Source organism: Oncorhynchus kisutch, linkage group LG22 (genome assembly GCF_002021735.2).
Source record: "Oncorhynchus kisutch isolate 150728-3 linkage group LG22, Okis_V2, whole genome shotgun sequence".
NCBI classification, from domain to species: domain Eukaryota; kingdom Metazoa; phylum Chordata; class Actinopteri; order Salmoniformes; family Salmonidae; genus Oncorhynchus; species Oncorhynchus kisutch.
The window spans coordinates 35,269,319-35,341,407 of NC_034195.2; positions in this window are offsets into that span (position 1 = coordinate 35,269,319).

Below are 72,089 nucleotides of genomic sequence, written 5' to 3' on the forward strand. Positions count from 1 at the left end.
GTTAAGTGTCTCTGGTGGGTGACTTGACCAATCAAGCGGTTGAGCTGACACCTTTTCACTCACACTGCAGTGGTGAAGCGAGACAGGCAGAGATGGTGAGAGGGAGAGTGACATCATCTTTTCAAGAGTCAGATTGGATTTGCTTAAGGGGGACTTTGCAGGGTTGTACATAGACTCCACAGTAACACTGACTCACATCCCCTACAGCTGGGTAGCTACAATACCACCGTGGTGTCTTGTAAATTACTTTAAAAAGCATGGAACCAGTAGGGGTAAAAGGTCAGGGGCTCCATGCAGTCCTTCTTAACACCTTCAGAGTTCACACTGCTATCTATCCATTGCCATAGCACACTACAGCTTAGGTGACACAATACAATCACCAAGTGCTGTTGGCTGTCTGTCCACCACTTAGTCCTCAGTGTCAAAGATTCATTTTAGTCTTCTTAAACAAGGCACATATGGGGGAATTCCGACCCGAGTTAAACGCAAGCAAATGTAACTTTTTATGCACTTTTTGAACTTAAGCATGAGAATGGCATGCTATTCACCCACTATTAGTTTGGGGTGGAGTTAAAACATAAATGAAGGTGTGTCGGAGGTGTGTCTACAGATAAGTTCTTTGTTTTGTAGTGTTTATAATTGATTCGTGTTTTACGTTTGTTTATTAAACATGGATCGAAATCTACACGCTGCATTTTGGTACGACTCTCCTTCACCACAAGAGAACCGTTACAGAATCACCCACCCTAACAGGACCAAGCAGCGTGTCAGCAGGCAGGAGCCGCAGGAGAGGCAACAGAGGCAGCAGCAGCAGGAGCAGCAGCAGCTGCAGTGGGAGAGGCTGCACTACTTGGAGAAATGGACATGGGAGGACGAACTGGACGGTAAAGGACCCTGGGCTCAGCCTGGAGAATATCGCCGCCCCAAAGAAGAACTGGAGGCAGAGAAAGCTGAGAGGCACAGGTATGAGGAGGCAGCACGGCGAAGCGGATGGAAGCCCGAGAGTCAGCCCCAAAACATTATCGGGGGGGGGGGGGCTCACAGGGAGCATGGCGACGCTAGGTAGGAGACCTACGCCAACTTCCTGTGGTTACCTGGGGGCTAGAGAGACCAGGCAGGCACCGTGTTATGCAGTGGTGCGCACGGTGTCCCCAGTGCGGGTGCATAGCCTGGTGCGGTACATTCCAGCTCCGCGTATCGGCCGGGCTAGAGTGGGCATCGAGCCAGGTAAGGTTGGGCAGGCTCGGTGCTCAAGAGCTCCAGTGCGCATGCACGGTCCGGTCTATCCAGTACCACCTTCACACACCAGCCCTCCGGTGGCAGCTCCCCGCACCAGGCTTCCTGTGCGTGTTCTCGGTCCAGTACCACCAGTGCCAGCACCACACATCAGGCCTACAGTGCGCCTCGCCTCTCCAGCGCTGCCGGAGTCTCCTGCCTATCTAGCGCTGTCAGAGCTTTCCTCATCTCCAGCGCAGCCGGAGTCTCCCGCCTGTTCAGCGCTGCCAGAGCCTTCCTCCTCTACAGCGCTGTTGGAGTCTCCTGCCTGTTCAGCGCAGCCAGAGCTGCCAGCCTGCATGGAGCAGCCAGAGCTGCCAGCCTGCATGGAGCAGCCAGAGCTGCCAGCCTGCATGAAGCAGCCAGAGCTGCCAGTCTGCATGAAGCAGCCAGAGCTGCCATTCTGCATGAAGCAGCCAGAGCTGTCAGTCTGCATGGAGCAGCCAGAGATGTCAGTCTGCATGGAGCAGCCAGAGCTGTCAGTCTGCATGGAGCAGCCAGAGCTGTCAGTCTGCATGGAGCAGCCAGAGCTGTCAGTCTGCAAGGAGCTGCCAGTCTGTAAGGAGCTGCCAGTCTGCAAGGAGCTGCCAGTCTGCACGGAGCCGCCAGAGCTGCCATTCTGCATGAAGCAGCCAGAGCTGTCAGTCTGCATGGAGCAGCCAGAGATGTCAGTCTGCATGGAGCAGCCAGAGCTGTCAGTCTGCATGGAGCAGCCAGAGCTGTCAGTCTGCATGGAGCAGCCAGAGCTGTCAGTCTGCAAGGAGCTGCCAGTCTGTAAGGAGCTGCCAGTCTGCAAGGAGCTGCCAGTCTGCACGGAGCCGCCAGAGCTGCCAGTCTGCATGAAGCCACCAGAGCTGTCAGCCTACATGGAGCAGCCAGAGCCGCCAGTCAGCGTGGAGCAGCCAGAGCCGCCAGTCAGCATGGAGCAGCCAGATCTGCCAGTCAGCCAGACTCTTCCAGATCTGCCAGTCAGCCAGACTCTTCCAGATCCGCCAGTCAGCCAGACTCTTCCAGATCTGCCAGTCAACCAGACTCTTCCAGATCTGCCAGTCAGCCAGACTCTTCCAGATCTGCCAGTCAGCCAGACTCTTCCAGATCTGGAAGGTAGACTCAGCGTTATGACATAGCATCAGGTAATGTGATGACCGCGATGCAAGACTTTGCTGTCACACGGTCACACATAGTAACTGTGCATGTGCATGGGTACGCGTCACACTGATACAACGTAGTAGCTACTGGAGTTTAACCTTTCACTTTAACGCTCTTAGTTTTTGCGGAATTTGACCACTATTTCTGTTGACTTTGTGCATCGCTGAGGCATCCTTTAAGTAGCATAAGCAGATTGACACACAGGCTAATGTTTATGGATTATTTTATTTTATGTCTTGAAGATAAAGGCATGTCTCTCCATTTAGCCTACTGTTGGGCAGGGGACTCTACTCCACTGTACTCCATCCAATCAGTAGCCCTCTCAGCACAAGCTGGTAACATTTGCCATTATTTTCTAGGAGAAATGCTTAACCACATGGGTTACTGTAAACAGGTTAAACACAGAATGTTTCTCTGTCAAAATATATTCACTGAGCTATGATTTGCAGTGACCCAAAACGTCATTTAAAATGATCATAAGCTTGTCCCACTGACAGGCGATGCAGATAAACAAGAATGACATTAGTGAGGCACTGCATTTAACTGTCATGGCTGAGACGTAGTACTTAGTACGAGGTGAAGCAACAATTAAAATGATCTCCCCATTGGACTTCAGCCTGAGAATTGGTTGTCAGTCAGGCATTACAAATCATGATAGGCTAATGACCATGGAAAGGTTACAGTACCAGTCAAATACCAGTACCAGGGTTTTCCTTTATTCTAAATGATTTTCTATATTGTACAATAATAGTGAAGACATCAACACATATGGAATAAAGTAACCAAAAAGTGTTAAACAAATCAAAATATATGTTATATTTGAGATTCCTTTGCCTTGACGACAGCTTTGCACACTCGAGGCATTCTCTCAACCAGATTCATGAGGTAGTCACCTGGAATGCATTTCAATTAACAGGTGTGCCCTGTTAAAAGTTCATTTGTGGAATTTCTTTCCTTATTAATGCTTTTGAGCCAGTCAGTTGTGTTGTGCCAAGGTAGGGGTGGTATATAGAAGATAACCCTATTAGGTAAAAGACTAAGTCCACATTAAGGCAAGAACAGCTCAAATAAGCAAAGAGAATCGACAGTCCATCATTACTTTAAGGCATGAAGGTCAGTCAATGCAGAGAATTTTAAGAACTTTGAAAGTTTCTTCAAGTGCAGTCGCAAAAACCATGAAGCGCTATGATGAAACTGGCTCTCATGAGGACCGCCACAGAACTCAGAGTTACCTCTGTTGCAGAGGATAAGTTCATTAGAGTTACAAGCCTCAGAAATTAAACCCCAAATAAATGCTTCACGGAGTTCAATTAACAGACACATCTCAACATCAACTGTTCAGAGGAGACTGCGTGAATTATGCCTTCATGGTCGAATTTCTGCAAAGAAATCACTACTAAAGGACACCAATAATAAGAAGAGAATTGCTTGGGCCAAGAAACATGAGGAATGGATATTAGACTGGTGGAAATCTGTCCTTTGGTCTGATAAGTACACATTTGAAATGTTCTGTTTCCAAACGCCGTGTCTTTGTGAGACGTAGAGTAGGTAAGTGGACGATCTCCGCATGTGTGGTTCCCACCGTGAAGCATGGAGGAGGAGGTGTGATGGTGTGGGGTGCTTTGCTGGTGACACTGTCAGTGATTTATTTAGAACTCAAGGCACACTTAATCAGCATGGCTACCATAGTATTCTGCAGCGATAAGCCATCCCATCTCGTTTGCGCTTAGTGGGACTATCATTTTGTTTTTCTACAGGACAATGACCCACACAACTATGTTATTTTGTAGTTTTCAATATTTTTCTACAATGTAGAAAATAGTAAAAATAAAGAAAAACCCTTGATTAAGTAGGTGTGTCCAAACTTTTGACTGGTACTGTATGTACCTGTAACGGTTCTCTTGTGGTGAAGGAGAGTCGGACCAAAATGCGGCATGCCATGCAATAAAATGCTAATTAATTACTTAAAATCATACAATGTGATTTTCTGGATTTTTGTTTTAGATTCCGTTTCTCACAGTTGAAGTGTACCTATGATAAAAAGTACAGACCTCTACATGCTTTGAGAGTAGGAAAACCTGCAAAATCGTCAGTGTATCAAATACTTGTTCTCCCCACTGTATACTGTAAATAATGATGAGATGGTAATTTTCTGGCCCAAACAATGGGAGTTGTTTTGGAAGGCAGGCATTCTGCTTATCGCTGTATACCCTTGTGGACAGATTTTCTGCCCTTAAGAAGATATATTGGGCGTGAGGCCCTGCGAGGTGGTGTACTTGTACATCAAGCTACCTCACACCAAGGCATGTGCAAGGCTACTTACATAAAACAGCCTTCATACTTTCAGGATTTGACAGGGGCCTATACTGTTAGCTCTGGGTTTCCTGATGAAGCACCGAGCGGTAGCATAATGTAATGAACACACTAATAGCTGCATCCACTCATCACTTTAATTGCAGAGAGACAAAGTCCCACTGATGGTGCACCCAGATTGAGCCCTCAAAGTTCTCCAGCATGGTAGATTCATCTAGGCCCACCAATGAATAATCAACCTCTCATAATCCACATTCCAGAGATAAAGACACTATTTTAAGCATTTAGATGATGATTATTCCATCAAAAGCAATTTTTTGGGGCACCAGTAGAGTATTCATGTCTTCCAACAACCATCTGAATAAGAAGCTGGCATGGTCCCTACTCTCCAAGAACATCCCTTTTATGAAGCAGGAAATGTTCATTCAATTCATTGCAGGATTTGCAAGTTTTTTATTTGCTCTGATTCAATTATTAAACACAATCGGAAAGTGTTCCTTCTTCCATTTAGAGATACAATTTAATAAAATTACAGCCACAAATTGTGTTTTCTCCAAAATGACAAACATCTAATGAGCTCACTCACTTGTTGAACACTCACTCAAAATGTTGAACATGTAAGTAACTTCAGAAGATTTACAATGGAAAACATCCACCAAAATGAACACAGAAAGTCCTAGAGTCTGTCTTCTACAGACAAATTACTGAACACACTGCTATCAGAGAGCCAGAGCCAGACCAATAAATGGATTCATAAACAGTGTGACACATACATTTCAAAGAGCTCTCCTCTCCAGTGACATTTAACGCTGCCTCTCCTGTGCACCTCACAGAAAATAGGGGATGATAAGGACACTTTTAATTATTTCTGCCACCGTTTTTTCCATCCCTTCCTCTTCTTCTCCTTCAAATAAAAATGATAACAGTTTCCCCAATGGCGATCCTGTGTTTATAGCAAGAGGAAGAAACAATGTAATTAGTTATTCGATTTGTTTTATTGCGCCTGTCTCTCCCTCACTTTCTCACTTTCTCTCTCTGTCTGTCTCTCTCCCTCTCTTACACAAATGCCTCTGGTGATGTGACAAGGTCCTGATTGTTGTGATTTATGCAAGTGTTTTAATTTGCTGTCAGTGAGAGGCATTCAGATTGCAGGCATCTCGAGCATTCCTCAGGCTGCTAAACAAACCCATCCCCTTCTCTCATGTTCCCCCTCTCATCTCCCTAACCGGTAGGCCTATCTCTGTTCGTACCGCCTGCTGTTACTGTTCCCTCAGTAGTCACACAGTTCCTCCATGGCTGTCCTTGACCTTGACATGGATGTGCTGCTAAACTGAGCCTGTTAAAGAATGTCCAGGATTGTATGAAGCTCATTTTGAGTGTGGGTGAAAGAAATGTTGGGGGAGAGGGAAGAAAAGGCATATTGTCTGTGTTTCCCTTAGGTACATAAAGCATTCATGTAAACGGTTACTGGAAGCTTTAATATTGCATACAGAAATGCAGAGAATAAGATGTTTCAGGGAATTTAAGTTTCCCAGTATGTTAGAATAGGAGAACGGAATAGGCATTAGACTTGAATTGCTTTAGAAAGCTAATACTGTGCCAAAATATTGTTAATTAAACAGAAATACAGAGAAATAATTTGAGTTTTTAAAATGGTGCTAAATTGTTTTCAGCTTTTTGTTAATGCAGTTGAACACCAGAGGGCATGCTAATAAAGTTGTTTTGCACAACCTCAAGTGTACAATTGCTTTTCTATAACTGGTTACCAATTAAAACCCCCTAGAGTCTACATCTAATTAGCATCATAATAAATCAGTCAGTTTAAGCTAGAGATATGTGTTTGTCAGACCATGAGACATCCCGAAAGTCGGTCTACTCACAAAATCGTCTGTTTGGGCTACAAACTAATATGACCCCTCCGCGGAAAGGTGAAACTCTCTCGAACACATACATGTCTGAAGGTCCCCCGGGTACGAGTTGAGAAAATTGATAGGCCTATATGGAGACTGTTTATTGCCAAAAACATGTCAAATAAAAAATAACAAAATATGTTTCCTCATCTTTATTATATCTCTCAGATATAGGACTGTTGAAGGAATTTAATTCCTCTGTTTTAATTCCCAATTAAAATGAAACACTCTGTCAATTCATAAGAATTTGTAAGACCCTTATTTTATAGGAATGGACAGAGCCTGGTCTTAAATCAAATAGCAGCCTTTATTCACGAGAGTACTGAGTACATACACATTTTACCACAGGTTATAAACTGAAAATGACGTCAGCGTTTTCTAAATGTTCCATCTCTTCTTGACACTGGTAGAAAGGCTCTATAGTTCTCAAGCCTTCCCTCCTCGCCTAGAGCCAAGGTCAGCCAGGGTAGATAAGCATTCTAGTCAATCTGGAGATATAGTTCATTCATTTGTACCAAGGAACAGACCGTCATTGTTCTAACTCTTGACCACATTCACCACATTATATTCAGTACTGGGATCAAGAAAGAAAATGCATACATGTACAGTAACTTAATAGTATTCTGATTAGTACATATACAGTAACATAATAGTATTCTCACTCGTCAGGACTGATTGAAATGTATACATAATTAGTCACTATAGGTAAAAATTCCCTTAACAAGGACAGACACTTCAGAATAAGCTTAATTTTGAAAAAAAGTGTGGGACAATACGTTGTTCCAGGTAGATAATCTGTTATTGGTACTGCTTTTAATGACATACAAATTATAAAGGCTTCATAAAGCTTTCATAAAGCACTCAACAACACAACATAAATGTGTTACAAATCATCTATAACCTCATGTCATGCTTTATAAGTGGTTCATAATTGTGTCATAACTGTGTGGCATAACCACCAATGTCAAATGTGACAACCTACTATGTCAATATTACATAAACCTATGCTTTACAAATGGTGGCATAAGCAAATCCTATTAAATTGAGGCTTCACAAAGCATTTATAACCCTGGTAGAGCATTGCAACGCCAGCATATTAGTTTCAATTCCCAGTACTCCCCGTACGTAAAAATGTATTCTTGCATGACTGTTATTAGCTTTGGATAAAAGTGTCTGCTAAATTGTATATATTATATTATATTTCACTAAAACATTTCTAGGATGGCCCAACTTCTTTCCCTCTTGGGTGCATAGTCAATATTGGACCTGACCACAACTTCCCCCAAAACGCTGTACTGCAGGATGACACACTCTTAAGTGTCGGCACGCACAGGAAGAAAAAAAACATTGGTAGTGCCTTTTAAAATCAGTTTAAATATTTGACCTACTTCTGTTTATTTAAAAAAATAATCTTGGTTTTGTTTTTACATGTTTCGGATTTCTTCTGTTTTTCACCAGTTTTTCACTCTTGTTTATATATAAAACAAAAACATTGGATTTGCTGTGTTCACAACAATGCTTAAACCACATCAGGGGGTGACTTTTGAGGTCTGGGAAAAATCTAAGATTTTTTTTTTGTGTGTGTGTGTATTTGCTCTTTAATTCAGTGAGCACGCCCTGCACTGTTGTTTGGTTATCTGGTTTTCTGTAGTGCAGTGAGCTCACATATGTGATTTGGGCCGTCAACGTAATGGGTGGAGTAAAAGGTCAGCAATATTATTCAGAACCCCATGAAATGACACCATATACATTCTACAGACCCTCCTGTGTATTCCCTACTATACTTCAACTGAGGCACCCAGAATAGTTCTTACTCTAGGCAAATACAGTGAGGCAAAAAAGTATTTAGTCAGCCACCAATTGTGCGAGTTCTCCCACTTAAAAAGATGAGAGAGGCCTGTAATTTTCATCATAGGTACACTTCAACTATGACAGACAAAATGAGAAAAAAAATCCTGAAAATCACATTGTAGGATATTTAATGAATTTATTTGCAAATTATGGTGTTTTGTCACACAACACAATGCCACAGATGTCTAGAGTTTTGAGGGAGTGTGCACTTGGCATGCTGAATGCAGGAATGTCCACCAGAGCTGTTGCCAGATAATTTAATGTTCATTTCTCTACCATAAGCTGCCTCCAACCTTCGATGGCCACTGGCATGCTGGAGATGTCACGGTTGTTCAAAAGAGAGGACCAAGGTGCAGCGTCGTGAATGTACATTTTCTTTATTTGAATCTAAATGACGCCAAACAAAACACTAAAAACTACAAAAACAAACCGTGAAGCTCAAAAGCAAAGTTCTCTAAACAGAGTCGACTTCCCACAAACTCAGGTGGGAAAAAGGGTACCGAAGTATGGTTACCAATCAAAAAAAACGATAGACAGCTGTCCCTGATTGAGAACCATACCCGGCCAAACACAAATAAATAGAAAACATAGAACACAAAACATAGAATGCCCACCCCAACTCATGCCCTGACCAAACCAAAATAAAGACATAAAAAGGATCTCTAAGGTCAGAACGTGACAGGAGAAGTGTGCTCTATCAGGCAGATGGCAGACAAGCGTGTATGGTGTTGTGTGGGCAAGCGTTTTCCTGATGTCAATGTTGTGAACAGAGTGCCCCATGGTGGCGGTGGGGTTATGGTATGACAGGCAGGCAGGCATAAGCTACGGACAACAAATACAATTGTATTTTATTGACGACAATTTGAATGCTGTGAGATACCGTGACGAGATACTGAGGCCCATTGTCATGCCATTCATCCACCGCTATCACCTCATGTTTCAACATGATAATGCACGGCCAAATGTCATAAGGATCTGTACACAATTCCTGGAAGCTGAACATGTCCCAATGTTTCCATGGCCTGCATACTCACCATACATGTCACCCACAGAGCATGATTGGTCTGCTCTGACCGCGTGTTCCAGTTCCCACCAATATCCAGCAACTTTACACAGCCATTGAAGAGGAGTGGGACAACATTCCACAGACCACGACAACAGCCTGATCAGCTCTACGTGAAGGAGATGTTTCACACTGCATTGGGAAAATTGTGGTCACACCAGATACTGACTGTTTTTTTTTATCCACACCTCTGTATCTGTATTCCCAGTCATGTGAAATTAGCCAAATGGATTTGTTTCAACTGACTGATTTCCTTACATGAACTGTAACTCAATAAAATCCTTAATTGTTGCATGTCGCGTTCATATTTTTGTTCAACGTAACTGCATTGCTGTACTTTTGAAACTTTATGTATTCGTATTGTTTTAAACATGTACAAATAAAATGAAATGTAATGTTTATTTGTTTTAGCTGTTAGTGATAATTCCCTAAGTGTTAATACATTTGTGTTTACATAAGGAAGCCTTTATGTATGTGTTATGAATGACCAAAGATGTCTGACTTCATAGTAAGTACAGTGTCATATGAGACAAGGCATTTATGTATGTGTGATGAATGACCAAAGGTGTCTGACCTAATAGTAAATACAGGGTCATATGATATAAGGCATGTATGTACATGTTATACATTTCAAAGGGGTCTGACTTTAAATTAAGTACAGCGTCATGTGATATAGAGTCTTTCTGGATGTGTTATGAATGACTGAAAGTATCTCACTTCAAACTAAGTATTACCGGACACTACATGTATTGTCAATAAATAGGTTATTAACATTCTGCTGATTTATGAAGGTTCTCTCATGATACACAGGTTACTGTAGGGTGTGAGAGGTATTTAAATGGGTTGATGGACCTGCAAAGCTTGTTTGTGTACTGAGGAAAATGTAATTTGGTTCCAGAAGACAGACACATTCAATTTCTTTAGGTTGGGGGCTTTCATCAAGTTAAGTGTTTCTTGCTGTGATGTTGTCCCCAGACTATTGCACACACAGCACATTTAAGGCTTGGATATTAACCATTTGAAGTTGGCCTTAGTGGGACTAACCATAGTCTTTGTCATCGTCACTAAACACAGTCAGAAAGTCATAATTATGGCTAAACCCTGCCCATTTCCACAATGTATCATCTTAAAATTTGATTTTAAATCTAACCACAAGTAATGAAGGGCAAGTTTGATGCATTGGTCCACCAGATCTGTGGAAGTGTCTGGGAACAAGATTTGGTGTAATGTGACTAACCTGACGTCATTTTAAAGCATATGCCATCCTTCAGCGTAACATGTCACCCTTTATAAAGCACATGTTTATGTCATATTCAACATAGTGGGTTATTTCACATTGGTGATTGTGTCACACAGTTATGCCACATTTATGAACCCTTTATAAAGCATGGCATATGGTTATAGATGCTTTGTAGCACATTTATGCAGTGCTTATGAAGGAATTATGAAGGCTGTCGTAGAAATTTCCTCTATTTACCAAATCATGAGAGCAAACCGCACACAAGTCAGAGTTAGTTATCACAAAGTCCATCTTTAATTATATGAGCTCTATCACAACCCTGTGACTCTCAGATCAATTCAGTGTCTATCAATGAATTCTTTGAGAGTCCCTCACACATTGTTACTGAGATCCTTTATAGCAAAGACACACATATCCAGACAGCATAGGCATAATTTATCGTTCAGCTTTGTCTCCTAAACTATGTTATTTTCTCAAACCCAGAACCATAAACCAATCCTCCATATCAACAGGCATATATCAAATCCATCCTATCTTGGCAAGATCACAGAGACACACTGACTGGCACACAGACATTGTGGAGCCAAGAGATACACGCTTGACCTCTCCCCTCTCTCCGGCCCAAGCAACTTAGTCTTGACATAGAACAGATACTGCAACCGCGCCACAGTATTATACAAAAATACAATTCTGATGAGAAGTAACTTACAAACATATGATGAATATAAAACATCTTACCTATGTTACCAACCAATTCTGATTATTCCCCAACAAGGCTTTATGAAGCCATTATAAGCTGAACATCATTTAAAGAGGAACCCTGTTGGGTCAATGAATTTGTATGGGCTAATAGCAGTAAGGCCATTTGTTTTTGATACTTCAATATCAAATAGCTAAAGGATCCTTGGTATGATCTTTTACATGTTTTTATTTTGATAAATGTGACTCATATCAGGAAACTCAGCGTATGTCACACATCACTACTTCACAGGAGAGTCATTTGAACGTAAACAGTTACTTTTTTATCCCAATTTTTTGGGGAGCAGAAATGCCTTCTGGAACATGTGAACTTTCATGTGCTTTAATAACAAACATGTATTCCATCTGTAAATACGGATGTAATACCAAACAAGATGTTGCTAAAAGTTTTGCTACTTTTCTAAACAACAGTGATGACCTGAATTTAGCAAGCACTATAGATAGATCAGTTGGAAAAAGAGATGGGCTACTCTCTGCACATGCCACATAAACAAGATGGCGCCAACAGAGATAGTCGCCTCGCTTCGAGTCCTTAGTTTTTTTCTGCACTGTTGGAACTAGAGGCACAAGCATTTCCCTACACTTGCATTAACATCTGCTAACCATGTGTTTGTGACCAATAAAATGTGATTTGATTTGATGGTCTGTGTAAACCGGAGTGACTTGAAACAATGTTCGCCAAACAAGATGTTGCTACAAACAAAACAGAGTTAAATGATTCCAGTCTGCCGTGAAGCGTTCATCCATGTATGCAGGTAAGAGGCTAGCTACATTTTCAGATACTATACGTTTCTAATTTTGTAAGAAAGTCGTCTTCATTGCAAGTTCAAGCGTACTGTTCGCTAGCTAGCAAACCTTAGCTTGCTGGCTGACTAGCTAACGTTATGGGTATGTTCTTTGTAGAAATATTATTCTAATCAGAAATCCATTTGCATTGCTAGTCATAGCCTAATGTTAGCTAGCTAAAATTGAACCTAGTTGGTTAGCTCTTTAGCTACCTGCAGAATCATATTACAGCTATGACGATATTTGTATTGGTAGTAGTATGAGTTGGGATTATGCCGGTTCATTGTTTAGCTAGACAGCTAGGCATCTACTTACCGTACATGTCTAAACAAAAGACCCATCAATTTAGCCAGGTGTGTCTGGGTGTGATTACAGACATCAATTGTATTTCATAAACATGTGTACATGTCTAGACATAGTGACCCATCCACTTAGCTAGATGTGGCTGGGGGGTGGTTATAGCATTTCCTTCAAATTCCATCAATTTAGAGAAGTGTGTCGGGTAAGCGTCATCTAATAATTTAAAATATTTGTAAAATCTGGACACCTTCTGTTTTTGATATTGCTACTATGCAAGTAACCATTTCACTGTACCGTTTACATGTTCTGTATCCTGTCCATGTGAGAAATAAACTTAGATTTGATTTGATATAGTGTGTATTTACCAGAAAAGTGAATGTGAAGAACAACATGACCTGCACAGAGCTTTTGTATCCTGAATCAGCACCATGAACAGGGCTTTTGTATTTTGAATCAGGACCATGGACAGGGCTTGACTATGATGTATCTCCACAGAGGGTTATGTTTGCTAGTGTGGCCTGCACAGACTGTATTGACAGGAACAGGACATTTCTGTCACACAGGCAGTCTGGACGGGGCGACCTCCAGTCACAGATAGACATTGCCCTTTCACCTGTACAGCCACATGGACCCACACTCCCTCTGAGAACCATCTGGTTCACGATAAGGCAGAGGCACTGTAGTTTCAGGAACCATTGTTCTCAGAAACATTTGGATTTTGTCTGCAGCCTCGCAAACATTTCCATATAATAACTACATTTTAATCTTATGAGATAATCTTTTAACCCAGTGTGGTTTTAAGTTGGTTAGTTCAGTGTTCCCTTTCTTTTCAAGAGAGACTTCCCTCCAGATACAAGAAATGTACTCAAATCAATCTCTAGAAAAGATTTGGTGTGTTGCCCATTTTTGCTTATCTCTAATTTTACATGTTGTTCTTTTACTCTCCAACAGCTAGTTGGCTGAAAATAACTTTTCAACATTTCAGCTCGCTCAGCTCAGCTAAACTATTAGAAGCAATTCCTTACATATCTGTTTTCCTCTCCATGTTGTTCTGCTGTGTGTTTCCCCTCATCCACCATAGTTTATCCCATTTCTTAATCAACTGCAACCCCAAGATTAATAAACTGCAAAGAACAATCCAATCAACCACTAATAATAACAGACCAATTAAAATATAATCCATTAATCCTTCACCTTTAATATGCATATCGCATTTTCCCTTTGACTCTCCCATGTCGTGACAATCCATAATGATCATGAATCTCTTCTCAAGGGCACTCTGATGAAGGCATCAAGTAGACACACAAACAGGTACTTTTTGTGTATAGATGATGTAAAGTACCATGTTTTCCAATGATTGCTTTTAGTGTCTCATAAACTCAATTTCAGTGGTCCATAATGTTTAATTTTGTATCTGTATTTTGTATTATTGTATTATGCAGAGGGACAATTAAATCACTTTTGTTACATTTTCTAACTTAAGAACTAGGATCTACACATCCTGGTTATTATAAACTCACCACTGTATTGTTGACCTGTAACAGAAATAGTCTCATTCCGATGCTCAACATAGACTCAACCTCTGTGGAAGGAGTCTGCAAAACCTGTTAAGGCAATGAGGGAGTGCCAGGCGAACAGCTATGTACCAAGTCTGATGTACAACTACTTTAGTTTATTTAGTAAATATTAAATTAATTTGTTCTTGCATTGTTGGTTAAGGGCTTGTAAGTAAGCACTTCATGGTAAGGTGATACTTAACCTGTTGTATTCAGCGCATGTGACAAATAAAATTTGATTTGATGCTTAGGCAGCGATTATAAAACAAGTTCAATACTAATAGATTTGCTCCAAGAGTAGAACTATGACAGAAGTGGTCTTTCCAGATCTGACTGGGTCAAGCTGCACTCTGGCGTCAAAGGTCTTTGTAGGAGAGAACTGACATCTGGTCCCCCTCACCCTTCCAGAGACCCAGCGAGCTAGCCCAGCGAGCCCCAAGGAGACCCAGCCAGACAGCTCAGCTGGATGAACCAGGAATCTCTACACCCAATAAACACTCATAGTCTCACTGCAGAATTCATCCACGTTCTCCAAATGACAAATTTAGGAATTGCGTCAAATGTCAAATTTCGAAGTGTTTTTGTTCATCCTGCTGCTCTGTATCGTTCCATTTCTCCAAAAGTCACATTTTTAAGTTAGGGTTTAAGTTTAGGCAGTCATTTCGATTGGTTAAGGTAAGGGTTAAGGTTTGGATAGGATTAAAACATTAAGTTTAGACACTCATTCCAAATGGTTGAAAACCTCAAATAAAAAAAACTGTGTCTGCGACTGGGATCGATCACACAAACTTCGGCTCCAGAGTCATGGGATTACAACACCTCAGCTAAACTCAAGCCTACTGTTGCCACCAGTGGCTGGTTTTGAAGGGATTTCCGAACGTCCTCAGGACATGGATAGATGTCCAATCTTGTTAATCTTGAACGACCTGGCTGCTACACCACCCTCTTCGTGCTGAGCCCACAACAACAGACTGGCCACAGGGAGTTCAGGACAGGACAGGCTCTGTTGCCCCTAAGCCTCCTGCTGGGAACCCCGCCAGACTTCCTACATGCAGTTTAGGCCTGGAAAGCCAGCTCGAGTGTTTGCACACTCAACACAGAGCAAGGACCAGGCAAGACACAACAACATGGGGCAGACGAGATCAGACGATGAGGGTGTGAATCGTCACGGTAGTGCAGGTTATCTGATTATGTTTTGCTGAGATGATAAGACCAGGGCAAAACTAGGTGTGTCTATTCTGGATCATATGAGTGTAACATGGATGAGGCATTATAATAGAGCACACTAGAAACCTCAGACCAAACTTCTTAATTTCATCAGACTACCTTGCCTTGTTGGGCAATTTGTTTTATATTAAGAACATACATTCAGAAAAATACACAATTATGTTTACATACAATTCTAGCCTACTTATGCAAGTTAGCTTGGTACATGACATCTGACAAGAAATGTGTTTTGAACATCTTGGATCTTCAGACAAGCATTTTCTCTGATGCCAGAGTGAGTTGATAAGATCTGGCACTTACCAACAAAAACATTAACAGTACTTTGTTTGTCAACCCGAGACCGACCACAAACACTCTTATGGCAAACCACCCAAGCTGAAAGCTTGTTCGGTGCGTGAGCTTGGCTGAGTTGTTTGATTCATGCTCTGGTTGTCGTCTACCTCTTGGGCTAGCCAGCTAGTGTCCAGGCATTGCCAGACATGGCCTCAGCTGGGCTACTGGGCACTTGGCCCCCTCCATGAAGTGGAGCAATGGAGCACACTACTAATGTCCTCAGTACACTGAACCCCAGCTGTGGCTAGCTCTACGAGGCCTGCTGGGCCTGACAGGCAGTCAGGACAATGGGCTTCTGCCATCCCCATGTCCAAGCCCCACACAGGGAGCAGTTATGTGTTTGATCAATGTTTGGGTGATTTGCACATTTGCCTTGTGCAAGTTAACCTATACAGGAGTGGGTATATATGTAAAATATCTCTCTCTTTGTTGATCCTTGTTCTATTTAATCTGCCTCAAATGTATTGAGTGTATGGAGACACACAGCGTTTTACTGTATGCTTTCATAAGATAAAATGAACCGTCCGGCCATTAACGTGAATCACATATCAGGATTGTTAGCAATTTCATTTTCAGAGTATTTCCTGTGGCGACCTAGCAAAAATTCTAAATGTTGGATTAAAATGAGACTGTAATATCCATAAAGTGACCATTGGACTTTGATTGACAAAATGTTTACTAAATGTATAATTTAATCGCTCTCACGTGCACATTTCCATCCATTAAGAACCAATTATGTGCTGCATTTTTGTAGCATTTCTGACAATGCAAACATATTTTCAGCCAAATCTCAGAGTTCTATCTAAACGGGTCGAGCAATTTGATTGTTCAGTCATAAGAAGTGACTGAGAACAAACCTAGGCTACTGTAGATAGATAGCTATATGGTGGTAACCAAGCTATGGTTAATCACTACATGCAAACAGATATTTTGATTAACTAGCTAGCTAGCTAACGTTACCTAGTTAATGTTTGCTAACATTAGCTTGTTTGTCCAATGTCCAGCAGCTAGCTAACAACAGCAACCCGAAAGCTAGCTAGCTAACGAATAGGCAAAGACAGGTAGCTCGCTATATTTCTTATTGAAGGGGTTTAAACAAAATTAACTTCAGCCTTTAGCTAGCTAGCTTGAGCCAGACAACAACAGCTGACCTTGACACAGAAGCTAGTTAATGATAGCTAGCTCACGTCCAGTCCCAAATTGTCCACAAAGCATAGCTAACTAGCTAGATCAGTTCAAAACCAACACCAAATGTTGGGAAAATTGTCACTTTGCTACTTTATAGTGCATACAATGCACTTTTAGAACACTGGCTAGGTAGCTACTCTATAGTCCAAGCTACAGTAAGCGCTAGCCATATTTCACTGTCAGGCAGGACACAACTCAAACTGTAGCTGAAAAACAAATGCACATGTAAATAGCGTGGTTATGCACTCCAGTGTGCAAATGCATGTTTGCTAGAATTAGCTAAACTCACCAGTTTCGAGCATCCAGAATAATTCCAGTAAGCTCCTTCTCCTGTCTTCTTGACATTTTAATCGAAATCTGTGTTGATCAACAGCGCCAAACTAACAACTCTGCCATTTTACACTCTTGATTGTATTTACAGCTGTGTTGGATATTTGTCAACAACTCTGTCATGCATGGCCATTCCAGTGGCATAGGGATGGGGGAAAAGGGTTAATGCCTCCACCAACCCGGATTAAATAATTGTATAGGATGCATAACTGCACTGCTTTAGTCTAGAAACAAGCTCTAAAAGGCACACAAAAGACGCGGCTCTAGTGTACATGGGGATATCTTTGTTTAGTTTCTATGGCTGAGTTAATTCAACTACCTTCAAAAGTCAATGACTTAAAACCATTTTACATTACTTTGTTTTCAATGGGTATCGGGTCATATTTTACAATGTAAGACTGTCACAATCAATTGAGCTATTCACCTTCTGAAAACTGCAGACAATGACTTTTAACTATCCATGGAAATTCGAAACATACTTCAAAAGTTTAAAACTGATTTTAGCTATTCGAGGAGATAACAGCCAGCAGACCAGGGTTCAAAGCAGCAATCCTTGCAGTTATGTAAGCATACCACTTGCGCCATGAAGGCCCAGACCTTTTGGCATACTTGGTTGCGCAAAATAAATCTGGTTTTGCATGTGGAAAGGTTGTATAATGCTTTTTTAGAAGAAGATCACCTTCCGGTGTGAAAACCATGGAAATTCAAAAACAAAGTGTTAAGTGAGATGTAGGCATTGGTCTGACGCTGAAAAATAAAGGAAATTCACACGAGCACCAAAATGCTTACTCCACCCATACTCAACCAAAGTTTTCCAGCACACATCTTTGATCAACTACAGTAGCTATGTTGGTCTATTGTAGGTGGGAAAAAAACTCACATACCAAGATTCAAGATCATCATAGATGGGAGATTCATCCATTGATAACAATTGAATGATGAACACAATGAAAATGTGACAAGTAGGTAAACTCAGCAAGAAAAGATACATCCTCCCCCTGTCAACTGAGTTTACTTTCAGTAAATATTTGTATGAACATAACAAGATTCAACAGAGACATAAACTGAGCAAGTTCCACAGACATGTGACTAACAGAAAAGGAATAATGTGTCCATGAACAAAGGGGGGGGGGATCAAAATCAAAAGTAACAGTCAGTATCTGGTGTGACCACCAGCTGCAGTACTGCAGTGCATCTCCTCCTCATGGACTGCACCAGAGTTGTCAGTTCTTGCTGTGAGATGCTACCTCACTCTTCCACCAAGGCACAAGCAAGTTCCCAGACATTTCTGGGGGGAATGGCCCTAGCCCTCACCCTCCGATCCAACAGGTCCCAGACGTGCTCAATGGGATTGAGATCCGGGCTTTTTGCTGGCCATGGCAGAACACTGCTATTCCTGTTTTGCAGGAAATCACGCACAGAACAAGCAATATGGCTAGTAGCATTGTCATTCTGGAGGGACATATCAGGATGAGCCTGCAGGAAGGGTACCACATGAGGGAGGTGGATGTCTTCCCTGTAACGCACAGCATTGAGATGGAATGCAATGACATTGCCTGTGTAACAGTATAACTTTAGACTGTCCCCTCGCCCATACCCGGGCGCGAACCAGGGACCCTCTGCACACATCAACAACAGTCACCCTAGAAGCATCGTTACCCATCGCTCCACAAAAGCCACGGCCCTTGCAGAGCAAGGGGAACTACTACTTCAAGGTCTCAGAGCAAGTGACGTCACCGATTGAAACGCTATTTAGCGCGCACCGCTAACTAAGCTAGCCGTTTCACATCCGTTACACCTGCAATGACAACAAGCTCAGTCCGATGATGCTGTGACACACCGCCCCAGACCGTGACGGACCCTCCAACTCCAAATCGATCCCGCTCCAGAGTACAGGCTTCTGTTTAACGTTCATTCCTTTGACGATAAATGCGAATCCGACCATCACCACTGGTGAGACAAAATCTAGACTCGTAGTGAAGAGCACTTTTTGCCAGTCTTGTCTGGTCCAGCAATGGTGGGATTGTTCCCGTTGTTGCCGGTGATGTCCGGTGAGGACCTGCCTTTCAACAGGCCTACAAGCCCTCAGTCCAGCCTTTCTCAGCTTATTGTGGACAGTCTGAGCACTGATGGAGGGATTGTGCATTCCTGGTGTAACTCGGGCAGTTGTTGTTGCCATCCTGTACCTGTCCTGCACGTGTGATGTTCGGATGTACCAATCATGTGCAGGTGTTGTTACATGTGGTCTGCCACAGCGAGGACAGTCAGCTGTCCATCCTGTCTCCCTGTAGCGCTGTCTTAGGCGTCTGACAGTACAGACATTGCAATTTATTCCCCTGGCCACATCTTCAGTCCTCATGCCTCCTTATAGCATTCCTAAGGCACATTAATGCAGATGAGCAGGGACCCTGGGCATCTTTCCTTTGGCCTTTCAGTAGAAAGGCCTCTTTAGTGTCCTAAGTTTTCATAACTGTTACCTTAATTGCCTATCGTTTGTAAGCTGTTCGTGTCTTATTGACCGTTCCACAGGTGCATGTTCATTAATTGCTTATGGTTCATTGAACAAGCATGGGAAACAGTGTTTAAACCCTTTACAATGAAGATCTGTGAAGTTATTTGGATTTTTACGAATGATCTTTGAAAGACAGGGTCCTGAAAAAGGGACGTTTCTTTTTTTGCCGAGTTTATTGTAGTGGAAATTTCCTCTATTTACCAAATCATGAGAACAAACCACACACCAGTCAGAGTTATGCTTAATCTTCACCTTTAATAATAATTAAGCTTTTGCAATAGCATTTTGACTTTCAACAGTTCAGTATCTCTAATGAAAAGTTGAGAGTCCCAACATAATGGCAAATGGGATCCTTTATAGCAAAGATCCACCCCCCCTAGACGACATGACAAACCACAGGTCTTAGGAACTTACACAAAGAAAGACTTTACTTCAGAGAGGAGTATCCCCTAGCCAGACAGAGTTGGCTCTAAATTATCGTTCAGTTTGGTCTCCTAAACAAAGCTCTTATTTTGTCCTTGGTACAAAATGGTACCAAGACATTACCCCCACCCTATGATATATATCAAATTGTCATTTAGATACAACCAATTCTAAATACAACCAATCCTGGACAAGCTCACGGAGAGGAGAGTGAGGCTATAGGTTAAGATAGAGGCAACAAAAGAGGGAGCATAGAATGATTCCAGACACTGCCATCCTCCTCTCCCCGATGGGAAAAGTAGGGAGTGACTGGCACACAGACACAGTGGAGCAAAAGATATGTTTACACATGATGACACCTTGACCTCTCCCCTCTCTGCGGCCCAAGCAACTTAGTCTTGACATAGAACAGATACTGCAACCCCGCCACAGTATTATACAAAAATAACATGCTGATGAGAAGTAACTTACAAACATATGATGAATATAAAACATCTTACCTATGTTACCACCTAATTCTGATTATTCCCCAACATTATGTTAATACAATACCCATTGTATGTGTTGTACCCAGATCCAACACAAACAGAAAAAATAGGAAGGAAGTAACTCAATGTGAACACAATGTGATTCAGACACTTTTTTCAAAGTTTCTGCACGACACCAAGTCAAATGAAGACCTGTCTCTGCATGGTTATCATGAATAATCCAGGAGCGCAAGCTACAGTAGCTTGACGTATCCTGGAGCTGCAGATGTGCTAGCTGGCTTCTGGGACCCGGTTGCTAATCGGGAAAGTGCAGAAAGCCACTTAGAGAAGGACAAATATCAACAAGTCCTCCGCTGGCTGTTCCAATTTCTCATTAGGCAGATAGATGGCAGATAGCAGGGACGGGGAAAGGCGGGGACACAGGAAGATTAGTCTCTCCTCACAAACAACCACATATCCTTGAGTTTTAATTAAAAATGCCATTGCAATTAGACACGGTAGTTTAAAGGAGTGCAGAAATAAAAAGAGTTGAGGCAGCACTATAAAACTGATCCGCCAGAGCTCCAGGAGAATAAAGCCTTTCAATTTGCTCATTGTGGCCTTTTTTTTGTGAAACCAAAATCGGCTTAGAGGTTTCACAGAAACATTGTCGGGTTGGAGTAAGAGAGGAGCAGAGGATAAAAAAATAGAAGTCATTGCCATGGCTCCAAAGGACATCAGAGATTGAGGTCAGAGGGTAAGAAAAACTTATTTTTACACATTATTTAAATCAAATCAACAGTTAACCTGAATTACACCACTTATCTGATCTATTTTTATAAATAAAGGAGTCGACTCAGATCTGACCTCTGATACTCTATGGAGAAAGGGAATGACCCTACCTGCCTGCCTGTCAGGTTAGAGAACCAGTCCATCTCAGCAGTAGAGGTAGCACTGCGTTACAATCTATCCTATCCTTGAGGAACGGTACTTGCTTGAAATTGTTCACACTATTTTTCAGACAAAGCTAATAAATAAGTACATATTTCTCCACCTGTGTGAATGTATTCCACTTGATTCATTCATGATGTTTGAACTTGATTGGTGAAGCAAATGTGTCACACATCCTAAGCATTTACATGGGACAATGCTTGCGATCCATCATTTTTACAAAGATTACATCGTCCTATAATATGCAAAGTTTTAGTAGACTCTTCACTGCATGCAACTCACTGCATGCAACAGCAATTATAAACCACTTCTAGCATCATTAGCACTTGACAGTTAACACAGTGGTTGTCAGTGAGATTCACAACTACAATAAAAAGAAGGTTGTATTTAGCAGAACCACTGAGAGTTAGATACCATTACTGTTTTTGAGAAACAAAACCACACAACAAAACCCTTTGCTTTCCAACTTTTAGTGTGTCTTTTGTAAAAGCAGAGGAAAATAACAAAAGGGAGCCTGGTGATTTAGCGTTCCCTGAGGTAATTGGTTTTCTGGAGTGGCGACCATGTGGAGATGAAAAACAATCAGCAGAGCTCTTAACAGATGCTGTAATTACCTGAGCACGGCAGCGAGCGCGTCAGCACATCAGTGTGGTAGACCGACACAGGCCGCTCTGATCTATCGCTCGCTCACAGCCCACACTTACACTCACAGACAAACATCATCTCCTGCTCCAGAAGATGCATCCGGACTGCAGACTGGCTCTATGTGCATCGCAATTCCATGAAAATCGCCAAATGCCTCCAATGATATGTCAGGGTTTGAAACCATTGGGGCCAACAGTGGTACATGAGAGGCAGTTGGTAGTAGTAGGAATTGTTTGTTGCATGGATCCAATGTCCTGTCTATGAGGGAAAATGGTAGACAAAAAAAAAAAAATTGAAATTGAAAAAAACAGCAGTGCATACCCGGGTAATTTTACCATCTGCTATTCTTCCTTCAGCTCATCGCTGTAACAACAAGCAAACTCTAATCTCATGATGTATACATTAGTTCTAATCATCAGGAAATGTACACCCAGTTACTATTTACACTACCTCTCACCTCTTTCACTACTTAATGATCACTCAAGTACATACCGGCATTTTCTTTGGACCTTCTTTGGACAAAATAAAATGATTCTTAAAATGTGCCTTAAATGGAGAAAGGGAAAGAGAAAGAGAGAGAAGAGAACGAGACAGAGAGTGAGGTCTGTGAGAGGGAAGTAAAGAGAGGTAAATGTGTGTGTTAATGTTTGAAGGATGGGAGGTTAATTTGATGCCATGCTGACTAAGCGTGTTCTGTCTGTCCTCTCTGCACTCTGCTCCTACCGCTATTCGACTTAAACTCACCTTAAACTCATCAATCACAAACCGCCATGGCAACCTGGCGGAGTCGGCCTGATCATGTCACTACGTCACTCATCAGTTAACCAATCAAAGACCAGTGTGTGAGGAAGTGTCACCTCTTCATTATGTCACCATGTCACTCATCTTCAGTATTTCAATAAGTAGCCAGCCAATAGGACCTAACGGGTGAGAGCCAACAGCAAAGGGCAGGCATGCTCACGTTACCTTGCTTTTCAGTTGATGCCGTACTGTTATTTTGACCCATAATGGCGAGTATAGCACTGTATGTTACGGTGCATATGACCTGGTATTGACTGGGAAGTAAAACACCAGGTATTTACTGAGAAATAACATCCTACCATGTTTTTTATCTGTATATGACTTCTGTAGCCGAGGCTTCTACAGGAGCTGTTGCTTATGTCTATCTATTACATGCTTTCCGGTGTGGTGGCATCATAGCCCAACCACAGAGTGCCGCAGACCACACTGTGTTTATCCTGCTGGTTTAAGGAGATCACCATCGTCTCAGTGCCCAAGAAAAACAAGGTGACATGCCCAAATGATTATCGCTCAGTCGCGGTCACCTCGGTCATCATAAGGTGCTTTGAAAGGCTGGTCATGGCCCTCATCAAGGCCAGCATGGCAGGCACACTAGAACCAATCCAATTTGCCTACCTCTCCAACAGATCCACAGAAGATGCCATTCCCATCGCTATTCACACAGCAGTAACACATCTGAACAGGAGGAAATGTGAGAATGCTGTTCATTGACTACGGTTCAGCATTCAACACTATCATTCCCTCGGAGCTCGACACCAAGCTCAGATCCCTGGGTCTGGACCAGAGGAGGCTGCTGAGGGGAGAACGGCTCATAACAATGGCCAGAACAGAGCAAATGGAATGGCATCAAACACCTGGAAACCATTTGATGGTTGATGTAGTTGATACCATTCCACTTTTTGCTCTCCAGTCATTAACACAAGCACGTTCTCCCCAATTAAGTTACCACCATTCTCCTGCGGTCTGGACAACACCCTCTGCAACTGGATCCTGGACTTCCTGACAGGCGGACCACAGGCTGTGAGGATTAGCAACAACACACTAACTTTTAAAACCTCTTCGGGATAGTGGGCAGTATTCGGAAGTTTGGATGACTGAGGTGCCCAAAGTAAACTGCCTGTTACTCAGGCCCAGATGCTAGGATATGCATATAATTTGTAGTATTGGATAGAAGACACTCTAAAGTTTCCAGAACTGATGAAATAATGTTTGTGAGTATAACAGAACATATATGGCAGGCAAGAACCCAAGGAGAATCCATCCAGAAATATATTATTTTGAGCTCTGCACTAATTGAAATGTCTATGGGGAAATCAATGGAATACCTCCCAGATTGCAGTTCCTAGGGATTCCAGTAGATGTCAACAGTCTGTAGAAAGAGTATCAGGCTTGTTTTCTTTTTAATTAGCTAGAAATTGTAGTTTTTCTAGGTGGCTCCCACTTTGGCTGAAGTGTGGTGGCGCGCATGGATGAGGGTGCGCACTTCGATATTTATCTTCGATATCTATTCTCTGTTTTAAATTTTATCATTTATTTACATATTATGGTACCTGAGGATTGATTAGAAATGTCGTTTAACTTGTTTGGACGAAGTTTATTGGTAACTTTTGGGATTCATTTGTATGCATTTTGAACGAGGGAAACCGGTGGATTACTGAATCAAGCGCGACAAATAAACAGACTTTATCGAACAAAACGACAATTTGTTATGTAGCTGGGACCATTGGGATTGCAAAGAGAGGAAGATCTTCAAAGGTACAGTGGGGCAAAAAAGTATTTAGTCAGACACCAATTGTGCAAGTTCTCTCACTTAAAATGATGAGTGAGGCCTGTTCTTTTCATCATAGGTACACTTCAACTATAAATCCAGAAAATCACATTGTAGGATTTTTTATGAATTTATTTGCAAATGGTGGTGGAAAATTAGTATACTAAATACTTTTTTGCCCCACTGTAAGTTATTTATTTTATCGCTATTTCTGACTTTCGTGATGCCTCTGCTTGCTTGGAAAATGTTTGTAATGCTTTTGTATGCGGGGCGCTGTCCTCAGGTAATCGCATGGTATGCTTTTGACGTAAAGCCTTTTTGAAATCTGACAAAGCGGCCTGATTAACAAGAAGTTAAGCTTTTAAATTATGTAAGACACTTGTATTTTCATGAATGTTTAATATTAAGAATTTTGTATTTAGAATTTCGCACTCTGCAATTTCACCGGATGTTGGGACGCTACAGATCCGCAAGAAGTTTTAACACAGGGACCTCCCGGGAGTTTGTCCTCAGTCCTATGCTGTACTCCCTATTCACCCACGATTGCTTGGCTTTGAACAACATCAATTCCATCATCAAGTTTGCTGACGACACCGTGGTTGTAGGCCTGATAACCAACAACGACGTGTTAGCCTACTACAGGGAAGAGATAAGTGAACTGGCACTGTGGTGTCATGAAAACAACATCAGCAAAACAAAGGAAGAAATTTGGCATGCCGCCACAGGTCCTCTCCAAATACTTCCTCTGAACCATTGAGAGCGTCCTGATTGGTTGCATCACGGCTTCGTACAGGAATTGCTGTATCCACGACTACAAGGCTCTCCAGCAGGTGGTGAAGAAGGCTCAGTACATCACTGGCACTGTGCTCCCACCCATCCAGGACATCTACTCAATATAGTGCCTGAGGAAGGCACACAGCATCATAAAGGACCCCACACACCGAAGCCACGAGCTGTTCTTTCCCTTACCGTCGGGCAGACATTATCGGAGCATGAGGTATGATACCAACAGACTCAGAGACCGTTTACATCTACAAGTCATCAGACTACTGAACACTTGAACTGGATTGACCACCTGCTCTGATTCTGCGCACCTTAGTAAACATGTACTCACTCATCCATACACCCACACAGACATACACACACATATAAATTCATGCTACACACACATCACAAATGCTGCTACCAGACGCTTCTTATACAGCTCAGTTTATAACCCCCCCTTCCCCGATACAAGTGTAAATATTGGACTATAAATTGTGCCTTCCTGTATTATACTTATGCTAGAATGTTTATTCTATTCTACTGAGCCATTTCCTTTATCTTCGTATTCTTATCTTTCATTATTTCTTATTATTGTTGCATTGTCGAGAAGGAACCATCAAGTAAGTATTTCATTGTTCGATGTATGCCATGCATATCACGTACATCCCGACTAATAAAACTTGAGATTTGGTGTAACAGTGAACGCTTTCTTATAGTTGTGCTGGGGTATATGGATTTCAAAGTCTCTGGAAATGTTTCAATAAGCGTGTGTATATCAATTATTCAAAAATATATATATATTTGATCCGTGTCTCACAATGTGTCATTTTTCGCTTTAATCTCTGTTTTTTTCCTTCTCCACGATACAGAACTAACCCTTTTGATTAATGGAGGACTTCAGTAGTATGTGTTTTTCATGTTTAAGTGACATTTGAAGTGGTAAGGCTGAATCTTCCTTCCAATTATGCCTTATGTGATTGGTGGGTTACAGTAGTGACAGAGACAACATGGTTTGTTTTAACATTCCTGTGTGACATCTGTACTGAGAGAGGTTGATGAAAATAATAATGTAGTCTTTTTAGCAATAATAATCATTCTGGCTTGTTAATTGTGGCCCAGACAATGTGAAGTGGGAAGTGTGGAATCTCATACGATTTATATTTGAGTTGATTTCAAATCCAATTTTAGATATGTTTTTGGGAGACGTGAAATATTTAAAATTGGCCAAGTAATGTATTACATATACATTATTTGGAATGTATTTAATAAAACACACAGTACCGGTCAAAAGTTTGGACACACCTACTAATTCCAGGGTTTTTCTTTATTTATAATATTTTCTACATTGTAGAATAGTGAAGACATCAAAACTATTAAATAACACATATGTAATCATGTAGTAACGAAGTGTTAAACAAATCAAAATATATTTGAGATTCTTCAAAGTAGCCACCCGTTGCTTTGATGACAGCTTTGCACACTCTTGGCATTCTCTCAACCAGCTTCATGGGTTAGTCACCTGGAATGCATTTCAAATAACAGGTGTGCCTTGTTAAAAGGACATTTTTGAAATGTCTTTTCTCAATGCGTTTGTGCCAATCAGTTGTGTTGTGACAAGGTAGGGGTGGTATACAAAAGATAGCCCTATTTGGTAAAAGACCAAGTCCATATTATGGCAAGAACAGCTCAAATAAGCAAAGAGAAACGACAGTCCATTATTACTTTAAGATGAAGATGTCAACCCGGAAAAATTCGGGAACTTTGAAAGTTTCTTCAAGTGCAGTCGCAAAAACCATCAAGCGCTACGATGAAACTGGCTCTCATTAGGAAAGGAAGACCCAGAGTTACCTCTGCTGCAAAGGATAAGTTTATTAGAGTTACCAGCCTCAGAAATTGGCAGTTAACTGCACCTCAGATTGCATCTCACAGAGTTCAAGTAACAGATACCTCTCAACATGAATTGTTCAGCTCTTTGGTATCACATGCACTTATGTCAGTCTTTTGGTATGTATTTTGGTATCATATGTACAGTACATGTCAATAAATGCGAGTTTTAATGTTTGAAGGATGGTAGGTTTAATGTGATGCCATGCTGACTCAGAGTGCAGAACTGGCAGTGTACAAGCGTAATCTTTCATCACAGAACACAACATAACAATCCATCTCATGGGAGGTCAAAAATCACTAAGACAAAGCCCCCCAAAAGCCACGTTTCCAAGTATTTTTATCGGCTGTCGCCGATACAATATATTTTGTCAAATTGCATTTTCATTGTAATTGACACACCAAAAATCACTAACATGCATTTAAATGCATTTAACAAACAAACTTGATGAGTGCATTGCAACCAATGTCCAACTGGCAGAACTTAGCGTCTACTGGGTCATTCTACGAAATGAGTGTCTGTTGATATGTTAAATAGAAATTATGCAACAATATTGCATCTTAAAAGACTGTTAAATCAAAAGATGTGCCCTTTAATAAAATCCACTTGCTAAAGTGCCAAAATTCATCATTTTGATATGTCCTTCCATGCACCCTCTGTGACTTCTCGGAAGATTTGAACATACTAACCCCGAAAAATACTCAACGTTTTCGCCATCATTGTAAAACCCTAGTTATTTCGTTGATTTGAAAAAGTTATTTCTTAAGATAATTGTTTTATTTCATATGAATAGTGATTAATTTACATCTGACCCTGATTTTATGGTCATTCCTGTTACGTGTACTGAACTCTCATTTTAATGTGGTGACAGTATTCCTTTTTATATGTTGATTTCAAAAGAAACATTGAACTTCTAATAGTCAAATCATAGTGTAAAAGCAGGTGAGCTGGTTCTACTCTTTTGTGCTATTTTTTGGTGTTTTGGGGTGAAAAACTGAGTGGGTCGAGGATAACACGTCAACCTTGTTACCAATAATTATACAGGCTAGAAATATTTTTATATTTTTTGTATCCAATTCCCCGGTCGCAACGGGATTCATGGCTGATTTAACAAGTAATTACCAGTTGGAGGGCCATTGAAGTGGATGTTTCCCAGATGTGGTAAATTCCCACTTCCCACTTGGTTACGAGCACACCTTAACATCAATAACCATCCACTGCAGAACTGCATTTCATTTTCAATATATTTGCAAATTTTAAATTTGTCATTTCGATGTGCCATTATGGGGTATAATGTGTAGATGGGTGAGATTTTTTATTTGTATTTAATCAGTTTGTGGAATAAATCAAGTGGTATGAATACTTTCTGAAGACACTGTACATGCATCTCTGGCATACAATGCATGACATGTATTTTATCAAAGATGAAAATGTATCTACATGTATTTTAAATCAATTTTACATGATGTTAAATATATTGAAATAGATTTTTTTCATATGGGATATAGCTAGAGAGAAGCTGGGAAAGTGAAGAATGAGTGAGATGCCTGATAGACGTACGTGTGCATGTGTATCTGATCCATATTCATGTAGGTATGAATATTTACATGTGCTTTCATGCCTTTTATTTGCTTTCATGACTGAGTTTCTGTGTGAACTGAGCTCAGCTCAGTAGTTGTGCTCACATGTATCCATGTGCATGTGCTCTGGTGTATGCCTGGCATTTTGATGGATCTTTAACCTCTTGAATCTAGGGGGCACTATTTTCATTTTTGGAAAAATAACGTCCCCAAAGTAAACGGCTATTTTGTCAGGACAAGATGCTAGAATATGCATATAATTGACAGCTTAGGATAGACAACACTCTAAAGTTTCCAAAACTGTAAAAATATTGTCTGTGAGTATAACAGAACTGATATTGCAGGCGAAAGCCTGAGAAAAATCCAATCAGGAAGGGACTCTTATTTAGAAAGCTCTGCGTTCCTATGCGTCACCCTATTGAGCAGTGAATGAGATATCAACCAGATTCCTTTTTCTATGGCTTCCCTAATGTGTCTAGTATCACAATACATAGTTTCAGGCTTTGAGCCTGAACGTCAACATTGCGTCAGTGGTCAGCTGAAGTCTCTCAGAGTGTTTTGTGCGTAAAGGACAAATGCGGCCATTGTTTCTCTCTTTCCTACTAAGAAGCCATCTGTCCCGGTTGATATATTATCTAATAGATATTTGAAAAACACCTTGAGGATTGATTATAAACAACGTTTGCGATGTTTCTGTCGATATTATGGAGCTAATTTGGAATATTTTTCACCGTTGTAGTGACCACAATTTCCTGTTGATTTCTCAGCCAAACGTGAAGAACAAGCGGAGCTATTTCGCCTACAAAAATAATATTTTTGGAAAAAAGGAACATTTGCTGTCTAACTGGGAGTCTCTTGAGTGAAAACATCCAAAGCTCATCAAAGGTAAACGATTTCATTTGATTGCTTTTCTGATTTTCGTGACCAGGTTGCCTGCTGCCAGCTAGTCATAATGCTATGCTAGGCTATCGATAAACTTACACAAATGCTTGTCTTGCTTTGGCTGTAAAGCATATTTTCAAAATCTGAGATGACAGGGTGATTAACAAAAGGCTAAGTAATATTTATGTCCGTTGTGTTATGCTAATTAGTGTCAGTTGATGATTACGCTCCCGGACCCGGGATGGGTAGTATCAAGATTAAGCAGAGGGAATGATTAAACACGGGAAAATAAGCGACATGAACGTTTGTTCCATTCCTCCCTCAGACACACACCTTGAAAGGTCTTCATGAAATAACATTTGTATAATCTACTAATCAAAAGTCAAATTAAAATAATCTACTAAAACATTTTTTTATGATAAAAAAAAGTTTCAGCTGATTTCAAAACCTAGTATGGTACTGTAGTATGGTACTGTTTGTTTTTCAAACAAACGATGGTACATTTATTGAGTAAGACAAATTAATGAGTAAAAAGTTTATTTTATTTTATTATTTATAAGTAAACACATTAGTGAGTAAACAATGTGAATCCTGTCAATATCAAACTATTGACTACAGGCAGCCAATGATGAGGGATAGCCGATGTTATGGATCCGTAATTAGGGTTTTTGTAGTGCTGATAATATTTGTGACGTGCTGTATCATAATAATTTGGGAGTCACAATGGCTAATTTGCATATAAATAGTGTTTTTGTCAAAATGTGGGTTGTTTGCTGTTTGGGGGTTTCATCTGGTTTTAACAAAATAATGTCTTTGCTTTCATAATCTGTATTCATTATTACCAAATTCAGAGTATAAATATAGTTTTTATTCTTATACATGTGGTATGAAACATAGCAACTTTCACATCGGTTTGGTGGATGCTAGCTTGTAATCGCGCCAGGCTTTCGCGGCACAGTATCTGCACTATTAAAACCCTCCCCAAAATAATGAATGAATTACAAACTAGCTAGCTAGCTATATATCGTGAATCAAGCTGAAATAGGCTATTCAATTTTCCTGTTTTCCCAAAGTTTGTGAAAGTGACAGTAGCGTATCATCCACGAAAAAACAAAAAGTGTACTTCAGGCTACACTCGCATTTCAAATCCCATCATACATAGTCACTGTCACTAGCTAGCTTAGCTTTCTACTGTATCGCTGGATTCCCGGGGGAGAGAAATCGCTAGATTTTTAAATAGTAATGATGTTGGTTCAGACAATCAGTCGCGTCAACTTATTGGCTACTACTTTTTGACCTGAGCTGGAGAGCGTCGCCATGAGCAACTCCACAAAAACACAGACACCGACTCAGACGAGCTCACCAAAGTCGATGCCGAGCCCCTTGAGGAGGAAACCGAGGAAGACCACCCGTTATTGGTGGATCTGTCTCCACCAGAGATCTGGGTTCACCCCCAGGCTCTGTCGCAGCCAGCAGCAACCGGGAGGTCCATGGGGCAACGCATAATTGGCCTAGCGTCGTCCGGGTTAGGGAGGGTTTGGCCGGTAGGGATATCCTTGTCTCATCGCGCACCAGTGACTCCTGTGGCGGGCCGGGCGCAGTGCACGCTAACCAAGGTCGCCAGAGGATATCCTATTTCCTTGATAGCCAGCAAATCTGAATCTGATCCAAAGAGACTGTCAGTCTTTACTCTCTGGTGACATTTTAGCTGCTTAGAGACCAAAGTTTACTCTGACCATTTTTAGCTTTCAACCCCTCCATCTCTTTTAGCTCTTTTTAGATGCTGTTTGCTCTTTGTGACTGTCAGAAAAATGCAGGTCCTGGGTTGCTTGAGCACATCTATACACATTCTCTGTGACGTATTTATAAGAGATGCTATTTCATTCATTATTTTTCCTTCCAAGCCTTATCTCTGAATCTAACATGGAAAATCTGTGGGCAACAACCATGACATGTTTGACGACTACATGGGATGTGCACGCATTTGTGCGCTCGTGTGCACGTACACATGCGCACAAACACATGCACACCGCATCTAGTCCTAGCACATATCATGGCGTGAACATGTGCAGCGGGAGAGTATTTCTCTGTCATACATATGCATGTACTGTACATGTGTACATGTGTGTGCATGTTTGAAAATAAGTGATTGTAGCCAATAAATTCTGTTTGTATGTGTACAAATGTGTTTCTTGTATTGATGTTTGCATTAAGTAAATAGTTGTGATAAATTATATGAATAAATGTCTTAAAAGTTACTTTGACTTTGGTTTGGTGACACTCAGCATGTAATGTCATGTAACTCACTTATAATGTGACATGTAATGTCATGTAACTCACTTGTAATGTGACATGTAATGTCATGTAACTCACTTGATATTTGGAGTAGAAAAACTAACATTCTCCTCTTTCCAGCACTGTATAAAACTCCAAATGTGTTCTGGGGTCAATGTGACTGATTATGATAGAGCAAGTCACATTTATCAGACATAAGCCAAGAGTGGGCCTTCAGAAAGCCAATGGGACGAATGGCCAAGTTCAAAGACTCTCTAATAATAATAACTTTATTTATGTAGCGATTTTCAATACAAGTAACAAAGTTCTCTACATCACAAATAATAAAATAAATAAAAGTACAGCAACAAAGACAAGAGGAAGGAGAATTAAAAAGATAGCTAATTAAAATCATAACTTGAAACCATACATTACAAGCCTTTTTATAAATCTGTGTCTTCAGCAGGGATTTTTAAAAGAGGCACTGAATCTGCCTGATCTCCTCTGGCAGACCATTCCAAAGTCTAGGGGCCCTAATGGCAAATGCCTGGGCTCCGTTTGTTTCAACCTAGACTTCAGATGGTCAACAGTGCCATGTCAAATGATTTCAGCCTACATCCTGGCTCGTATGGAGATAAAAGATCAGAGATATAAGATGGGGCTAAACCAAGTATAGCCTTAAACGGGATTGATACGATTTAAACATCTATTCTAAAAGGGACTGGTAGACAGGATATAGAAGCTAAAACAGGTGTGATATGGTTAAATGTTCTGATGCCTGTTAAAAGCAGAGCTACAGCATTTTGAACTAACTAGACGATGGAGTGATTTCTGATTGAGACGTTTACAAAGAGTTACAGTAATCTAGGTGTGAGGAAATTAAAGCATGGATAACTTTATGAAGATCCGTGATTGAAATAAAATACTTGATTTATTATATGATCCAATCAGAACTGGACCACCTTCTTTACATGCAGCTCGAAAATTATGTCAGGGTCAAAGACACGAAGGTTTCTGGCCTCAGACTTTACTTTGATGGACTAATGACCAAGGTTATTACAATCTGAGTTCTAGCAAGGTGGGGGCCAAATACAACCTCTGATTTCTTATCATTGAGCTGGAGAAAATTGTCAGACATCCAACATTGACATCAGCAAGACACTTGTGAAGGGTAGCTAGGTTAACTTGGTCACTGGGTCTGAATGGTAAATAAAGTTGTGTGTCATCCGCATTCCCTATCATGTAAGTGCCAGAAGTTTTAATCATTGCCTTGATCACAGTGTGTGGGTCAATAAAAACATAGGGAACACACTCTACCCCTCAGTCGCAGCCATTGGGGCTCAGAAACACAACCTCATTGTCCTACCTCCCTAGCAACCAAGTTCACTGACAGTACCCCATCAGGACCACCCACCTTTTCGGAGGAGCATTTTTCAATTACAGTTCACTCACATCACATGAAGCCATACTGTCCCTGCCCAGGCCATACCCCTCCCTCTCTAGGCCATACCCTACCCTCTCCATGCCATACCCCACCTTCTCCAGGCCATACACCTACCCCCACACGCCATACCTCTCTCTCCCCAGGCCAAACATCTCCCTCACCAGGCCATACCTCTCCCCCTCCAGGCCATATACCTACCCCCACAGGCCATACCTCTCTCTCCCCAGGCCAAACATCTCCCTCACCAGGCCATTGCCCTCCTTTAGACAGACAGAGTAGTGTGGCTACATGAAGAACTTCCTCTAAGAGAAGAGAAAGAAAACGAGGGATGAAAGAGTGACACCAGATCAGGGTCACCAAGAAAGAGGCACCTGAATAAATATTTTCAGCTCAGGGAGTTGAAATGTATTTTGTAACCAAAGGGAGTAATTATGTTTGTAGGAGGCTAATCTAAAGTTATCAAATAAAACCCAGCTATGAGTGTTGAGAAATTGAATTATATGGGATAGAAATGCAAATGTGTGTTCCTCTGCAGAAGGAGGGGACTCATAAGGTACAGTAATTGATGTTTGAGTCCTTGTGGACATTTGTGACGGACAAGAAAGAGCGTTGGATGGGGTATTCTGAAAATAGCTTCGGAAAATGATGTGCTAGACAAGTGCCTAAGATGAATTATCCCCTCATCAAGGTTATATTGGAGTGTGAGGTACCAGTAGCCTGTGTGAAACCTATTGTTAGTCTCTTCAAATAAAACAATAGAGGTGCTATACAGAGACCCCCCGCAAAAAACTCATAGTGAACAAAGCCTGTCTCCAGCTGTCTAGGTTCTCTCCATCTCAATTTGTCTGTTTTCTCTTCCATCCTCCTGTAGTTTAGTCCTTCATGATGTCACTTAGAGCCTTGAGGCTTGCATCCGAACAAAGGAAAAAGTTGGAGAAGAGAAGTTGTAGAAGAGTGGGAAAATGCTACTACATTATGGTTTTGTTTTCATGTTTCACCAGTGTGCAACAGAGAGCAAGTAACACCACAACAAACCCATGATTAAAATTCTGACCTGACAACTGAAAGAAAGAAAGAAACAGTAGAGAAAGTGTGTTACCTAGGAGATGATCATAGACCAGGTGTTTGACTACAGGACAGTTTTTAATGTTTTGTTCCCACTGTTTTTGTGTCTGGGGACATTAATAAGGCTTAATTTCCCTTCAACACTGCAGCGACTACACACACCTGATAATGTGCTATCACTATATCATCTATCACAATACCATCTCATTGGCCTGTAAGGGGGCTCACGCAGGGTCATGCTGGTCTTTGATTGGTTTACTGAAGTGTAACATGGCGACATGATCAGGCCACCTCCCCCAGGTTGCCATGGCAGCGTGTGATTAACAGGAGGGTGAGTGTGAGGCGAGGAACTGCAAGAGCAGAGTGATGAGAGGACAGACAACACGCTCTGTCAGTATGGCATCAAGTTAACCTCCCATCCTTCAAACATTAACACACACATTTACCTCTTTCTCTATCTTTGTCTCTTTACTTTTCCCTCCTTACCCTTTCTCATCCTGCTCTTTTCTCACCTTGGGAACACTTCAGAGGCAGAAACGCAACTGTTCAGTACCAGTATTTCCTGTAGATTATAAAACATGAAAGATGGGGGGGGAATTATACTTACTGTATATGTAGTTACTTGGCTCTGATAAATACATAAATAATTGATCACAGATGTGCTCCAGGGGGAGTCGTATGGAGCTATGTTGTTTTCACATCCATTTCTCCACCTATGTAGCCCAACCTCTGTGATTAACCTTGCAGAAAAACAACACATATCGCATCAGCCCAGACGAGGAGGGGCAGAGCCAGGAATTTGTATTCCAACATTCTGAAGTGAATCCAGGATAACTGAGATTTTTAAAGGCCTGTAAGACTACATTGACGAATGCATCCTTCCCTCCCATATCACTCCAACAAGAATCATCGATAATTACCGGGACAGCATAGCATAGCGTTTTTAATAACAAAAGTTTGAAAACATCGAGAACCATTGAATTGGGAAAGTAAATGAAACACACAATATACAGATTGCCACGCAAACCCTTGACAACACCAATGTGAACACATACCACAGAAATCTAGAGCAGAGCTTGCTGCTGGCAAAAACAGCTGATAATCTGTTATGTGTTATACAGAGAGAGAAAGAGAAAGTGAGAAGGAGTCCTGACAACACCTCAAAGATTTCAACGGGTAAGGTCATGAATAAATATGCCTGAAAGTTGTCTAAATTTATCTTCCCAAAACAGGAGTTGGGCAAAGTTGTGATATTCTTTCCCCAAAATAAATATATGGGTAAACAGAGGCATGTAAATTAACATGATGCTGATGTATTTACTGTAGCGCCATCTATTTGATCTTATTTACAAAACAGCCAGGGGGAAATATTAGCATTGCCAATGCACTGATATGAATCGTGTTCATTAATGCTGACTCCACAAAATGTTCAAACTGAATGACCCCATGTAAAGTTACAGTATAGGATAGAGTAGACAACCATATAGACAACAACCGGTTCCCCTCTTTCCACCGGTTGTCACGTTCTGACCTTTATTTCCTTTGTTTTGTCATTATTTAGTATGGTCAGGGCGTGAGTTGTGGTGGGCAGTCTATGTTTGTTTTTCTATGATTTGGGGATTTCTATGTTTCGGCCTAGTATGGTTCTCAATCAGAGGCAGGTGTCATTAGTTGTCTCTGATTGAGAATCATACTTAGGTCGCCTGGGTTTCACTGTTTGTTTGTGGGTGATTGTCTATGTTAGTTGCTTGTGTCAACACAGTTCTTATGATAGCTTCACGGTCATTATTTGTTTACTGTTTTTGTACAGTTTACTTCGTGTTTTTTGTCATCTATTAAATTATGCATACACACCACGCTGCGATTTGGTCCGCTTCTTACGACGGTCGTGACACCGGGATTCTCTGCCTCTAATGCTATTACAGGGGCTGAGTCACTGGCTTACTGGTGCTCTTTCATACCGTCCCTAGGAGGGGTGCGTCACTTGAGTGGGTTGAGTCACTGATGTGATCTTCCTGTCTGGGTTGGCGCCCCCCCTTGGGTTGTGCTGTGGCGGAGATCTTTGTGGGCTATACTCGGCCTTGTCTCAGGATGGTAAGTTGGTGGTTGAAGATATCCCTCTAGTGGTGTGGGGGCTGTGCTTTGGCAAAGTGGGTGGGGTTATATCCTTCCTGTTTGGCCCTGTCCGGGGGTGTCATCGGATGGGGCCACAGTGTCTCCTGACCCCTCCTGTCTCAGCCTCCAGTATTTATGCTGCAGGGTCAGTTTGTTATATCTGGAGTACTTCTCCTGTCTTATCTGGTGTCCTGTGTGAATTTAAGTATGCTCTCTCTAATTCTCTCTTTCTCTCTCTGAGGACCTGAGCCCTAGGACCATGCCTCAAGACTACCTGGCATGATGACTCCTTGCTGTCCCCAGTCCGTGCTGCTGCTCCAGTTTCAACTGTTCTATTTGAACCGCTAATGCTCAGTTGCCATCTACATGAGTATCTGACCATCTTCAGGATCAATAGCCTTTCAAATACTCCTATCTTTGAAATGGACATGATTAACCCATATTCATTGGATTTTAGGAGGCAGGCATTGATACTTTACATCAGCATGCCTCCACAGCTTGTTTTTCCCCTTTCTCGCTCTCTTTCTCTCCAAGATGTGAGTAAAATATGCCTCTGCGCAATTAGTTTCTGTCATGCTGATTAATGAGTCTCAACACTACAGCTTACTTGGATATGGAAAGGCACATCTCTACCACAGCCAATCGATAAATCAGTGATCCCAACAACAGAATTAGAGGCCATACCCAGTTCCATGACTCCCCATAAGTCATATGCAAATGTATGCTGTGAGTGTGCTCCACTTGTGAGTCTTAAGTGAGTCTAATAATATGGAAAACAGTATTTCATATACAGTGACAGCAGTTATTTGCCAGTTCGGCTATTGGTCCCGTGACGTCTCTGCCGTGCGATTTCTCTGCAGCCACACTATAGTCAGGTCTAGTGGCTTATGGAAATACTGTGTATGCTGTACAGTGCTATAGCATGCCTTATTAGGTATTGCAAACTAGCATGCATACGTTATGACCAGCTCATACTTCACCTAATGTGAAGTTTTACTGAAACCTCAACTGAAATCCGTCCAGCAACTACTTGAAGAATTTCACAAGGAGCTAAAAGTAGCATTTTCCCTGGGGCAACATCAAGATTAACATGAAACTGGTTCATAAACATCCATGCGGGGTTATGAAATGTTTAACCACTGAGAGGGAATCAATAGGCAATGTCTCATTTCCACTGACTTGTCTGTGGGAACTGTTGACCCAGAATATTTAATATATATATTTCACCTTTATTTAACCAGGTAGGATAGTTGAGAGCAAGTTCTCATTTGCAACTGCGACCTGGCCAAGATAAAGCAAAGCAGTTCGACACATACAACAACACAGAGTTACACATGGAATAAACAAACAATCAATAATACAGTAGAAAAACTCTATATACAGCATGTGCACATGAGGTAGGATAAGAGAGGTAAGGCAATAAATAGGCTATGGTGACAAAGTAATTACAATATAGCAATTAAACACTGGAATGGTAGAATGTGCAGAAGATGAATGTGCAAGTAGAGATACTGGGGTGCAAAGGAGCAAGAGAAATAAATAAATACAGTATGGGGATGAGGTAGTTGGAAGGGCTATTTACAGATGGGCAATGTACAGGTGAAGTGATCTGTGAGCTGCTCTGACAGCTGGTGCTTAAAGCTGAAGTTGTTAAGAGTGTGTTTGAAGCCTTAGGTGATAAATGACTACCTGAAATCACACAAATATCAGCCATGGCATGTCAATAGCAGGCAGCGTCAAACAGCATAATGTATTTCCTCTTGACAGAGTCCAACCAACAGACAAAACTCATCCAGCAGACCGGTCCGCCAATAGAATAGCAATGCTCCATAGAAACATGTACCTATATTCACCAGTCTAACCATAAAACATCTGGAATCCCTCATGTTTATCTGTATCTGTCTGCATTCGCCCCCAGCACTATCCTCCCCCTACCCCTGTCATCTTTATGCCCAGCCACTCGCATGCATGTCGCATGCTTCCCAGTCGAAACAGGTTGTGCACATATTATGACTAAATTTGTTGCCGTTTTTGTTAGTTTTGGTGTTCAGTTGTTTTTTGGGGGGCTGTTCATGCACACAAAATGTTTTCTTCAGGCAAGTTGAAGTTTGGTAGTTGAAGTCTACACCCCTTCATTGGTGATTGGTCAACAGTACTACTACTAGTAGGAGTGGGAAGAACTATGGAAGGGATTCTTCAATTAAGTGTTTGTTGTCATTCAACAAGTGACAACTCGTTTTTATGCAATTTCTCACTTGAGAAATATTGCACCAAACATCTTAGTTAGATGCAAAATTACACGATTAAGACCTCCTTGGCAAAAACCTCAAAATGAATTACAGATTTCTTGATTTATCATAGATTAATTCAGACCATTTTGAGGAAGTGTATACTGGCTATGTTGTTGCTACGCCGTCTCAAGAAGCACAAACAATAACATTGCAGCTTTTTATTTTATTTTTCAAGAGGTCTTTTAAGGGAGTAGCCTGGGGGGGGATCAGCCTGATTTAAACCAATGCTTCAACAGTGGCATTGCACATCAGTCTCATTAGGAACTATAGTTCCACATCACTCAGAGTTTCATAGAAGACGTTAATAGAAATGGATTCATTGATATTCCTGCTAGACTGTCCAGGGGAGTTGAGATGAACTGGCACAATCTGAGAAAAGAGAAACAGAAACAGAGCCTGAGAGATTGAGTGGGAGGGTGGGTGGGAAAGACAGAGAGAGAGAGAGAGAGAGAAAGGGAGAGAGCAGCCTGGTCTCATAGACCAACATAATGGGGCGGCAGGGTAGCGGTGGTTAGAGTGTTGGACTAGTAACCGGAAGGTTTCAAGTTCAAACCCCCGAGCTGCCCCTGAACAGGCAGTTAACCCACTGTTCCTAGGCCGTCATTGAAAATAAGAATTTGTTCTTAACTGACTTGCCTAGGTAAAATAAAAATAAAAATAATAAACGTAAGTCCAGGACACTCAAATTAGTATGCTATGTTAAGTTTGGTATGGTTACATAAGAGAGAAGGTTACTTAAGGAAAAAAATGTAAGGAGGGTGATTGGATGGGTAGGCGGATAATGCAAATGTCTAGCATCCCAAAGGTGGCATGTTTGAATGTCATCATGGACAACTTTAGCTAATTAGCAACTACTTTTTAGCTACTTAGCAATGTTAGCTAACCCTTCCTCTAACCTTAACTCTTTAACGTAACTCATAACCCTAACCTTAACCGTAGCCCTTTAACCATTAGCCTAGTTAATGTTAGCCACCTAGCTAACGTTAGAGTTAGTAATCTAACCACCTAGCTAAAGTTAGCCACAAAAAAATTGGATTCGTAACATATCATTCGTATTGCAAATTGGCTAAATATTGTACGAATTGTAATTCGTAATATGTCATATGAAATGGATGATGGACATCCACAAATAAATACATACCATAAGAAATGTAACATATACTAGATGGAGGGAGAACAATTTACTATTACTATGTTACGTCTACCCCTGGTTGGAGAGAGAGCGAGACTCCAGATTAGCACTCACATATTGAGACGCCAAGGATGATAAACCCATCTCTCTTAGACAGATGCCACTGCTATACCCATCATTCACCCATCACAACACGAAAATGTGAGTGGAGAGAGCAGCAGCAGGCCTGGTCTCGCTGGGGGCCGCAGAACACTTTTTACAAAATCAAATCAAGTCTGTCAAACATGAGCCTTCCAGCTGCCCCTGCGGGGCAGGCAATGGTTTCAGTGTTGCGCAACTGACTGGAATGTTGACATAGCACAGTTCAGGAGCCACTGTCAGACCCGGAGAACCATCATCACCTACTCTCCAGCTATGAAACTCCCCTCCCTACTGCCTTATCTCTCACCCTTTGGCATAATGTCTGTAAGTTTTCAAAGGGCTCCTCATGAATCTCATTTACACTTGATTAAATCCACAAAATCTTCAATGTTTTAACAGCATTAGTGAGTGATGTGTTTTAGATATGTATAGCTATTAATAAGCCAGCCCATTACACTGCTTTATTTCTATCAGGCAGACAAAAGACACCAGATGTTATTGTTCTGGGACCCTTATCTTCCGTTTCCATTGTTGTAAGATGTTGTAAATGGCACATTTCCCATGCATTTGATCTCAACCGCGTTTTTCTAATGGGGAGTTTTGCGATGTATGGAGTGATTTTGGTGTTGGGCAGGGCTGGTTCAGCCATAATCCTCAGGGATACGCAACACTAGAGCACCCTCACTGAATGCTTTATTGGAGAGCTGCAACCAGCACAATATGGAAGCCTCCTGTCAAAGCGAGGGCAGAGGAATTATTTTTTGCAATAGCACAGGCACATGCACAGATAGAGCCCTAGGGGCACTGGAGTTTCTGCCCTTTTACCCTCCTATGACAAAAGGTCAATTTTTTGAAAAGTATTACTTTATGTATATATCACAGGAGGCTGGTGGCACCTTTGCATAAAAACACTGCTATTTTAAGTAACATTATTAGACTACATTTTCATTTGATTAAAAAAATCAGATTATATACAGTACCAGTCAAAGATTTGGACACACATACTCATTCAAGTGTTTTTTAAATTTGTACTATTTTCTACGTTGTAGAATAATAATGAAGACATCAAAACTATAAAATTACACATATTGATTCATAGTAACCAAAAAAGTGTTAAACAAATCAAAATATATTTTATATTTGAGATTCCTCAAAGTATCCACCTTTTGCCTTGACGACAGCTTTGCACACTCTTGGCATTCTCTCAACCAGCTTCATGAGGTAGACACCTGAAATGCATTTCAACTAACAGGTGTGCCTTGTTAAAAGTTCAAATGTGGAATTTCTTTCCTTCTTAATGCGTTTGAGCCAATCAATAGTTTTGACAAAGTAGGGGTGGTATACAGGAGATAGCCCTATTTAGTCAAGTACAAAGTCCATATTATGGCAAGAACAGATCAAATAAGCAAAGAGAAATGACAGTCCACTATTACTTTAAGACATGAAGGTCAGTCACCCAGAAAAATGAAGAAATTTTAAAGTTTCTTCAAGTTCAGTCGCATAAACCATCAAGTGCTATGATGGAACTGGCTTGCATGAGGACCGCCACAGGAAAGGAAGATCCAGAGTTACCTCTGCTGCAGAGGATAGGTTAATTGGAGTTACCAGCCTCAGAAATTGCAGCCTAAATAAATGCTTCACAGAGTTCAAGTAACATGTACATCTCAACATCAACTGTTCAGAGGAGACTGTGTGAATCAGGCCTTCATTGTTGAATTGCTATAAACAAAACCACTACTAATGGACACCAGTAAGAAGAAGAGAATTGCTTGGGCTAAGAAACATGAGTAATGGACATTAGACTGGTGGAAATCTGTCCTTTGGTCTGATGAGTCCCAACATTTTTTGAGACAACCGCTGTGTCTTTGTGAGATGCAGAGTAAGTGAATGGATTATTTCTGCATGTGTAGTTCCCACCATGAAGCATGGAGGAGGAAGAGTGATGGTGTGCTTTGCTGGTGACACTGTCAGGGAGTTATTTAGAATTCAATCACACTTAACCAGCATGGCTACCACAGCATTCTGCAGCGATACTCCATTCCATCAGGTTTGCACTTAGTGGGAAAATCATTTGTTTTCAACAGGACAATGACCCAACACACCTCCAGGCGGTGTAAGGGCTATTTGACCAAGAAGGAGAGTGATGGAGTGGTGCATCAGATGACCTGGCCTCCACAGTCACCCGACCTCAACCCAAATGAGATGGTTTGGGATGAGTTGGACCGCAAAGTGAAGGAAAAGCAGCCAACAAGTGCTCAGCATGTAGGAACTCCTTCAAGACTTTTGGAAAAGCATTCATCATGAAGCTAGTTGAGAGAATGCCAAGGGTGTGTAAAGCTGTCATCAAGGCAAAGGGTGGCTACTTTGAAGAATTTAAAATATATTTTAATTTGTTTAATAGTTTTTTGGTTACTACATGATTCCATGTGTTATTTCATAGTTTTGATGTCTTCACTATTATTCTACAATGTATTAAATAGTAAGAATAAAGAAACTCTTGAATGAGTAGGTGTGTCCAAACCTTTGACTGGTACTGTAACTCAATCATGATTTCCTTGATTTACTTACACTTTTCAAATATGGATAGTCCAGGGCAATAACCCCGATCTTGATAAGAAATGAGTATCAGGAATCAAGGTAAGACCCAAGTGCAGACTGTGTGGAGTAACAATGTTTATTGTAACCACAGGTGCAGGCAAACGACAGGTAATGGCAGGCAGGGGTCGATAATCCAGAGCAGATGCCAAGGTACAGGATGGCAGGCAGGCTCAGGCAGTGGTCAGGCGGGCGGGTACAGGGTCAGGACAGGCAAAAGTCAAAAACCAGGAGGAAGAGAAAAAGCGAGACTATGGAAAAACAGGAGTTGAGACAATCCACTGGTAGACTTGAACAAACAAGTCAGACTGGCAACAGACAGACAGGAAACACAGGTATAAATACACAAGGGATAATAGGGAAGATGGGCGACACCTGGAGGGGGTGAAGACAAGCACAAGGACGGGTGAAACAGGGCGTGACAACCAGACCATTTTCTTTTAAACACAGTTATTTTTAATGGATTACAATGAGAAGTGCAAACAAAGTGGAAACAAATCAAAAAAGAGCAAGCTACATCAACATTCGTTTTCCATTCATACAACGTGTCGGATAAATTAACACAGTAGATTTGCCGTGGTAAACAGGGAAATAGTTTATTTCAGTTGCACAAAATTGTCAATAGATAAATCGCCCTTAGTAGAGAGGTTTCTATCCAATTGGTGACAGATTTTCATGCAAATAATCTAAAATGTTTCTAAAATTGACTTGTTCTGGGTAAATTGCTGTGTGTAATGATATAGAGCACATAAAAAACAATTTTGTTTAAATTTGCGATTAAATTCCCATATACCGAATAACAAACAAGTTAAATGGGTTTCCCTCCGATTTTCAGCTCTACTGATGGAATCTGGATCCCAGAAGTATTTGCAGCTTACACAATCATCCAAACCAGAAAATGTAGGCTACATTAGTCCTAGCGCCAACTGAGGAAAGATTTACATAACACAAGTCGTCATATTTAGATAACTCTCGGCTGACAGAAACTACAATATGAATTAGGAAATAGCAATTACTATTTATTATTCATCACATCACAGGTGAGCTCACCATTGATCAAAATAATTGAGTAAAACACTTTCTAGAAAACAAAAGTAATCCGACGATGGGTAGTTTGTGCGTGTCGCCATGTTTGATTTTTCGTGTCAACCAAAGATAATGAGAGGAGACAAGATGAGTTTGGTCTGTTTGTATTGTACATGTTGAAGGGGGAAGTGCTTGGACTCTCAAATTGGAAGTTTGTCCGGCTCAGTAAAGCCTCAAACATAAATTGTCTGTAACACAGAAATGGCCTACTTCTATGTGAATTAACAAGGAGGCAGAACACATCTCAACTCAAACTGTTGTTAGAAAACAAAACAAGTTTGAAAATAATTTGAAATTGACAAGTTGAATAGATATAGATAATTAGCAGACAGCACGTGTTGATAGTCCTGTTGCGTAACAATCACATTTTGGAACAATGAGTTCTGACATCACGTGAATAAAACAACTCTGGGGGTGACCATTAGAGATATTTGGAACTCACATTAAGAAATAAATGAAATGTTAAGTTGGCAACTTCATGTTTTTCAAATACTAAATTTTTGTGTTTTATTTAAGCTTTATTTAACTAGGCAAGTCAGTTAAAGAACAAACTCATATTTACAATGACTGCCTACCCCGGTCAAATCCGGTCCAATTGTGCGCCCCCCTATGGGACTCCCAATCACGACCGGATTTGATTCAGCCTGGATTCGAACCAGAGAGTGTACAGAGATGCAGTGCCTTAGACTGTTGCACCACTTGGGAGCCACCAAGAACTAGAGACAATCAAACACAGCGAAACAACACGACCAATGGATCAAGTAGCTGACGACTCGACTAAAGTGAGTTTAGAGACATTACTAAAAGAAATTGGCACTGGCAATGAGAAACTGTACAAGCAGATGAAGAAAATATCTGATGTAAAAAAAATTCTAAACTGGGCTAACCCCAGAGAAAATTGCACCAGAATAGCTCCAGAAAACTATGGATAAACAAAAGGACATCATTACGGGGATTACTGAAAGATTAAATGGGATGGAGGTCTTCAGTCGCCATTCAAATCGGTGAGGGGCTGAGGTTGAACCCAGATGCAGAGAATGGACTAGACGAGGAATCAATGATTTGGGATAAATGTAAATACTTTACTTGAAAAACGAGAACATAAGGATAACAGTGATACTGGAAAAAACAACAAACACTAGGACTAGAAAACCCAACGCTTGGGATGAACACACAGGGAACCGAAATCAAGCAACTGCAAAGGGAAACAGAAAACACACCTCTCTTAAAACCTTTTAAGGATCTGCCCCTTTTTTTAAATTGCCTAAAATGACATACCCAAATCTAACAGCCTGTAGCTCAGGCCCTGAAGCAAGGATATGCATATTCTTGGTACTGTTTGAAAAGAAACACTATGAAGTTTGTGGAAATGTGAAAGAAATGTAGGAGAATATAACACAATAGGTATTGTAGAAGATAATACAAAGAAAAAAACAACAGTTCTTTCGTATTTTTCTTAACCATAATTTTTTAAATGCAAGAGAAAGGCATAATGTTTTCTTCCAGCCCAGGTGCAATTTAGATTTTGGCCCCTAAATAGCAGCAGTGTATGAGCAAAGTTTTAGACTGATCCAATGAACCATTGCATTACTGTTCATGTTGTATCAACACTGCCCAAATGTGCCTCATTTTTTTATTAATAGCTTTTCATGTTCAAAATTGTGCATTCTCCTCAAAAATCTTATTTTCGTAGATTTCCCGAAAGCTGTGGAAGAACCAGAATAGTAGAATTCCTGGAAAAGGTAATACCACAACTACTGGGCCAGGAGAACTTCACACGAGCTTCCACAATTGAACGAGCACATCGAACAGACGGCCCGAGAGAGGGCACAAGCAGCAAACCAAGGGGCATCATCTCAAAGTTCCTTAACTATAGGGACAAATATACATTTCTACGAATGGCCATCCAAGCCCGAAGCCGGGAGTCAGACCTTAAATGTATTAGGGCCATCGGATCTACATCAACGACGACATGAGCAGAGACCTCTACATGAAATGCAGAGAATTTAACAACACATAAAGAAAAAGCTAAGGAAAAAATAATCCTGTTCTCTTTGGTGTACCCCGCACAACTACCGGTCAAATCAAATCAATTTTTATTTGTCACATACACATGGTTAGCAGATGTTAATGCGAGTGTAGCGAAATGCTTGTGTTTCTAGTTCCGACAATGCAGTAATAACCAACGAGTAATCTAACCTAACAATTCCAAAACTACTACCTTATACACACAAGTGTAAAGGGATAAAGAATATGTACATAAAGATACATGAATGAGTGATTGTTCAGAACGGCATAGGCAAGATGCAGTAGATGGTATCGAGTACAGTATATACATTTGAGATGAGTAATGTAGGGTATATAAACATAAAGTTGCATAGTTTAAAGTGGCTAGTGATACATGTATTACATAAAGATGGCAAGATGCAGTAGATGATATAGAGTGGAGTATATATATATACATATGAGATGAGTAATGTAGGGTATGTAAACATTATATTAAGTGGCATTGTTTAAAGTGGCTAGTGATCCATTTTTTCCATACATTTCCATACATTTCCATTATTAAAGTGGATGGAGTTGAGTCAGTATGTTGGCAGCAGCCACTCAATGTTAGTGGTGGCTGTTTAACAGTTTGATGGCCTTGAGATAGAAGCTGTTTTTCAGTCTCTCGGTCCCTGCATTGATACACCTGTACTGACCTCGCCTTCTGGATGATAGCGGGGTGAACAGGCAGTGGTTCGGGTGGTTGTTGTCCTTGATGTGGTGTCCTTGATGTCCTTGGTGTAGGTGTCCTGTAAGGCAGGTAGTTTGCCCCCGGTGATGCGTTGTGCAGACCTCACTACCCTCTGGAGAGCCTTACGGTTGTGGGCGGAGCAGTTGTCGTACCAGGCGGTGATACAGCCCAACAGGATGCTCTCGATTGTGCATCTGTAGAAGTTTGTGAGTGCTTTTGGTGACAAGCCAAATTTCTTCAGCCTCCTGAGGCGCTGCTTCGCCTTCTTCACAACGCTGTTTGTGTGGGTGGGCCAATTCAGTTTGTCCGTGATGTGTACGCCAAGGAACTTAAAACTAACTAGCCTCTCCACTACTGTCCCGTCGATGTGGATAGGGGGGTGCTCCCTCTGCTGTTTCCTGAAGTCCACAATCATCTCCTTTGTTTTGTTGACGTTGAGTGTGAGGTTATTTTCCTGACACCATACTCCGAGGGCCCTCACCTCCTCCCTGTTGGCCGTCTCGTCATTGTTGGTAATCAAGCCTACCACTGTAGTGTCGTCCGCAAACTTGATGATTGAGTTGGAGGCGTGCATGGCCATGCAGTCGTGGGTGAACAGGGAGTACAGGAGAGGGCTCAGAACGCACCCTTGTGGTGCCCCAGTGTTGAGGATCAGTGTTGTTACCTACCCTCACCACCTGGGGGCGACCTGTCAGGAAGTCCAGTACCCAGTTGCACAGGGCGGGAACAAGTTTGGAGGGTACTATGGTGTTAAATGCTGAGCTGTAGTCGATGAACAGCATTCTCACATAGGTATTCCTCTTGTCCAGATGGGTTAGGGCAGTGTGCAGTGTGGTTGCGATTGCGTCGTCTGTGGACCTTTTGGGGCGGTAAGCAAATTGGAGTGGGTCTAGGGTGTCAGGTAGGGTGGAGGTGATATGGTCCTTGACTAGTCTCTCAAAGCACTTCATGATGACGGAAGTGAGTGCTACGGGGCGGTAGTCATTTAGCTTAGTTACCTTAGCTTTCTTGGGAACAGGAACAATGGAAGGAAAGAGACATCACATTGAAATCAGCAAAAAAAACGAACGAATTCCTGGCTAATCTGGACAAGGTGGAAATGGCAATTAATGAAATGTATAGACTACAGGATAGCTTCTCAACAGACGTTATAGGACAGATGGGGTGCCTGTACTTTTGAACTGTTTAGGCTACTGTAATGAGGACTATAACACCCCATCACATCAAAGATACAAAAGAGAACTGTACACTGAACAAAAATATAAATACATGAGGAAATTTGTCAATTTAAATAAATGAAACTATGGATTTCACATGACTGGGAATACAGATAGTCACAGATACCGTAAAAAAAAGGGAGGGCATGGATCAGAAAACCAGTCAGTATCTGGTGTGACCCCCATTTGCCTAATTCTGCGCAGCACATGTCCGTCCCATAGAGTTGATCAGGCTGTTGATTGTGGCCTGTGGAATGTTGTCCCACTCCTCTTCAATGGCTGTGTCTGGAGTAGCTGAATATTGGCAGGAACTGGAACTAGGTGTCGTAGAGGTCAATGCAGAGCATCCCAAACGTGCATGCAGGCCATGGAAGAACTGGAACATTTTCAGCTTCCAGAAATGGGGTGGTGTGGAGACAGTGCAGAATGGTCTCGTATTTAGATCAACCCCAAGTTTCTTTACAGAACCGTTTCTGATTACAATACAGGTACTTGATCATATATTTTTATAAAGACCATACTTTTGGTCCCAGTATAGATCTCTGCAACATGTTGCCATGCATTATCCTGCTGAAACATGAGGTGACGCGGCGGATGAATGGCACGACAATGGGCCTCAGGATCTAGTCACGGTACATCTGTGCATTCAAATTGCTATCAATTAAATGTAATTGTATTTGTTGTCTGTAGCTTATGCCTGCCCATACCATATACCGCCACCATGGGGCACTCTGTTCACAACGCTGACATCAGCAAACCGCTGGCCCACATGACGCCATACCTGTCCTCCAACAGGGATTCATATGTGAAAGGCACACTTCTCCAGTGTGCCAGTGGCCATTGAAGGTGAGCGTTTTCCCCACCGAAGTTGGTTACACCTTCAGGTCAGGTCAAGAACCCTGATGAGGATGACGGGCACGCAGATGAGCTTCCCCGAGACGGTGGCTGACAGTTTGTGCAGAAATGAATCGGTTGTGCAAACCCACAGTTTCATCAGCTGTCTGGGTGGCTGGTCTCAGACGATTCTGCAGGTGAAGAAGCAGGATGTGGAGGTCCTGGGCTGGCATGGTTACAGGTGGTCTGCTGTTCTGAGGCAGGTTGGACTGACTGCAAACTTCATGCTGTTAAATCAGCTTCTTGATATTCCACACATGTCAGGTGGATGAATTATCTTGGCGAAATGCTCACTAACAAGGATGTAAACAAATTTGTGCACAACATTTGAGAGAAATAAGCTTTTTGTGCGTATGGAACATTTCTGGGATATTTTATTTCAGCTCATGAAACAAGGGACCAACACTTTACATGTTATGTTTATATTTGTCCTCTCCCATCTGGACTACTGCAACTCGCTGTTGGCTGGGCTCCCCGCTTATGCCGTCAAACCCCTGCAACTTATCAAGAACACCTGGTTTTCAACCTTCCCAAATTCTCTCATGTCACCCAGCTCCCCTGCACGTTAACTGGCTTCCAGTCAAAGCTCGCATCCAATAGAAGACCATGGTGTTTACCTATGGAACAGAAAGAAGAACTGTTACTCCCTACCTTCAGGCGATGCTCAAATCCTACTCCAAACTGAGCAGTCCGTTCTGCCACCTGAGGTCTCTTGTCACTCCCACCCCATTGGAGGGTAGCTTCCACTCATCCCAGTCCAAGCTCTTCTCTCTCCTGGCACCCCAATGGTGGAGCCATTTCCCCCTGAAGCTAGGTCAGCAGAGTTCTTGCCCATCTTCGAAAACATCTGAAACCACATCTCTACAAACAGTATCTTAAATAATCCTCTTCTTCACCTTGACCCCCCCCCCCGACCCACACACACACATGAACCAGTATTTGCAGACCCCCCCACCCCCCCTTTCTAGCTCTGACTACTAATAACTACTTTATTGAGGGAAAATGTACTTTCTATGCCTGTGATATGTTGTTGTCCCACCTAGCTACTGTATCTTAAGAATAATGCACTAACTGTAATACATATAGAATGGTGCCAGAGGGGATGGCTGCTGTTTCATGGACTCCTAACCAATTGTGTTATTTTGTGTGTTTTTCGCATTGTATGTAATTTATTTTGTACATAATGTTGATGCTACCGCTTCTGGATATCAGAACAGCGATTACTCACCTCAAACTGAACAAAGATTTTTTCTTTAATGAGTCTGACATGAAGGATATAGCATTGATCCCGGACAAGGCCCAAATCCCTGTCATTCGCATGAAGAAAAAAAGAGAATTTGTCGGCGAGTGGGTAACCCACCTCTACCGTCCGTTCTATTGGCCAACGTCCAATCACTGGAGAATAAACTGGATGAGCTCTGTTCGAGACTATCCTACCAAAGGGACATTAAAAACTGCAATAGTTGTGGCTGAATGACGACACGGATAATATACAGTTGGCTGGGTTTTGAGTGCATCGGCAGGACAGAACAGCTACATCCGAGGGGTGGGTGTCTATTAGTCAATAACAGTTGGTGCACGATGTCTAATACCAAGGTAGTCTCGAGGTATTGCTTGCCTAAGGTAGAGTACCTCATGATAAGCGATAGACCCCACTATCTACCAAGAGAGTTTTCATCAACATTTTTCGTAGCCGTCTATTTAACTCCACAAACCGATGCTGGCACTAAGACCGCACTCAATGAGCTGTATAAGGCCATAAGCAAACAAGAAAATGCTCATCCAAAAGCGGCGCTCCTAGTGGCTGGGGAATTTAATGCAGGCAAACTTAAATCCGTTTTACCTCATTTCTACCAGAATGTAACATGTGCAACCAGAGGAAAAAAAATTCTAGACCACCTTTACTCCATACACAGAGATGCGTACACAGTTCTCCATCACTCTCCATTTGGCAAATCTGACCATAATTCTATCCTCCTGACAAGCAAAAACTAAAGGAGGAAGTACAATAAGTGTGGTCAGATGACTTGGATGAAACACTACAGAACTGTTTTGTTAGCACAGACTAGAATATGTTCCGGGATTCATCCAATGGCATTGAGGAGTATACCACCTCAGTCGCTGGCTTCATCAATAAGTGCATCGATGACGTCATCCCCACAGTGACCGTGCATACATATCCAAATGAGAAACCATGGAATACAGGCAACCTCTGCACAGAGCTAAAGGCTAGAGCTACCACCAAGCGATAACAGTGCTGAACAATTAATCAAATGGCCACCCGGACTATTTGCATTGACCCCCCCCCCCCCCCCCTTTGTTTTTACACTGCTGCTGCTCGCTGTTTGATATCTATGCATAGTCACTTTATCTCTACCTACATGTACAAATGATCTCGACTAACCTGTACCCCAGCACATTGACTCAGTACTGGTACCCCCTGTATATAGCCTCATTATTGTTATTTAATTGTGTAACTTTTTTGTATTTCTTTTTTGCTTTAGTTTATTTAGTAAATATTTTCTTAACTATATTTTCTTAAAACGGCATTGTTGGTTAAAGGCTTGTAAGTAAGCATTTCACTGTAAGGTGTTGTAACCTGTTGTATTCGGCGCATGTGACAAATACAATTTCATTTGACTGTGTATAAGAGCGTCTGCTAAATTAGTAAAATGTAAATGTAAATGCCTTCACTCACACACCTATTGAAAAACCATCACAGCACCATCCAGGCTATCTGTCTAAATGAATAACACTTTAATGACTATTGGCTATGCAGTCTAAATGACAACCCATTAATTAGTAGGCTACAGCAATAATCTATTTGTTTCAGTAACAAACTGACAAGTGAACAAGACAACACGATCATTGGTATGATCTAAACAATTATAGAGGCCTGAGTGGGTGGGAATAATTTAAATGGCCCATAAGTGAAAAAAGACTGGGAGAGATCAGATGTCATACAGCCTAAGACTCTGAAATTGCAAGCACAAAGTTCTTTATTTCCGTTGCTCTCTCTCCCTTCCAAAAAAATGATAGACTTTTGCCCAATTAAGGCATTGATAACTGAGAAATTGATATATGAATTTAAAAATGTGTTATTAATGTGGTCAACATGATATCATCACGAGTCGATTATACTTTTTGTTATTGTCCCTCAAAAAGTCAAATGAATAACGTTAATGAAGGGCACAACTATTCACCTTTCAAACATTATTTCCAGCTCTTTGTTGGACAATTATATCAAAATGAATTCATTAACTGAATCCCAAAGTGGAATGTACAAGAAATGTAGCTATGATAACTGAACATGTAGCCGATAAATGGCGCTTGCTTTAGCTCTATGGGTGCCCTAGGCTTTACTGGTGCACAGAGTGGATGGATGTTGCATTGATGTTACAATTCATTATACCACCCTGCTCTTAGTGATCTGCCTGCTCTGGCCAATGGAGTCCCTTGCGAAACCCAACTACCGAACCATCAAATGGGATGGGATTTATAAATAAAATATTTGGGTTAACAAAAGGACTGATCTCTATAATATATAAATAACTTTTGGAAATCTCATATTCTGAAATAGCCATTAACAAGGTATTGTTCACAGATCTAAGTGAATCTGAACAACCCTTTAACTGGAACAGAATATGGAAAACTATGACCTTGGCCTCCCGTAATCCAAACCCTCAATTTATACATTTTTAGCTTAACAGACTGTAACAGACTGTATTTAAACACCAAGGAAAAGTTTCACAAAAGCCCCAACTACCAACTGTTCACTGTCCCCTAAACCAGGTAAGCACATTCCTTCATATGATGTGGGAGAGCACTGCAGTTAGCACGAGAACTGCCATTCAGCATATAAGTACCTGCTAGAGCTCCCGAGTGGCGCAGTGGTCTAAGGCACTGCATCTTAGTGCAAGAGGTGTCACCACAGACACCCTGGTTCAAATCAAGGCTGTATTACATCTGGCTGTGATTGGGAGTTCCATAGGGCAGTGCACAATTGGCCCAGTGTTGTTGGGGTAGGCTGTCATTGTCAATAAGAGTTTGTTCTTAATTGACTTGCCTAGTTAAATAAAGTACACATTTTAAAAAATAGAGAATGTTGCCAGGTGTCTCCTTTAGCGTATGTATCAGATGCATATCAACCCGCATAAGCACCAATGCTTGATAAATAGTGCATAAACTATTGTAAAGGATTAATTGTATTAATAAATATTTGTGTAAATGTATAAATAAATACAAATAAAAAATGTTTTTAGTCTATGACTAGGGTGGCTGGAGTCTGACAATTTTTAGGTCTGTCCTTTGACACCACCTGGTATAGAGGTCCTGGATGGGCGGGAAGCTTGGCCCCAGTGATGTACTGGGCCGTTCACACTACCCTCTGTAGTGTCTTGCGGTCGGAGGCCAAGCAGTTGCCATACCAGGCAGTGATGCAACCAGTGATGCTGTCAATTGTGCAGTTGTAGAAACTTTTTAATTAATTTTTTTTATTTCACCTTTATTTAACCAGGTAGGCTAGTTGAGAACAAGTTCTCATTTGCAACTGCGACCTGGCCAAGATAAAGCATAGCAGTGTGAGCAGACAACACAGAGTTACACATGGAGTAAACAATTAACAAGTCAATAACACAGTAGAAAAAAAGGGGAGTCTATATACATTGTGTGCAAAAGGCATGAGGAGGTAGGCGAATAATTACAATTTTGCAGATTAACACTGGAGTGATAAATGATCAGATGGTCATGTACAGGTAGAGATATTGGTGTGCAAAAGAGCAGAAAAGTAAATATATAAAAACAGTATGGGGATGAGGTAGGTAAAAATGGGTGGGCTATTTACCGATAGACTGCAGCTGCAGCGATCGGTTAGCTGCTCAGATAGCAGATGTTTGAAGTTGGTGAGGGAGATAAAAGTCTCCAACTTCAGCGATTTTTTGCAATTCGTTCCAGTCACGGGCAGCAGATGAACTGGAACGAAAGGCGGCCAAATGAGGTGATCAGTGAGATGCACCTGCTGGAGCGCGTGCTACGGATGGGTGTTGCCATCGTGACCAGTGAACTGAGATAAGGCGGAGCTTTACCTAGCATGGACTTGTAGATGACCTGGAGCCAGTGGGTCTGGCGACGAATATGTAGCGAGGGCCAGCCGACTAGAGCATACAAGTCGCAGTGGTGGGTGGTATAAGGTGCTTTAGTGACAAAACGGATGGCACTGTGATAAACTGCATCCAGTTTGCTGAGTAGAGTGTTGGAAGCAATTTTGTAGATGACATCGCCGAAGTCCAGGATCGGTAGGATAGTCAGTTTTACTAGGGTAAGTTTGGCGGCGTGAGTGAAGGAGGCTTTGTTGCGGAATAGAAAGCCGACTCTTGATTTGATTTTCGATTGGAGATGTTTGATATGAGTCTGGAAGGAGAGTTTACAGTCTAGCCAGACACCTAGGTACTTATAGATGTCCACATATTCAAGGTCGGAACCATCCAGGGTGGTGATGCTGGTCAGGCGTGCGGGTGCAGGCAGCGAACGGTTGAAAGCATGCATTTGGTTTTACTAGCGTTTAAGAGCAGTTGGAGGCCACGGAAGGAGTGCTGTATGGCATTGAAGCTCGTTTGGAGGTTAGATAGCACAGTGTCCAAGGACGGGCCGGAAGTATATAGAATGGTGTCGTCTGCGTAGAGGTGGATCAGGGAATCTGAGGACCCATGCCAAATCTTTTTAGTCTGCTGTTGAGGAATAGGTTTTGTTGTGCCCTCGTCCATTTTGTTTGGTTCGGCTTGACATTGTGAACTAAACACATTGTATGTTGTACTCAGTGTGTGATTTGACTCTCCGAGGATATATTATATACCATTTCCAGTCTTTCATAAATCTTTTTAGTCTGCTGTTGAGGAATAGGTTTTGTTGTGCCCTCGTCCATTTTGTTTGGTTCGGCTTGACATTGTGAACTAAACACATTGTATGTTGTACTCAGTGTGTGATTTGACTCTCCGAGGATATATTATATACCATTTCCAGTCTTTCATAATGAAATAATTAGATGCACACAACAGCTACAATTATTCATCATAATTTCACTATTGTTCTAACTTCAATCATCCTCTTCACCTTCATCATTCAGACCAATCAAATTCAATCACCCTCTTCACCCCCTCGTCAACATCCTCATCATTCAGTTATTTGAATGCACATGCACCATTATCAGTTTCTATCTGGGTTCTATCGCCCATTCATCCTTTGACAACAGAATAGTATATTTAAATGTTAAGTTCATTTTGTTACTAGTTTTTGCTTAGTAGCCAGAGCAATGCTGCCACGTGAGGGGTCATAGGTTGAATGCATGATATTCTTGGAAAAAGGTGAAATTTGGAAATAGAACTGCACCTCTTGAATTTTGAGAGTTATATGACAAAGGTAAGTGAAACGGCAGAATATGTTCTTTCTGATACTATATAGAAATCCAAACGTTTTACCTGCAGGTGACTCTGAATGAGGATTTGATAAATTGATGCTCCTTTCCCTGCATCTGTCAATTGCGAGATGTGCCAATCTTCTCATGTACAATTTGACAACTGATAGGCCTAATATTGTCACTCATCAAATTGTCAATTTAATCTTGTCTGTAGGCTAACTTACGATTTGTGACATTTCTTTCAGCATAGTTTATGTGTAGTTTCGATTGGCCGGCTGTGCAGGCTGACTGGCAGCATTTGTTTCCCGCTTATCAACTTGGATAGTGTCAAGGATGTGTTTTGCTGTCATGCCCTGACCTTAGAGAGCCTGATTATTTCTCTATTTGGTTAGGTCAGGATGGAATTTGGGTGGGCATTCTAGTTTTCTATTTCTTTGTTGGCCGGGTATGGTTCCCAATAATAGGCAGCTCTCTATTGTTGTCTCTGATTGGGAATCAAACTTAGGCAGCTTGTTTTCCACCTGAGTTTGTGGGATCTTGTTTTTGTTCAGTTACTGTGTAGCCTGCAGAATGTTACGTTTGTTTATCTTTTGTTGTTTTTTGGTGTTCATCTAAAAATAAAGAAAGATGTACATTTCCCACGCTGCGCTTTGGTCTTATTCCGATGACGGATGTGACATTTGCATTATTCTAAAGGCCTACTGCAACAGGTAGCATGTTTTTTTAGTGTCCCTTAGAATGCATTTGAGCAGCAACAGAGTTACAATAAATTAAACAGCCCCGTAACAGCTTATTTTTACAAAGTAACTGTCACGGCTGCCGTAAGAACGGGACCAAGGCGCAGCGGAGGTTGAGTTCCAAATATTTATTTCAAAAGTGAAACTTAAAGCAAAAACAATAAACGAACAACAAATCGTTGACTACGTGGTTTACAAACACAAATTAATATCCCACAAACACAGGTGGGAAAAATAGCTACTTAAATATGATCCCCAATTAGAGACAATGATTACCAGCAGCTGCCTCTAATTGGGAATCATACAAAACACCAACAAAGAAATTATAAACTAGAGCACAACATAGAAATTATAAGCTAGAATACCCCCTAGTCCAGCACTGACCTACTACACCATAGAGAAACAAGGGCTCTCTATGGTCAGGGCGTGACAGTACCCCCCCCCCCCCCGCACCGGAGCCTCCACTGACACTAGTCACCCTCCCCTAACTCCCCCCCCAGTCCTGGACACCGTACCCGGACTGGGCACCGGCGCAGAGGAAGGCTCCTGCCATGGAGTGGGACTGGTGGCCGGCGCAGAGGAAGGCTCCTGCCCTAGAGCTGGACTGGACACGTGCCTGGACTGGGCATCGGCACAGAGGAAGGCTCCTGCCATGGAGCTGGACTGGACACCGTGCCTGGACTGGCCACCGGTGCAGAGGAAGGCTCCTGCCCTGGAGCTGGACTGGACACGTGCCTGGACTGGGCATCGGCACAGAGGAAGGCTCCTGCCCTGGAGCTGGACTGGATGCCTTTCCGGGAAGCTCCGGATCGTTGACCATCGCTGGAGGTTCCGGGCCATGGACCGTCGCGGGAGGTTCCGGACCGTGGACCATAGCAGGAGGTTCAAGACCGTGAACAGTTGCTGGAAGCACCGGACTGTGAACCGTCGCTGGAGGCTCCGGACAGTGAACCGTCGCCGGAAGCACCGGACTGAGTTGCAAACCTCTCTGCCAATAACAACTGGTCTTCCATTTTCCCCTTCCTTTTCAGACCACTAACAGACTGTCCTAGAAAAATTCTTACTTGAGTTACACTTTTCAAAAGGCACCGAATCAGTGGAACGATCCATCTGTTTTCCAAGGTCTTCGAATGTATGATTCTCTTTCTGTCAGAAGAACTTCACATTTCTTAACTCCCCTTTCCATGGGCGAGTTGTGTAGTTCTGTAGTCCTTGGGTGAATGGTGTGTGAGGAATTTTTATCTATCAGAGGATATCATCAATGCCCACAAGCCCCATAAGCCATCCGTCTTCACGAGCTTTCAGCCTGTTGTCTGCCGAGGAGGAAGAATAAGGTTGGGGGCAGCAGAGTGTTCAGAACTAGAGAGAAAGACCTTGGGTAGCATTCATCCAGCCCCCTCTCATCTAAACAACGCATCCACCAAGGTCAGACAAGTGAAAAATGTAAACTAAATTACAGTTGTAAGATTCACCATTTGCTCCAAACATTTGATTGAATGTAGTAAATGGAGGCCTTGTAAGGTTATCTGTATTATCCTAAAGTTATTCACTGGTGTACCATACATTATCCCTTCCCTTTCATTTGTCTGCAGCACTGTAATCAGAGGAATAATAAGCTAAAGACTCAAGCAGACTAAAGCTGGCCCCCAGGGAATGGTATTTTTAATTTCTGAACAGAGCAGACACCAGCTCTGCTCAGTGCGATGTGAAGCTCCTCTGCTCCGCTTCCCTTCCTTCCCTCAGCCTATTCCCCGCCATGAGTTTGAAACTCATCATATTTTATTCTCCAACACCGCACCCCCATCCAGAGGGAACATGCAGATAAATCAGACCCACAGTATTTGCTGTGCCTTGGGGTGTGACTTTAGATTCAGGCTGTAGTGGAATGGCCCTGTCTATCTCTCTCTCCGTCTCCCCCCTTTCTCTCTCTCTCTCCCTCTTCTCATTTTTCTCTGGCTCCCTCACTCACTATCATTTCCATGCCGAATTCACACTCTCCTTACAGTGTGACGTCGTCATCAATAGTCATTTAGGGATGGGATGCTTTCCACGCCGTCAAATGCAATGAAGATTCATAGCTGCCATTTCAAAGTAGGGGGAGGAAGAGGGAGGTAAGCGAATAGGAGGATATGCAAATTGGGCGCACACACACACAAGACACACACACTATTCTGTTTCTATGGTGTGGCCTTGTGTGCAAACTGTGTGCAGTTTAAAGTGTTGTTTACGCAATCAATAAAATGTATTTATAAAGCCCTTTTTACATCAGCAGATGTCAAAGTGCCTATACAGGTACCCAGCCTAAAACCCTGAAGAGCAAGCAATGAAGAAGCACAGTGGCTAGGAAAAACTCCCTAGAAAGGCAGGAACAAAAAAAATAGCGAGGAAGCAGGCTCTGAGGGGTGGCCTGTCCTCTTCTGGCTGTGCCCGGTGGATATTATAAGAGTACATGGCCATTAAGGTCAGATCGTTCTTCAAGATGTTCAAACGTTCATAGATGACTTACAGACAGTGATGCCAACTTAGCAATTTTGTTGCTGGATTTAGCAACTTTCAGACTACCCTGGCAACTTGTTTTTCAAACAGAACCTAGCAACAAATTTAGATACTTTTAAAAATATATTTGGAGCTTTTAGCAACTTTTGAAAAGTGACTCAAATGATAAAATGCATTTCGCCTTCGACAAGACAAACCCAATGAATGTAGTTGGTCACGAATGTTTGATCTTGAACAGAACTTACAACATCAATCAACATGTCTCAATCAAAATTGTACAGCCAGAAGTACAGAACAGAGTGGGAGTCTGTACCTGATTTATAAGGGTGGCTGAAGCCAGTAATTGGGGATGATTGTCGGGCATACTGTGAGTACTGCAAATCAGATATGCTTGCAAAAGTTTATGACATCAAAAAACATTGTGCTACAGCGAAGCATATAAATAAATCAAAACTGAACAACCCTGCAACGCAGTCTACATTACCACAGTTGGTTAAGAAAGTAGATAACTGCAAAAGCACAGAAGCTACTATGGTAATGGCCATTGCTGAACATTGTACGCTGCTAGCAAGTGACCATTTAGGTATGGCTTGTAAAGCTGCCTTTTCAGATTCTGTGGCAGCAACAAACTTCCAAATGCACCGCACCAAGTGCACAGTAATTATTAGGGGAGTACTGGCTCTTTATTTTCTCAACAGGGTAACATCAGATGTGGAGACTGAGAGGTTCAGTCTCCTTTTGGATGAGTCTTCTGATGTCAGTGTCTCAAAATACCTGGATGTGGTGATTCGGTTTGTCCACATTTCTTGGGCTGGTTGAATTGGAGGGGGGCGATGCCAGATCAATAGCAAAGGCGGTAGTTGAGTTTCTTGAGAAGTGATGAAAAGAGAACCTTAAAAAATATAATCTTCAGGGTATTGGCTCTGATAATGCGTCCGTGATGACTGGGGTGCACAACGGGGTGAACAAGATTTTAAAGGAAGAATGTGCATTGCCCAATTTGGTACTAATCCGCTGTGTGTGCCGTTCTTTACAATTGGCTGTCAGTGCAGCATCCAAAGAAACCATCCCTAGGAGTGTTGAGTACTTAATCAGGGAAACCTACAACTGGTTTTCGATTTCCCCAAAATGGCGTACAAAGCAGTGTATGCCACCATTAATTGTGGCCAGAAACCCCTGCAGATCACCAAAGTGTGTGCCATACGTTGGCTATGGATTGAGCCTGCTGTAACTCGTATATTGAGCCAGTGGGAAGAACTGAAACTCCACTTTGAGTTGACCAAGGCCAGTGAGCATTGCTACATGGTGGATGTACTCCACGCCATGTATATGGACAAGACCAACTATGTCTACCCGACATTCTTGAAATCAATCCTGTCTGACGTACAAGTTGCAGTGAAGTAATTTGAAGGAGAGCAAACAGACCATGTCAAGCTTTTGGACAATCTGGTACACCTCTTAACATCAATTTGCAGCAGAGTAGTCAACCCTAACTGCAAAATGTCTTGAAGGATGGTATTGATGGACATCTCAATCCATCACCATACCTTGGGTACCTTTTCAAGACCACTGTGTACCAACTCAGTCTTGCACCAGAGGAAGAAAAGGTCATTCGAAGACAGTGCATCAACTACATTGTTGCTTTAAGCAAGGAGCTGCAAGCAAGGCTCCCAGACAACCTAGAAGCCTTGTTCAGTGTTAAGGAAACGCTAAAGCACAATAAAGGCACCACTGAAATTATTAAAGTAGCTGGGCTACTGGGATAACAGCTCCAACCAATTGATAAAATTGTTTCCCAATGGAGAAACATCCATCTGTTTAGGTGGGACTCAACTGAAAATACAGTCGCGTTTTGGAGTGAAGTGAATAACTACACGGACTCTTCCGGGTCAAATCCATTTGAAGAACTGTGCAAAGCTGCGCTCGCTGCCCTCTCCTTGCCACACTCAAATGCGCAGTTTGAATGGCTGTTCAGCCAAATGAGTGTGGTCAAGTCAAAGTTAAGAAATAGAATGTCACTGCACACTCTCAACTCCTTACTTCTGGTGCGGTATGGACTGAAGTTGGCTGGTGATACCTGTTACCAGCATAAACTACCAAGTGAAGTTCTACAGCAGTTTGGCACCACAGCTACATACAGCTTTAAGGCCACTCCATCCTCTTCTGCTGGTTCCAGCTCTGTGACAATGCATTTGGACAGTGAAGATGAAGAGGATTTCCTTGCCAATCTATGATTCATCATATTTACAGTACATATGCAAGGAGTGGAGTTTCTGGAACTGGAGGAGACACACAGCTGATGGTGGCAGTGTGCACTGCAGTGTGAGTGAGAACAGTGGCCATATCTGGAGGAAACCATTGAGCAGCTAGCCAGCCAAGCAGCACAACAACCTGGAGAGAGCTGGAGAGAGATGCCTAGCGCGCACATCATTATTTGAGTTAAGTTGCTTGTTCAATAAGTCAAAATGTTTTTATCTTGTAACTATAATTGTCCAGAATGTGTAGGTTTACTAGTTAAAAATTAAATAAAGAAAACGTAGTTGTTCAATGTGTAATATGTTGTGATTAAAAATAAAAATATCTGATCATATAAAATGTGTTGTGTTTATATTACTTTTACAAATACAAATATGTGATTATAAACAAACAAATCTAAACTAACAAATGTCAAATCATATTTTTTACAGAGATGGCCAGTCAGTTTGAGTAATGTTATTGTGTATTCTACGTAATGATGACATCATCAACTTTTAGCAACAAATCGACCTGCCAGTAGCAACTTCCCCTGAAAATTATTTGGCAACACTGCCTGCAGGTTTAAATAATAATCACAGTGGTTATAGAGGGTGCAATTGGCCAGCAGCATACCACCCTGCATCCACTTGCTGGCCTGCCACTGAAGCTAAGCAGGGTTGGTCCTGGTTGGTCCCAGGAAAGGAGAGCAAATGCTGCTGGAAGAGGTGTTAACAGGGCCAGTAGGAGGCACTCTTTCCTCTGGCATAAAAAGAGATCACAATGCCCCAGGGCAGAGATTGGGGACATTGCCGTGTGTAGGGTGCAGTCTTTTGGATGGGATGTTAAACGGGTGTCCTGACTTTTTATGATCACTAAAGATCCCATGGCACTTATTGTTTGAGAACGGATGTTTTTCCTGGTGCCCTGGTAAATTCCCAATCTGGCCCTCATACCATCATGGCCACCTAATCATCTCCCACTTCCAATTGGCTCATTCATCTCCCTGTAACTATTCCCCCGGTTGTTGTTGTAAATGAGAATGTGTTCTCAGTCAACTTACCCGGTAAAATAAGGGATCAGCATGTCAGGAGTAAATGTCAGTTGGTTTTTCATAGCTGAGCATTCAGAGGTCGATACAGCAGGAGAGAGAGGGTCGAAACAGCATGTCTGGGACAGGGTAGCATGTCTGGTTTACTACCCACAGTATACTGATACATTCAACAATTGTTCTGGGATCATCTGAGCTGCAGGCAACAAATAATGTAAATCTATTTGTTGATTCAAAGCAACACTGTTTCCCCCAGCTCCCTATAACATAATTATAAGTCTAGTGTATTTAATGCAGTGGTTCCCAACCAGGGGTACACGACCCCTGGGGGTACTTGGCCTATCCACATGGGGTGCTTGAAAAGACCCATGAGACCATAGACTTACTGGTAAAATGCACATGAGGGGGTACTTCAGGAGTACTCCGGGCAGAGCAAAATCCAGTTGGTGGTACAGTAACTGAAAAAGGTTGGAAACCACTGTTTTAATGGACAATTGTATTGATACTACCACTGGGGTCAAGTGTGTGATTTTGTGAGTGCTTTTGTGTGTGTGCGTTTGTTTATTTGTGTATGTTTCTTCTAATAATAGGTACAGTATGGAAAGGATTAGAGTTAAAGTTGATCCTGAATCAATTTATACCAGACCTAGGTGAGAATGACAATCACATGATCATTAGTGTTACCCATTTTACTACATTTCAGTGTCACGCAGCTTTTAGTTCCCATAACTGTAGTCAGAGATTTGCTAAATTGCAATGGAATATCAAGTCAAGACCAAAAACAGTTTTCTATAAATTATACAAGACTGTTACGCAATAATTGCTCATTTAAGTGTACATTAGACAAGTATACGCACACACATGTGCACATGCACACGCACACACCCACCCCACTGGGCACAGACATCATTCAACATCTATTTTCAATTTACATTGGTAAAACTAATGTGAATTCAATGTGAAAATCAACAAAAAATGTCACAATGACATTGGATTAAGGTTAAAAGTTGGGTGAAAAAATACTGGATTTTATGTTTTACGTTGATGACTTTTTGCAAATTCAATCAGTTTTCGACATTGATTCAACGTCATCACATAGATTGGTTGTTGTTGAAATAACATGGAAACAACATTAATTGAACCTCTTAAGGATCCACCTCGATTTTCGCCTAAAATTACATACCCAAATCTAACTGCCTGTAACTCAGGTCCTGAAGCAAGGATATGCATATTCGTGGTACTATTTGAAAGGAAACACTTTGAAGTTTGTGGAAATGTGACAGGAATGTAGGGGAACAGTAGATCTGGTAAAAGATAATACAAAGAAAAAACCAACCGTTCTTTTGTATTTTTTTGTACCATCATCTTTGAAATGCAAGAGAAAGGCCATAATGTATTATTCAAGCCCAGGTGCAATTTAGGTTTTGGTCACTAGATGGCAGCAGTGTATGTGCAAACATTTTGACTGATCCAATGAACCATTGCATTTCTGTTCAAAATTGTATATCAAGACTGCCCAAATGTGCCTAATTTGTTTATTAATAACTTGTTATGTTAAAATTGTGCACTCTCCTCAAACAATAGCATGGTATTCTTTCACTGTAATAGCTACTGTAAATTGGACAGTGCAGTTAGATTAACAAGAATTTAAGCTTTCTGCCAAAATCAGATATATCTATGTCCTGGGAAATGTTCTTGTTACTTACAACCTCATGCTAATCGCATTAGCCCACGTTAGCTTAACCGTCCCATGGACGGGACACCGATCCCGGAGGAGTGAACTTGTTTCTACACCTGCATTGCTTGCTGTTTGGGGATTTAGGCTGGGTTTCTGTACAGCACTTTGAGATATCAGCTGATGTACGAAGGGCTATATAAATACATTTGATTTAATTTTGATTTTATTTTGGTTTTTGCCCAGTGGGACACAAACACACACAATTCATATTTTGCAGTCGTGACTGTATAAACACTTACAAATCAAAGTCTCAGAATAGCCTGCCAAATTAGGGTAGTTTACGACCTTTAGAAAGAGCCATGCATAAAATATATTTTATTGACGCACTTGAAAATTCTAATGATCGCTCAGATTTGCAAGTGATTGATGATCATTATCACTGTTGACACCACAAAATCACAGGAAATATTACAATCATGTTAACATTTCACTATTTCCCCACTACAATGCTATCTATTAGATCTCCATATTACTGCAATGACTCACTTTTCTCACATAAGAAAAGCAGGAAAAACAGCAGAAAGAGAAGACCGGAGTTAAGTGTGTTCTGATGGACCAGACCTTTGTCCTGGTAGACATCAGACCATGGAAACATCACATCATCACCAGACCTAGAAACAATCCTAAAATCATAAGTCCCTGGCAATGCAGAGTTCAAATCAAATCAAAGTTTGTCACGTGCGCCAAATACAACCTTACAGTGAAATGCTTACTTACTAATCAATAGTGCAGAGAAAAATGTATGTGTGTGTGTGTGTGTGTGTGTGTGTAAGTAAAGAAATAAAACAACAGTAAAGAGACATTTGAAAATAAGAGTAGCAAGGCTATATACAGACACCGGTTAGTCAGGCTTATTGAGGTAGTATGTACATGTGGGTATGGTTAAAGTGACTATGCATATATGATGAACAGAGTGTAGCAGTAGCGTAAAAAGTGGGGTTGGTGTCACGTTCTGACCATAGTTCTTTTGTGTTTTCCTTGTTTTAGTGTTGGTCAGGACGTGAGCTGGGTGGGCATTCTATGTTGTGTGTCTGGTTTGTCTATTTCTATGTTTGGCCTGATATGGTTCTCAATCAGAGGCAGGTGTTAGTCATTGTCTCTGATTGGGAACCATATTTAGGTAGCCTGTTTTGTGTTGGGATTTGTGGGTGGTTGTTTCTTGTCTTTGTGCCTATTCACCAGATAGGACTGTTTTCGGTTTTCACATTTATTGTTTTGTAGTTTGTTCATGTTAAGTGTCTCTTATTAAAGAACCATGAACTATAACCACGCTGCGTTTTGGTCCGCCTCTCCATCCCAGGAAGAAAGTCATTACAGAACCACCCACCACAACAGGACCAAGCGGCGTGGTGAAAAGCAGAAACAGCAGGAGAGGCAGCAGCAAGAGAGGCAGCACTATTTGGAAAAATTGACTTGGGAGGAGATCCTAGACGGGAAGGACCCTGGGCACAGCCAGGAGATTATCGCCGCCCTAAAGAAGAGCTGGAGGCAGCGAAGGCGGAGAGGCGCTGGACGCCTCACCTGTCCAGTGCTGCCAGAGCCTTCCTCATCTCCAGCACAGCCGGAGTCTCCCGCCTGTCCGGCGCTGCCAGAGCTTCCGCCCCTCAGTCCAGAGGTGACAGAGCCCCTCAGTCCAGAGGCACCAGAGCTCCTCTGTCCAGCGCTGCCAGAGCCCTTCTCCTCTCCAGCGTTGCAGGAGCTGCCCATCTGTCCAGAGCTGCTAGAGTCTCCTGTCTGTCCAGAGCTGCTAGAGTCTCCCGTCTGTCCAGAGCTGCCAGAGTCTCCTGTCTGTCCAGAGCTGCTAGAGTCTCCCATCTGTCCAGAGCTGCTAGAGTCTCCCGTCTGTCCAGAGCTGCTAGAGTCTCCCATCTGTCCAGAGCTGCTAGCGTCTCCCGTCTGTCCAGAGCCGCTAGAGTCTCCCGTCTGTCCAGAGCCGCCAGAGTCTCCCGTCTGTCATGAGCTGTCAGAACCGCCAGTAAGCATGGAGCCGCCAGTCAGCATGGAGCCGCCGGAGCCGCCAGTCAGCCGGGATCTTCCGGAGCCGCAAGTCAGCCGGGATCTTCCGGATTCGCCAGTCAGCCGGGATCTTCCAGAGCCGCCAGTCAGCCGGGACCTCCCGGAGCCGCCAGTCAGCCGGGATCTCCCGGAGCCGCCAGTCAGCCGGGATCTCCCGGAGCCGCCAGTCAGCCGGGATCTCCCGGAGCCGCCAGTCAGCCGGGATCTCCCGGAGCCGCCAGTCAGCCGGGATCTGCTGGAGCCGCCAGTCAGCCGGGATCCGATGGAGCCGCCAGTCAGCCGGGATCCGATGGAGCCGCCATTCAGCCAGAAGCTGCCAGAGCCATCAACCAGCCTGAGCTACCTCTCAGTCCTGAGCTACCTCTCAGTCCTGAGCTACCCCTCAGTCCTGAGCTACCTCAGTCCCGAGCTGACCCTCAGTCCGGAGCTGCCCCTCAGTCCAGTGGGGCCCTCTGTTGGGGTTCCTAGGCCAAGGTCTGTGGCGAGGGTCGCCAATCAAAGGACGCTAAGGAGGTGGACTAAGAAAATGATGGAGTGGGGTCCACGTCCAGCGCCAGAGCCGCCACCGTGGACAGATGCCCACCCAGACCCTCCCCTATAGGTTTAGGTTGTGCGGTCAGAGTCCGCAACTTGTGGGGGGGGATACTGTCACGTTCTGACCATAGTTCTTTTGTGTTTTCCTTGTTTTAGTGTTGGTCAGGACGTGAGCTGGGTGGGCATTCTATGTTGTGTGTCTGGTTTGTCTATTTCTATGTTTGGCCTGATATGGTTCTCAATCAGAGGCAGGTGTTAGTCATTGTCTCTGATTGGGAACCATATTTAGGTAGCCTGTTTTGTGTTGGGATTTGTGGGTGGTTGTTTCTTGTCTTTGTGTCTATGCTCCAGATAGGACTGTTTTCACATTTATTGTTTTGTAGTTTGTTCATGTTAAGTGTCTCTTATTAAAGAACCATGAACTATAACCACGCTGCGTTTTGGTCCGCCTCTCCTTCCCAGGAAGAAAGCCGCTACAGTTGGCGGGTGGTGGGACACAATGCAGATAGCCCGGTGTCATGACGTTGGCCTGGGGGTAGGTTTATGTGTTCTCCCCACTGTATCTACCGACCTCATCCCCATACTGTATTTATTTATTTATCTTGCTCCTTTGCACCCCAGTATCTCTACTTGCACATTCATCTTCTGCACATCTACCGTTCCAGTGTTTAATTGCTATATTGTAATTACTTCGCCACCATGGCCTATTTATTGCCTTAACTCCCGTATCTTACCTTATTTGCTCTCACTGTATATAGACTTTTTGTTTTCTTTTGTTCTACTGTATTATTGACTATGTTTTGTTTATTCCATGTGTAACTCTGTGTTGTTGTGTGTCGAATTGCTATCTTAGCCAGGTCGCAGTTGCAAATGAGAAATTGTTCTCAACTAGCCTAACTGGTTAAATAAAGGTGAAATAAAAATAAATAAAAAATACATCTCCGGTAGTAATTGGCAAAGCCTACGAACCCCTGCACCTCCTTTACAGTGGTGGGAGTCAGCCAATTACTCACGGCTGAAATGCGGTCACTTGCCTTGACGTACAGGTCATGCTCCAACAGTCGACCAAGCACCCTGCGCACCAGGGACACATGCTCGGCGCGTGCGGCGGAGTATATCAGAATGTCATTAATATACACCACTCTTTTTGGAGAAGTCGGGAGCCAAACCGGCATATTCAGGGGGAATGCGCATGGTAGAGACCTGGTTTGGAATTTCCACCGTAGTCGAACCAATGGAAACCTCTAAACACCTCCCCGAGCACTCTCCCGACCACTCTGTGAGAACCCTCTGTTGCCAAGAAACAGTGGTGTCATGACAAGCTAACCAGAGTAGGCCTAGCACCACGGGACACGCAGGAGAGTCAATGAGGAAGAGACTGATTATCTCCTTGTGACCCCCCTGCGTCACCATACCCAGAGGAGCGGTAGCCTCCCTAATCAACCTTGACCCTAATGGTCGACTGTCTAAGGCGTGAACGGGGAAGGGCACAACCACGGGTACAATGGGGATCCCTAAACTAAGGGCCTGAATCGACGAGCGCCTTATGCTGGGAATGCGGAGAAACTTCAGGAAAAGTAACATGCAAAAACATGTGTGCAACAGAGGGCTCTGGGTGAGAATGGTGCCGGCTCACCTGGGATGACGCCAGAGTGCCCGGCTGCTGCCTTGATCTCCAGAGTAACCAACCCGGCACTGACCGGCAGTGTGACCTCTGCGGCCACAGATGGTGCACGAGACGGAACCTCCTCCAGTCTCCCTACGCACAGCACCTGCCGGGGGATGGAACCGACGGAAACCAATCTGGACGTCCGTGGGTAGCCAGCAGGTTATCCAGCCGAATGGACAGGTCCACCAGCTGGTCGAAAGGTGAGGGTGGTGTCCCTGCAGGCCCACTCCCGACAGACGTCCTCGCGCAGACTGCAGCGATAGTGGTCGATCAGGGCCCTATCATTCCATCCCGCGCCGGCGGTCAGGGTCCGAAAATCCATGGCAAAATCCTGGGCCCTCCTCGTCCCCTGCCTCAGATGGAAGAGATGTTCACTCTCGGGTGGGTGGACGAAGACTGCCCGGAAGCGGCGGGTGAAATCCTCGAAATGGTCCAGCGCCGCATCCCCTTCTCCTCACACGGTGTTGGCCCACTCCAAGACTTTCCCAGAGAGGCACGAGATGAGGGGCGGACACCTTCTCACGGCCTGAAGGAGCTGGGTGGACGGTTGCCAGGTAGAGGTCGAGCTGCAACAGGAAACCCTGGCAGCATGCAGCAATCCCGTCGTACTCCCGGGGAAGGGCGAGACGAATCCCACTGGACCGGGTGAAGGGAGGGGGCGACTAGTGGAGACCCCAGTTGTGCTGGTGGAGGAGCAGGAGGGACTCTTTGTCTCTCCCAGCGGTCCATGGTTTGGACAACGCGGTCCATGGCAGCGCCGAGATGGTGGAGCATCGCCGCGTGCTCCCGGACGCTCTCATCCACCCTTATTCCAGGGGCACCTGCTCCTGCTGACTCCATATGTTGTGGTGTGGGATTCTGTAGCGGGGTGCGTAGTTGGCGGCAGAGATGTCAGGCACAGGAGAGCAGAACTTGGTAATAACCGGAGATTTATTAAGCAAAACCAACGGCATCCAGAACAACAAGAATAAATGGGCACAAAATAACCCATCATGCGCTCCCGGGGAACGTGCACAAGCACTACCATAAACAATACCACACAAAAACATGGGGGGAACAGAGGGTCAAATATACAACAAGTTAATGAGGGAATTGAAACCAGGTGTGAGAAAAAATGAGACAAAACAAATGGAAATTGAAAAGTGGATCAACAATGGCTAGAAGACCGGCGATGCCGAGCGCCGCACGAGCAAGGAGAGGACTCGACGTCGTAGTCGTGACACTTGTGCACTCTTTAGCCATGCAGTCTCTCCAGGTCCTGATTGGCTAGCCAGCCTGACCCACGCTCTCCAAGGGAGTAAATATTGCCTCTACCCAAATGTTTTTTTTCCAGTCTGTGAGCACGGGTGGACTTCTGCACATGGGATGCGTGAGAACATAACCATCCTCATGTACATTTCCATGTTCATCTTTGTCAGTGTGTGTAAATAAAGTTTCCTCTGTGTTAACTCTTGGGCTGCTTTTTTCCCCTCTAACCGGGGTCGATCAGTGGGTCACAGGTCAGCAAATATGTAGAGCCGGGTTGCTATTTTTCAGGTATATCCCTCCCCATTTCGTTCCGTTTGCTCTGTTTGCTTCCATCTGGTTCTAAAACGGTAAACGTTTTCCTTTTCAAGGCGTAATGATACACCCCAGATTTTAGGGAATGGTAATTAGGTGACCTATGATGGTTCCAACTGAGATCAGCTATGCGTGTGAATTTAGCAAGTTTTGATGGTTTAACGAGAGATCAGCTCATGATAATCTGGTGGCCGAGCATGGCCTAGCTAACTAACTGATAATCTAGCCTACATTAGCAATGATCATTTTATATACCTATCTTCAGTAGTGCTTATAGCAAAGATAGCCCACTTAACTAACGGCTTTTCATTTTTGGTTCTAGCTGGCTTAATAACCTACAATGTGTGATTAGTGAGTGTGCTTTTGCAGCAACAGAAGGCCTATGTTAAAACAAATAATGGAGAATTTGGTTACAGGAGCAGTAGACGGGGGGGACATCAAATCAACTAAGAGGGATCTGCCCCATAAAGCCCTGGGCAGTGATTTGGTGAGAGAGGTGGCTGTGGCTGCTCTGCTCGCATTCTCATGCATAGTCATGGCATCCAGTTAACTGCAGCCTGCCTTATCAGGCCCCGTCGCCATATGCCTCATCCTTAATCATCGGCAGCACAGAAAGGTCATTACGCAAGTAAATGACCTCTTTGGCATTTTATTATTCCCCTTTTCTGCTCTCTGGTGGTTATCAGTGTCAAAGAGATTACAGTTTATTTATATATCTACAATTGAATAATAAGGAAACAACTTACTTGACATTGATGTTTCATAATGGAGACGAGATCAGATTTTTTTCCACAAAAAATGAATTCAAGTAACATTGAACAGTTCATTTTTTTCTTTAAGTTTCTGACTCTCTCACCATCTTTCCTCCCTACCCTCGTATGTCCTGAGGGGAAAGACATGGAACGGAGATTCTGGCTGCGTATTTGCATTTATGGAAAAGGCGGGGTGATAAAGCACTCCGACAGTCCAGTGCACTTACACGCCTGTAAAACATCTGTTGAAAGTCAGGCATAATTCATCCCCCTCAAAGCTACTCGTACATTAACACACACACGCACATCATATAGCTGCACACACACACATATCAACACACATATCAACACACACACACCCAAGCCCTAACTTACTCTCACTCTTTTCGGCTTATAACTCCGCCTCCGCGCAGCTGCTGCTGCCTCTTTTCGCATTATCCTCTCTCTCTCTCTCTCTCGCAGTTCTTATCTCCCTGTGAAGTCCTATGAAGCAGAGGGCTGATTTAGATATTCCATAATGACAGAGATGCCATTGGCTGCAGCGATGTGCACCATAATGCATTAGAAGACTGAGCACTAGATCCCCATGATCCATTCTGAAACACAGCCTTTTGTTTTCCACTTGGGTTCACAGGCACTTTCTGCATCTCTGTCACAACTTACTCACTGTAGTTCAAACACCGTGGTTCAATCACACACATAAAAACACACCAGGGCAGAAGCTGGTCGGACAAAATCTGGTTTGATTGTGTGAGGTGTTTTTCCAAAATACTTAATTTTCAAATCAGTCTTTTATTTAAAAAGGTTTGAAGGTTATTGAGCATTGCCAGCCGTTAGTCTCTCAAAAAGTTGTGCAGAAATATCTTCTGAGCACAGACTTTATCAGAGGAAGGTAGACAGTAGAATGGGTTATCCTGTGAATGGATTACAGGCAACATTCGCACTGAGCTAAAGTGTAGAGCTTCCGCTTTCAAGGTGCGGGACTCTAACCCGGAAGCTTACAAGAAATCCCGCTATGCCCTGCGACGAACCATCAAACAGGCAAAGATTGAATCATACTACACCAGCTCCAACGCTCGTCGGATGTGGCAGGGCTTGCAAACTATTACAGACTACAAAGGGAAGCACAGCCACGAGCTACCCAGTGACACGAGCTAAATCACTTCTATGCTCGCTTCGAGGCAAGCAACAATGAGGTATGCATGAGAGCATCAGCTGTTCCGGACGACTGTGTGATCACGCTCTCCATAGCCGACATGAGTAAGACCTTTAAACAGGTGAACATTCACACGGCTGCGGGGCCAGATGGATCACCAGGACGTGTGCTCCAGGCATGTGCTGACCAACTGGCAGGTGTCTTCACTGACATTTTCAACATGTCCCTGATTGAGTCTATAATACCAACATGCTTAAAGCAGACCACCATAGTCCCTGTGCCCAAGAGCACAAAGGCAAACTGCCTGAATGACTACAGACCCGTGGCACTCACGTCTGTAGCCATGAAGTGCTTTGAAAGGCTGGTAATGGCTCACATCATCACCATTATCCCAGAAACCCTAGACCCACTCCAATTTGCATACCGCCCAATGAATAGCATTCTCACATAGGTGTTCCTTTTGTCCAGGTGGGAAAGGGAAGTGTGGAGTGCAAGTAGAGATTACATCATCTGTGGATGATGTGATCTCTACTGCACTCCACACTGCCCTTTCCCACCTGGACAAAAGGAACACCTATGTGAGAATGCTATTCATTGACTACAGCACAGCGTTCAACAACATAGTACCCTCAAAGCTCATCACTAAGCTAAGGAACCTGGGACTAAACACCTCCCTCTGCAACTAGATCCTGGACTTCCTGACGGGCCACCCCCAGGTGGTGAGGGTAGATAGCAACACATCTGCCACGCTGATCCTCAACACTGGCGCTCCCCAGGGGTGCGTGC